This window comes from Silene latifolia, chromosome 1, assembly GCF_048544455.1.
Source record: "Silene latifolia isolate original U9 population chromosome 1, ASM4854445v1, whole genome shotgun sequence".
NCBI classification, from domain to species: domain Eukaryota; kingdom Viridiplantae; phylum Streptophyta; class Magnoliopsida; order Caryophyllales; family Caryophyllaceae; genus Silene; species Silene latifolia.
This window is the reverse complement of record NC_133526.1, coordinates 45,959,696-46,031,784: the sequence shown is the minus strand read 5'-3', so window position 1 is coordinate 46,031,784 and position 72,089 is coordinate 45,959,696. Positions and strand designations below refer to the sequence as shown.

The 72,089-nt window shown below is 42.0% G+C and overlaps 4 protein-coding genes across 4 annotated transcripts; 3 read left to right on the top strand and 1 right to left on the bottom strand.

Moving 5' to 3' along the window:
• The first annotated feature begins 15,539 nt into the window (after positions 1 to 15,539).
• On the top strand, positions 15,540 to 17,563 carry LOC141645801 (uncharacterized). The gene is made up of 3 exons (XM_074453997.1): positions 15,540 to 16,227; positions 16,269 to 16,864; positions 16,958 to 17,563. The coding sequence occupies exons 1-3, from the start codon at positions 15,540 to 15,542 to the stop codon at positions 17,561 to 17,563; spliced, it is 1,890 nt and encodes a 629-aa protein (XP_074310098.1).
• A 150-nt stretch (positions 17,564 to 17,713) lies between these two features.
• On the top strand, positions 17,714 to 47,255 carry LOC141645785 (uncharacterized). Its single transcript, XM_074453995.1, has 2 exons — positions 17,714 to 17,868; positions 46,553 to 47,255. The coding sequence occupies exons 1-2, from the start codon at positions 17,714 to 17,716 to the stop codon at positions 47,253 to 47,255; spliced, it is 858 nt and encodes a 285-aa protein (XP_074310096.1).
• Positions 47,256 to 48,391: 1,136 nt separating this feature from the next.
• Positions 48,392 to 48,975, bottom strand: LOC141645754 (uncharacterized). Its single transcript, XM_074453993.1, has 2 exons — positions 48,911 to 48,975; positions 48,392 to 48,827 (listed from the first exon to the last, which is right to left on the bottom strand). Exons 1-2 carry the CDS (start codon positions 48,973 to 48,975, stop codon positions 48,392 to 48,394), a joined length of 501 nt encoding a protein of 166 aa, XP_074310094.1.
• Positions 48,976 to 51,259: 2,284 nt separating this feature from the next.
• On the top strand, positions 51,260 to 53,281 carry LOC141604924 (putative E3 ubiquitin-protein ligase RHC2A). Its single transcript, XM_074423498.1, has one exon. The coding sequence runs from the start codon at positions 51,552 to 51,554 to the stop codon at positions 52,806 to 52,808; it is 1,257 nt and encodes a 418-aa protein (XP_074279599.1). The 5' UTR covers positions 51,260 to 51,551; the 3' UTR covers positions 52,809 to 53,281.
• The last annotated feature ends 18,808 nt before the right edge of the window (positions 53,282 to 72,089 follow it).

Here is a 72,089-nt window from a genome sequence, read left to right as displayed (position 1 = left end):
AACTCAACTGGCCACCTAATCCCAACTCACTACCATCACAATTCCCAACGACTACCTCACAACCTCCCAAACATTAAATTAATATTTACCCCCAAATCGATTTGGGGATCTAGGGTTTCTGGAAAATGACATCAATTGAAACATGGGAGAAGAAGAGGCGACAGTGTTGGTGTACTCCGTAGTGATTTTGGCGGACTGAAAATTAATTGGGAAAAAGAGTTTGATGTGACAATGTACACTATGAAGAGATGAGAGGAGAATTATGGTAGCTTAGCTTTGGGCAATCAATATCCAGTACTCTTAGTCAGCCAAAAATAAATTTTTTTTGGCGCGCGCCTTATATTTTGCTAGTGAGGAGATCTATTAACAAAGCTCTTTACTATTCCATATTGTAATGGCGGAAATGCTATTTTGAGAGCTTTGTTGGTTATAGCATGCTATTGTAATCCAGCACTCTTGATTTTTGGCTGTCGACAGTTTCGAGATTAAGGAGACGGAATGTTTTATATTTCTAATCAGTACTCTTGTTCAGCCAAATATCCAGTACCTTTTGGAGTTTTGGTGGTTATAGCATGCTAATTCAGTACAAGCATTTAATCATGGATTTTAGTGTTAATTGTAGAGATAATGATGATTTTTTGAGGTTGCTCACATGTGTGGTATCGATCTGGTTTGTTCTAGTTTAATGGGGAGAAAATGGCGATGAGATGGTGGTGGCCACGGTGGTAAAAAGTGGTTGTAAATGGGAGAAAGGTGAAGTTGAGAGGGAGATAAAGTGGTGGACTGGTGGTGATGGGATCTACTAAACTTTTGACCTGATTTTACGGGTTAAAATGTCTCGAGTATGATACGAGAAGACAAGGTTAATAGTTTGGTTTATTGTGAGTTAAATTAAGGTTCAGGGTATTTTGAGAAGATGGCCGATAGTTTGGAGTATTTCTGTTAAATAACCCAACTAAATACATTTACTCGAACTACGCGCAAGGGTTTGATTTCATTTTTTAATGAATACGTAGGCAATCCTTCACAGGATACAACCCATTAATTTCAAAATGTGAATATAAGGACATTTGCAGTTGCATTTGGAATTCGACAAGAATAATAAATAGAAAATCACAACGGTTTCATAACCAATTAACCTCCTTTATTTCATTCATTTCCAATAATAATAATAATACGTTACATAATAATAATAATGCTAAAGAAAAAGAATAAAATAGGCTAGGATTCTAAAAAACCCACCTTCTTATTACAACAATAATAATAATAAATAATAATAAAGACTTGGGTTATTCCTCCATCTTCCCTTTGCCCTTGTCATTTTTGTCATACTTCTTGTCACGACCTCGAGCCGGACGCTCTTGTGCCACTTCGGACCTAATCACCAAAGGTCTTTCTCGCAGTCTAGCCTTCCCATTCTTGTCAATCACTTTGTCCACGGCATGAGAGGTCTTCGGTTTCTTCGAAGGATGAACAACTCGAAACCCGGCTTCTTCCTCTCCCTCAGTCAGATGCTTCTATTTCTCCTTTTCCACCTCGCGCACCTTTTAGTCAACGGGCTCGCGCTTTCTCAATCTCTCACGCTCTTCCGGAGTAGAAGCTTTTCTCCACCGCAGATAGGAGTCCGACACCCATGAGGCACTAACAGAAGATTTCAAGAACCACACATTTCTTTGAGCCCATTTAATGGCCCACTCCCTTCGACTCTCAGTAGTAAGCGCCACGGCAGTCTACGGGACAGTGTCAAGCTTCGGGATCGTCTGCTTCAGTCCAACCTGTCTCATCAGCCTCTCCGGGAAGATACATACCATGAATTCCAAGCCAAGAATGCGCACAGATCGGGTAGGATCCAAGGAAGATACTCCAGTGACAGATTTGAGATGCCACCATGGTACAATCCATCTAATCAAGGGGCCATCATCACTCTTCAATTTGTTTTCCCAATAATTGCAGACTCGAGTGAAGTCCACCATGTAAAGCCTGGTCCTCATTGCAATTGAGCGAGCATGATAAGAAGGAACATGAACTGGGGGCTCGATCAATCGAAGACGCTCCATAAGCCAAACCTACCAAAAGCGGATATTAAAAAAAAACAAAAAAAAAAACAAAAAAGAAACGAAAAAAAAAAGAAGAAAGAGAAAAGTGTTCTTTTACCTGCAAAATAATGGGACTTCCCAAATAAGGTAGGTCGCGATTGGCTTTCCTGTTATCCAAACCCAATAGGATCTCTCCTAAACATAAACAGGCTGGGCTCCTGCGCAGTTCCATTTGCTCAACTAGACCCAGGAGACGGGGATCACCTCTCAAATTCTCATCAACATGCCCTCGAAGGACATATACGTGTAACAAGCAAAATCCGAATGCCCTTCGCTTAGCAACATAAGAGATGGCGGGGTCGGCCTTGTTAATGAATTGGTCAATAAAGTCCAACATTCGCACTCCTTTCGAGGTCACTAAACGGTCCACCTCAATTCTTGTCAACCCAAGCAAGTCCCTAAACTTGTTTTTATACCCTTGTGAAGTAGAAGGAATAGCAGGCAAGTGTTCTGGGTCCCACCCACCGATCGCAGTAATTTCTTCGGGAAATGGGCAAATGTCACCTCCGCGAAAAGCAAAAACATGATAATTCGGGTCCCAATAATCAAGACAAGCATCTAGGAATGGTTTGACCACCTTGATAAGCTTCAAACTCAACAATGATCCAAGATTATAAGCACCCATGTCGTGTTTCTCCACGTTGGAAAACTTGTTGGTCCACTCTTTTAGACGAATCTCTAAAGTATTCATGATGAATGATTATTTTGAGAATTTTATGTAATAAGACGAAGGAAGAGACGGAAGAATTTTGTGAATAAAACCTCTATCGACGTCTCTATTTATACTAAAATCTGTTTCCTAAAATCCGCCAGGACGGATACACCGGGGAACAGGCGCAGCACCTGCTGCGCCTCTTCAAAGGGACGCAGCTCCTGCTGCGCCTCTTCCTCAGCAACGTTTCTGTGATTTTCCGCGTTGGATCTTTCCTAAATCCCTTGGCGAATAATTTCCTATTCATACGGGTTATTATTTTGGTAAATACGTCAAAATTACCATAATTCGCGTCTCTAATTCCGCGGGCACGCATTTCGAGGCAATATCAGCACTTTCGTCATTTTAGCACACTTATATATTTATTTCTATTTTTTTTTTTAGGAAATCATTTCTCCAATTTAATGTAATTTATTTCAAACTTATATATTTCTTTTATTTCTTTCCTTTTTCGTGGAATCACTTCACTCCCGTCCTACATTACATTTCTAACTTATAGGTTTCTATTTTTTCATTTTTTTTTGGGGGTAACCCTCCCTACCGTCCGCTCATTTCCGGCAAATTTTTTGCATTTTTGGCATTTTGGCATTTCTTTTGAGTCATTCGTTTTACGCTAATTTAGGCCATATGTATGCATACGTGTTCTACGTGAATTTCTATGTAAATTTCGGCAGCATGACGGCATAAACCGTCATCTACCAAACCTGTTCAAAGCTAACCTGCAGGAACAAACAACACAATCCAACAAGAAAAGGCACTCAGGCCATCGTATATACAACCAAAAGAGGGACATGTACAACAAACTGGGGGCTCGAGCACCAAGCAAAATCCAAATGTCCAAAATGTGGGTCCTAAAATGTACAAATGTGCAAGATACAGCCAACAACAAACAACAAAACAAAACTACTGCCGGTCGCCGCCTAACTCCGCAACTCTCGCATCGAGAGCAGCAACCTCGGCATCGCGAACCTCGAGCTCCCTCAGCAAACGAGCTGTCTCCTCCCGAGACTGGGCCAACTCTCGCTCCAGCTCACGCTCCCTCTGCAAACAACCAAATTGGCTCATGTCAATCATTTCAATCAATCATAAGAAAATTAGAAAATTCAAGTAGACGAAAGGTTCATACCTGACGACCTCGACCGCCGACAAGTGCCTCGACGGCAGTAGCTCGCAGCCGGTTGGCTACCCTCCATAATGCCACAAACCGAGACGGCGCAACCTGCATTTTCAAAAGAGGTTCTCAATAATTGGATAAGTTCAATCAAATGTGTTCTTACACAAAAATCATATAAATTAGAGGCTCACCCTCCGAATCAGATGCTGCCAATCGTCCAAGCCAGCATCCGTCACAGCCACGTCAAAGTCACGCAGCTCGGAGATCGTCGTCCTCGCGGTCGCGTCAGTGTACTCGAAGGTCTCGGGGTACTCTGGGGGCTCGATGCCCGCCGCCTCAACCTCCTGCAAAGACAAAGGATTGCCATCAAATCGATGATCATTCATCATGCTTTCAAAATGGTCATAAGAAGGATAAAGCACTTACCACAACCGGCCAGTACGCCAACCTCCCGTAGAGGAACGCCGAGTAGTCCTCACCAGGAAGCAGAAGGGCGTCACCACCAACGCTAGCCAAGTCAGCCTCCCTCTCAGCCTCAGAAGGCTCCCTAAACATCGTCCTAGGAGGATCAATGGGAACCGTTAAGACATCCCGAGAGCACTGACGAGCCAAGCGCTCGCCCAAGTACCACACAGGACCTATCGACATCCTCAACAGCAACCGGCTCGAGCTCCTAGGTCGAAGGACCTCAGCCACGAAAGGAGGAGCGCCAGCGTACTCCGCCCAAGGCCTGGGCACCCACTAGGAAAAGACAAACAAGAAATCATTCTTATGATCGGTTAAAAAGTAATAAAGAAACAAAATGAATATAAGTGAGATGCTCACGCTGTCCAGCTGAAGAGCGTTCACGTCCCGCCGGTAGACACCGTGAGAGGAACGCTTGCTCCTCGTGCGACACATCACCCAATCCCTCACAACGGGATAGGCCTTCTCCAGCGGCTCCGTATGTCCTCTTGGGCGAGAGGCTCGGAAAGTAGGAGTACACCCACGCCTGTGAAGCAAGATAGTCAATAACGATCTTTCATAATTCGATAAGGAAAGGAAGTAATTTTAGTCTAAATGAAGGTTCATACCTCCAACAGTAGTCCAGGGCCGACAACACCAGGAGAAGTCCTCTTCTCCATCAAATCCGGACGAACCATGGCCCTCATAAAGCGGATGAGGACCCAAAACCAGCAGTGACCCAGTCCCAACGTCCTAGGGAGCTCAGGTCAGAAAGAAAGGGAAAGAGCTTCGTCGACAACCTCTCTCCCTTGTCTCCGAGGTAGATCGAAGACAGAAACCACCAAAGCCACAAGCGGGCCCTCTGCTTAGCTGTACAGGGAGGAGGAGCCGTCTCTCTCCCGTTAATCACCACCTGCGCCGGGGTCTTCCCCGAAAAGTAGTCTCGGACGTAAGAACTAGGCACCAAACCAGGCACTGCAGCAGCCTTCGGCGCCAAGTTTCAGTCGATCAACCTCCTAGCCTCGGCCGAGTCCACCCTCATGGCAGTCTCCGGCCACTCCACCACCTCGGTCCCACACGGCAGACCAGAGATCATGCCGTAGTCCTCTAGCGTGACTCCCACCTCACCAAAACGCATGTGAAAAGTGGAAGTCGTGTCCCAGAATCGGTCCAAGAAAGCGCGGACCAGGCTAAGGTTAGCCCGCAGCTTCCTCTTCGCGATATCCCTCCAAGCCTGCACCAGGCCGCCGAATGCTCCCCGCTCGATCATGGCTCGCTCCTCCGCCGACAGCCTCTCGTAGCACTACATCGCCGTCGTGTAGCCCGAGAACGATCTGATGTTCCCGGCCTCCTATTGTGATTTAAAACAAAAGCTATCTTTAGTTTGAATGAAATTGGAAGAGATATGAGCAAATGAAATGAAAGAAGATGAGTAATGAGTAATGAATTCAAGATTACCAAGCTCTTCACCGTCCTATAGGACATGTGACCCTCCGCAACCCAAAGCAAGTGTCTGCTGTCCCAGGTCTCAGCCCACGCAGGTGCTCCCCTCAGCTGACGACCGCCTCGCCCAACGTTGGCCCGCCTCGGGGCCTCCTCCTCCTCCTCCTGGACCTCGTCCTCAGCAGCCATCACCGCAGCGGTGAAAGCCTCCTCCAAAGCCTCCTCGAGAGCACGAGAAGCGTCAACGGCTGTGTCTATGTCCATGGAAGCTCTCCTAGAAGTAGAAGCCTCGTCACCTGCAACGTTAAAGTAATTTTAGGCCGCGTCAAGTGACGACGAACCTTGATTAGGGGATTTTCGAGTTTTGGAAGCCCCGAAATCGCTCTTTTCTCGCCATCTTTGGCCATATTCCCACAAACCGGATCACTCATGTGGTAATTTGGGTTAAGTCAAGCCTAAGTTGAAGCCTAGTCATGGGTTTGAGTCGAAATTTCGACAGCATTTCGTTATAACGGCGATTATGCCCTAGAAAATTGTCCTGAAAAGCCGTCACAAAACAAAATTCCGAGATGTTAGGAAGTTTACCTATCATCCAAGGATTCCAAATATCAAGTTTCATCGCAAATGGGCAATCCTAAGGCCATTTTCGAAGCAATTAACGGTCTAGCTGTGAAACCGTCACAATTTCACTCAAATGCGCAAAACTCAACGAAAATTCGAAACAAATACATGGTCATGATCCTTATACTACCAATTAGCCATTTACAAGGTCAATTTTACAAGGCAAAATCATTTGGGGGAAAAGCCCCAAATTTTCGACATTTTAGGGTTGAAAACCCTAAATTTTGTCGATCCAATTCGTCCATTATAGAAGATTAATGTAAGAATGATATACATACCTCGATTAGTCATGGCATATGCAAGCTTTTTGGATCAAATTCTGGCGAAAATGGTTGAAATTTGAGAGAGAAATTGATGATTTATGTTTCGAAATAATGAAATGAAACCCCTGTTTCATCGCGTTTTTACGCAGGAGAGACACCTCCAGGAATAGACGCAGCAGGCGATGCACCTCTTCCAAGAGACGCAGCTCTTGCTGCGCCTCTTCCTTAGCTTCCCTTCATACGAATTTTCAAAAATTCGTTATGAGTTCGTTATTTGTGGGCCCATCTTTGGTGCGCCTCTTCCCCAATGCCAATTTATCTTTCTGGTCCGTTTGACGGTTATTCTTCGTTCAGACCCGCATTTATAAGCCAACTGCAGACTATCATACATTATTTACTGCTTCCAAGACTTTGCTTGTCACAACGAGCAGGTATTCTTTGACAGGTGTTTCGACACGCCTTCATTATATTCCCCCAGCGAGAGTAAGCGGATAGACAATCCCTCTCGAGACATGGAGATAAGTTCCTGATAAGGTTTCCCCAACGAGAGTTCACGACATACAATCCTCCTTCTCAAGTTCTTCCGAAGTTTGTTTGAAGACGACCCAAGCAAATTTCTCCCAGCAGTTCCCGCGTGTGTCCTGCTACTCACGATATTTCTTGTTTCCCCACGGAGTGCGATAAAGGTGTCGTTCTCCAGAAGTTTCCAGACCGACAGAGTTCTTACACTCGAGCCTTAGTTACCCCTTAGTTTGAAATTATATTTGGGCCTCCTTCCTATTGATGTTTTCCTTTAGGGTCCCATACCCTAGCACAATCCTTAAGTATCGCTTAAGTCTTACCCTTAGCTCCTACGCTTACCCTTTAGCTCCTACACTTAACCTTAGCTCCTATGCACCTCCAGAAGCGCCTCGAAAAAGTCTCAGGTATGGTCTCTTCTTATGGCTGGCGAGCCTCCTCACGTAGTCTAATGGACTTTAAATGACCCTCCCCGATAGTCGACAGACTCTGAAATGTTCCCGACGACAGGTCCTTGGTTCAGACCCCTTGAACCGCCTTGCGTCGCCATAGTCGTCAGGTTGTAATCTTCGATTGACCTGATGGCTATACTTTGACTTTCGCCTTGTCCAAGTCTCAGTCAAAGTGGGGGATCTGTAGATACCTCATTTCTGCACCTCCCGCAAACCACCCGGTGATGATTGGGCCACATGTTTTGTACGCGGAACGATTTGTGACAGTTCATAAGTTTATCGTCAAGTGATTGCTGAAACACTGATGTCTACCTCTTAGTTGTCATCTACGCGCCGATACGGTCGTTTTGACAGTAATTAGAGTACATTTGGAGTCCGGGCCTAAAACCGTCTTCATTTTCTGGTAACCGCTAAATCCCGAGTCAGAATGTTCTGGAATGTTCCGGATATTTCTATTCCATATTTCACATTCTTTTAATCTTTGGTAAAGGATTTCCCGTAATATTCATACAAAATATTAAGGAAAATAAGATTAATCCGTTATTCCATAAATTAAACACGGAAACCTTTCTTCCGCAGGAGGAAACCACCTGGGAACAGACGCAGCAGGTGTTGCGCCTCTTCCAAGGGACGCAGTGACTGCTGCGCCTCTTCCCAAGTCCTTTTCTGCGTATCTTTCGTATCTTTTTCATATCTTTTCGAGATTCACTTCCAAAGTTTCTCCGAAAACCCTAATTCCTTCACGTGATTAGTATAAATAGGAGCCTTTGCTCCTCATATTTCTCACGCGAGTGTCCGCCCTTCTCTTCTCCCTTTGCATTCTAGACCACGTTCTTACTTTTGGGCGTCTACGTGCTTGAACATTCGACCACGTAAGCTCGGATCCTTCTGAGTACCAGCCTCGTTTGCATGACCGACCAACTTGACCAACTCCACAATAATCAACTTAATTAATCTTAATCGTTTTCCTCTTACGAGGGCACTTTCGCTACATTCGAGTCGAGCATCGCTAAAACATAAACTTAGTTCATCTCGTTTCGTCAAACATGTAAGTCTGGGGGTGTAAATCCTTCTTTATTTATTGTTATTTACCCTTTTGTAATCATTAATGTAAGATTTATGTCGAAAGTATTCTTAAAACCGATTTATAAAACCATGTTTAAAACCCATTTTTACGGATTATCAGAGGACAGACGTCGAGAAAGGACGCACCACCCGCTGCGCCTCTTCGTGAGGCTGTCGCAGTTCCTGCTTCCTTTCTTCTTCCTTCGTCTTCTGTCAATTCGTTTGTTTTGTTATTTTCTTTCGTTTATTGTTCATTGTTCATATGACGACTTAAGCATGATAATTCTAATAATTCAACATAATAATTTATCATTCGTTAGTGTTGAATTCATCATTAAATCCCGACTTAAATCCCTTATAACCAATATTTGCGAGTTTTCGACATTAAAATCAATCCGGGTTGTAGTGATTCGATTCTTTCATATTGAATCTCTGGAATTCGATCTTTGGTATATTTCCATCTGTCTATTGTCATGTCCGTCATTAGTTCTTCATTAATTCGTCATATTCAACCTATTTAGTTCACCCGTGTCGCTAATCAATCTCTCTTTCATGTAATTAATTCGTTTACATTCGTTTCATCCATGTTTTATCGCTTTTATGACTCATTCACATGTAATTAATGTATTAAATCACTGCTGCGCCTCTTCCAGAGGGCGCAGTCCTGCTGCGCCTGTTCCAGGTTGACTTCTGTCTCTGAACTTCCGTTCTGCCTTGACCTAGTTTAATTAGTTTACGTATGTAATTAACTATTAATCGTATTATCGCCTAATTCCTGTTCGTTAATTCGTTTGTTCATTCTTTCTCAAATTATCCGTTTTAAAAGTATTTTCGTCATAAATCAATGAATTCGATGTAATTATTGTAATTTTCATTATTGTAATTTTCTTCATTATTGTATTTCTTTGTACCATTTGTATACCTTCACACGTAATTGAACTTAAATTCCTACTTCGACCTAATTGTTTGCTAAATTACGTGTTAACCGACTTAGTCTAATTCTTCACATGCTAGGATTAAAACTTGGATGTTGCATTGCATGCATATAATCGACAATATATCGAGTATAGACGAATTTCCCTAATCATTAGTAGAGGCCGCTATCGAGGCGGGCGGGATTAGGTGTTCGATCAAAAGAGCTTCCTAATACGTATCCTCACCCCTTACTCCAGATCTCTGTGAACATCCATGTTCATTGGCATCCACGAGAGTCATTCTAGACATAGAATGCTAAGGGTAACGAGTGCTTAGTATTCATGTCACTACTTTGTGTCTTGACATGACACGAGGTATTCGAACGGTTTCCAATTTTCCACAATAAATTGGTGGCGACTCCACAAATGCAAACGCTTGTTCTCTCCTCCCAAGCGCCCCCGTGGGACCGCGTCCACACTCCCCTGACTAATTTTATACCATAAATACTAATACTCTGATTTTATATTCAAAAGAAGCACATTCTTCACCCATAAGTATATGCTGAATAACTCAAAAAGTAAAAACAATATAGTAATTATTGTGAAATAAAGATAAGAGAAGTTAGAGAGAATATAGAAAGAGACAGAACTGTATATTATTCCATTATGAGGGGGTATATATATACACATACAATGAGGGTAGAGTTTCCATAAGATAATACAATCTATAATATTCTAAGATATGGACATCCATATAATATTATACCATAATATTTCATAACACTCCCCCTTGGATGTCCATCGCTGAAGAAGATGCCTCGTTAAAAATCTTTCTAGAAAAACCCCGTGGGAAAAACATTGGTGAAGGAAACGAGTACACTAATCTTCAAACACGCATAACAAGCTTCCTCGTTTTCTATGGAAAACTCAATGGGACAAAACCATTGATAAGGAAAAAGACTACAGCACGTGTCAACTCCCCCTGATGATTACATGACTTGATGTATCTTGACATGATCCATTGTTTGACATAACTTCTCGATTGTTGAAATACATCTTGGTTGATAACTTGATATCTTCAACTAGTAGAAATTCTTGATAATTTCAATCATCATATTTCTTCGGAACTCACAATCTGGATACAATCATTTCATAATAACTCTTGGATCTTCATTAAATGATAACTCTATAATTATGATGGAGTTTCTCCTCAGTATATGACATAACATTATATGTCGAAAATAATTGTCACCTCAACAATAATGAGGATCATGACTGTAGCGTAATTACGCGCTTATAGTGCTACCTTGTTAAAAACTTTACTATGAAAAACCAGTTGGGAAAAAAACCTAGTCAAAGGGAAAAAGAGTGTAGTCATCATTCCTTAATCCTTATCTTAAGGAGAATAAATCTGATAATTATTGAATAAATCATCTAATGCCTTTGAGCGATTTTCTTTGCTAAACCACATATGTATGGATTGACATTCTCATTGTAGACTTTTACTACATTATTTTCAATCGTTATGATACTTCTGGACCATAAACTAATTTCACATTTTTAGCAAGTTGCTCATTTAAATCATTATTCTCATATACTCAAACTTCAGGTTGAGACAATAATAATTTCTTTCAAATAAACTCTACAGGAGTTTGAATATTCCATTTTGGTAATCACGATAACCTTTTAATCGTGTCGTAGAGGTTCATATATAACCATGAGTTCCCAAAACTTAATTAATCAAACATCATCATTTGATGATCGCTTATAAGAGGCTCCTATAGAGAGTTTTTCTCGTTGGAGTTTCTCATAAGATAACATTTCTCCTTTTTAAACATTTATCAAAATATAACAATATAATTAATCATGTGCATGCATATGATATGAAACAAATTTCTAAATAACATATTCTAAAATAATGCAATAATAATAATGTATATAATAAAACTAAATGCAATGATGAACTTACAATCTATATGCACATGATGAGGACTCGGTAATGCAAATTACAAACTGTACAATTTCTTTTTCCAATATTTATAACTTAAATTGACTTCAGGTCAATGAATGGACTTCAAGTCCATGAGCTCATTCATAATCATTGATTTTGTGTCGACAACAAAATTGAACTTATTTATAAGATCCTCATTATCTAGTCCATTATATTCCGCGCGCAAATGCATATTGGTTCCTTAAATATATCGATATATAATTTCAACATCTCGCAATATTGTCAGTACTGATCAGTAATATCTGAATATATATGGTACCACTCCTTTTCTATATAGGCCATCTATTATCATTCACATATCTATGTCACTTTCAGGACATCCAAATTTCTTTACTCCATAGAAGTACCAACTGCTCATGCTTGCCATTTTTTTATTACTTGAAATATGTGAACCGACATGACTTTCACACTACCTTTCATATGTGGTTATTGTTCAATTTGGCAAGAATCTACTTTTTCAATACATATATTTTCTATGACTAATTTATAGCTCGTTATATCACATATAGGGCTAATCTGTCTATACTTAAATCATAGATTTCAATGTATGAACATATTTTGATAAGGTGATGAAAGTGGTTTCATAATATATCTTCATAACCAAATGAATACCATCATTCCTAATTCCACGAACCTCTGTTTGATGTATTTCATATTGAAAACAAACCACTGAACTTCAGGTCCAATTGGGGATAATATACTTGTTTGTTTTTACCAGCTTTTCCTTATCATATTCTCCCCCAAGGTCATAAAAACTATCTATACCAGATAGATTTAATGGGCTATAAATCATTATATCCATCTTAATTGTCTTATGCAGTTCGTTTTTCAATGTACTGAATCACAATGCCCAATTTAGAGACTAACGATTTCATATAATAATCAAACTGTGATCTCCAATATCAAATATATATACTCAATCTCCGTGTAATGTCTTGCTTTTAATAAATTTACACGAGTGAGTTTTCAGCACTTATGTTTTCCTTAGGATAAACTTCAGGTTTATCAAAACGGGTATAATAAGAACACGGATGGCCTTAATTGTCACATTTAGATCATTCATGTCAAGTTTCTTAGTTGTCAACAACCCATGGCAATCTTTTATAATCTATCCGGCCAGATAAATGACGTGACATAGGACACAACAGGTGTCTCGTATATGTAGGCAAGAATCATCAATGTTCCTTCCGGGAACATGACTATATATTACTCTTTGAGTATTTTCAGATATTATTATATGAGAAGATCAATAATTATAATTTCATAAATATATATAATGGACATTAATAATTACCAAAGTATGAATCAAGGACCACAACTTTTTCTATGTACTGTAACCTTTATATCAACTAGTAAATATTCTTTCATTCCAAGATAACCTTATATACCCCATGTATAATTTAACCATAGAGTCATATATTATATGTTCATGCAACCCACAATTACTCATATAAACTAATTAACATGTGATCAAACATATTTAGTATTTCTCATATTCCATAAAACTTAAAATGTGCATGCATATAAACTTTATTTTATTTTATTATTTACGAATAACATAAACCATCATCAGAATTTTAAAGTCACAGCCGAGTTTAGTTTAAAAAGTCGAGGTTAAGTACAATACCACCACAGACGAACAACTTGAACACTTGGTCACACGATAAAATAAGGGCTTGTTTTCTCATAAATTAAGAAACCCCGAATTGGCGAATGATTAGCAATAACAAATATTTACTACATAATTGGATTCCACCCTAGAAAATAAAGATACATTAAGACTTTACCACGATCTTGGCCTTTTGTGATTTTTGCTTTCATGTGTTGACCTTCTCGCATAATTTTATTTGTTACGCACGCAACAGTTATCGATTTACAATCACAAAAATAATTCAATTAAAGAAAGTTGACCATACAAGAACTATATATCATATATGGTGACCGACATACATAAGCAAAAATAAACCAATTAGAGGAAAGATAATTCTTAACTTCCAATCCTCCATAATATGTACTTTTAAAATCCAAAATCTAAATAATATACGAATTAGAATTAGAGACTCTGTGTCATAATTTCTATCGACAATTACATAATTACACTACTGTGAAATTTAGCCCACAGTTTTAATATATCTGTAAACATTATGAACTTCCGGTCATAGTTTTGTATATGTAAATACTATGAACTTTGGTCATAGTATGAATATCAAAATTTCAACTCGTATATCATTTTTCTTTTCTCATATCAAACTCTTGCATATATAAATCTCATATTCTCACATGACTTCTCAAGAGATATTCATTTTCATGAGATATTTTCATTTCTTTCAATGAACGATTTGGCTCAATAAGGCCACATCATTAAGCTCAATTAAGGCTTCTTTACTTGGTTCATCAAATGCCACATTATCAGGCTCAATTAAGGCCAACATTAGGCTTATCATAACACCATATTCTCGATCTCTGCTACAGACAGAGTCTTTATGAGGTGTCACATTCACTTTAAGAAATGGATCAAATTTTGTATCCCATTATACAGTTCAACTTTAGGTGAACAAGAATCAATTCGCAAATAAATTTGCCTTTCTTAAAGATCGCTTTAAATTGAATAGCGGTTCATATATTCATAGACATGGACTTCTGGCCACTTACACTTATATAATATGAATATATTGTACTGATGAAACGGTGTTAAATTATTACACACCTTTACAACTTTGAACTTAAGGCTAAAGTTATAATATGGACATATCTCTCATCTTTATAATATAAATCTCTTGGAACTTTAGGTCCAAAATAATATGATATGTCCCATTTCAAAACCTGTTAAGCACATATATGAAACTTCAAATACAATAATATGTACTTTATACAAGACTAATTAAATAAGTTATATATAAATATACAATAACTGAATACCATATAAGATATATTTTAGATGATAATAATCTAATTTAAACAATTTAATATACTTTTAATTTGTATTCATGTATGTAGTCATGTGTAAATTTTGATAAACTACCATGTGATCAAATTAAGTGGCGTTGCCATTTATGCATAATCTAATCAAAGAAAATTAATTTATCAAATCCATAGTTAAAGGCTTATAGCATGGACAAGTTCTAATATTAATAAGGAAACATGTCACTTTTTACATGTTAGATGTTATGGAATTAACATTAACGGAATGGCACATACCAGAAGAATAAGACTTTGGGATTGCTCGCTGACAATTTTTTTTTGTTTGCAATATTAATATTAAAATTATAAAAATAGTATTGAGATGACTTGTCGTTATTAATCCAAAACGATGAATGATATTTGTTAGAATATAAACAAAGAATAAGTTAGTTAGAGCAGTTATGGTCAGTTAGTTACAATCTGTTACATATTCCCTTATTGCTTATGTCGGTGTACAACTATTATATAAGGACATCATATGTATTTGTAGAACACAGTCAATATCATTCAATACAACAATATACTTTTACATCACAATAATCTGTTATACTCTCTCTAGCATAATCTCTCTCACACAATCATAATTCTTCATCTGTTCTTCTGTTCAACACCATGAACTTCTTCATGGTATCAGAGCAGGATCAATATTTTGATCTTGTTTCTGCTTGTTTTTCATTCAATTTCTTGTTTCTTCATTAATTCCGCTGCAACTTTCAAGTTTTTTTTAGTTCAGTTTCTTTTCTCTTCAAACTTTCTTAATCAAATCCAAAATTAATTCTTACAAAACATGACAATTCAAGAAAACGCAGAAAACTCAGAGATTGATGTGAATAATCCACATTATATTCACTCAACTGATCTCTCAGGAGTAAAGCTTGTTAATACACCTTTGATGGTACGGATTTTGCAAACTGGAGAAGATCAATGCTCATTGCACTTTCTACAAAGAACAAAATCGGATTTATTGATGGAAGCATTTCCAGGCCTGCTGCAACAGCTAGAAATTGGCGGCACTGTAATGATACAATATTTTCTTGGATTATTAATTCAGTGTCTCCAGAAATTGGGGATTTCATTCTCTACAGTGCCACTGCACAAGATGCTTGGGAAGAACTTGAAGAAAGATTCAGTCAGTCCAATGGTGCGCAACTTTATGGAGTTCATAAGAAACTGTCAGATTTTTCACAAGGAAATGATGGAATTGGTACCTACTACACAAAACTCAAGTCAATAAGGGATGAGATCAATGGCATTGGAATGAATCCTAAGTGTAGTTGTACTTGTAATTGTGGAGCCAGAGAGAAGCAGGTCAGATTTCAAGAAGACAAGAAAGCTGTTGAGTTTCTGATGGGTTTAAACGATTCTTATGTTGTTGTTAGAGGCACAATCTTGATGCAAAATCCTCTCCCCAAAGTGGCAATCATCTACAACAACTTGTTACAAGAAGAGCGACAAAGAGAAATTCATAGCACTGTCAATGTTCAAGCAGAATCTGCTGCTATGTTAACAAAGAATGTAGGATACAAGGGCAATTCTTACAACAACAATAATAAGCCATTCTACAATTCTGGTAATGCAAGCAATCGTGGTAATCCAAGCAACAATTTCAGAGGTAACACAAATATTACAGGAATAATATTCCTCATGGTTCAGGGAATAATGTCCCTCATAATAACAACAGTTTTAACTCTTCTGGTAGAGGACAGGGTAATTACAAAGGCAAGACTCCTGTAGAGAATGAGACATTCACTGAAAAGCCTAAGTTCTATGTCTATTGCAAGAGGAACAATCACAATTTGGACAGCTGCTATCATCTCATAAACATGAACAGAAGGTTTGCTGGAAATGTGTTTACTGATCAAGATCTTGCTACATCTTCTACAGCTGGTGGATTCTCAGAAAATCAGATGACTGATGATGATTTTAATACTGCTGAAATTACTGCCACTGCTGCAAACTTTGTTGGTAACATATATCCAAACCCTCAAACTCCTGATTATTTTAATTCTTGGATTTTAGATAGTGATGCCAGTGATCATTTCTGTTCCAATAAGGCTCTTTTTTGTGAATTTCATGCTATATCTAAGCCCTATACTGTCTCTTTGCCTAATGGTGACATTGTGAAAATAGATACCATAGGAACTGTTCAAATTGCATATGATTTATGTTTGCAAAATATGTTATATGTGCCTAGTTTTAAGTACAATCTTCTGTCAATAAGCAAACTAACAAAACAACTAGGATCAGAGGTAAGTTTCACACATGCCCTTTGTTATTTGCAAGACTCTTCCAAGAAGCCCTTGGTCCTTGGTAGGAATTACCATGATTTGTATTTGCTGCAGTCCAACCTTGACACATATCTACCTAATAAAGTTGACAGTCACTCTACTAGTTTAAGTTCTAGTGTCACTAATGTTTCTTGTAATATCTGGCATACCAGATTAGGTCATTTACCAGTTTATAAGATGAAACAGTTGAAGTTGTGTAATGATTTTCCAATATATGAGAAAGATTTATCAATTTGCCCTACTTGTGCTAAGGCTCGACAACATAGAATGTCTTTTCCAATTAGTTCATCATCCTCTTTACTTCCTTTTGAATTGATTCACATTGATCTTTGGGGACCATACAATACACCGACTTATAATGGTTTCAAATATTTTTTAACTATTGTTGAGGATTTCACAAGGTGTACTTGGACACATTTGTTGACTTGCAAAAGCAGTGCTTTCTCTTTTATAAAAGCCTTTCTGAAAATGGTTGATACACAGTTTGATAAAAAGGTTAAAATAATAAGATCAGACAATGCACTTGAATTAGGAAGAAGTAATGCTATTTCACAGTCCTTCATTGATAATGGAATCATACACCAGACATCTTGCATTCATACTCCACAGCAGAATGGTGTTGTGGAAAGAAAGCATAAACAACTACTTGAAACTGCATGAGCATTGAAAACTCAGTCCAATTTACCTATCAAATATTAGGGTGACTGCATCTTGACTAGTACATACATTATTAATAAGCTTCCTACTAAATTGCTTAAAAATTTGTCTCCTTATAAATTGTTGTTTGGCAAAGCTCCTGATTTAACACATATGAGAAGTTTTGGCTTCTTAGTTTATGCATCTACTCCTAAACCTGGTAGGGACAAATTTGCACCAAGAGCTTCCTCATGTGTGTTCCTTGATTATCCTTTTGGCAAGAAGGCATACAAGTTACTGAATATTGATGTAACACCCCTCATACCAAGGTACCTTACCAAGGACTACCCTAGCATGAGAGACTGTTACCATCTCGATTGCCCGAGGTTAGTATATCAAAGTTAACAATTCAAAACACATTTATTAAAGTGCAACTGAGTTTAACGATTACATATTTCCAAAAACCAAACCAAAGTACAACTGTGAAATGTCTAACAATTACAAAGAATGCAAGCTAAGTCTCTTGACGACGGAAGCTAGACTCGAGTGATGATTCCCCATAACTGTCCCATAGCTAAAGAATTGCATCACCTGTCACAATCTGCTCACCATCCCCGAATGGATCACCACTGATTTTATAAACAACAACGGGGTCAGTTACTGAATAATCAAAGTAAGACAAGTACAAAAGGCAACCAACTGATCATCATCCTCCTCCGGTCTCCCGATCTCACACAGTAACCGACTACACACCGAAGTGTGTAGCCCTGCCAGATTACCCATCGCAACAAGTAATCCTCGCCGCCAGTGGGGGACCGCAGCCAATCCCCATCTAAACCCCGCTCATCAACGAGCGATATCCTTGTCCCTTAATGTGCACATCCCCTCTCGTGGCAGGTTCCACGGAGGGCGAACTAGGGTGTGAAGCCACTCCCGCAAGTGACTCCACCACAATCATCACAACACCTACACCACAACAACACCAACACTCCCACAACGATCAACAGACAATCAATCGTACATAATACAATATATTCTCAAATCAATTAAACAGGAACTGTGTAGGAAATCCTACCTTCTCGCAATCTGTTATGCCGCAGCCAATCATACAAATGCACAACTAGTAACACATCATCACCTACAACAACGATAATCAACAGTCAACAACACATACGACGACCAAAACCCTAAACCCCGAAATTAACCCAAATTAGAGTTTGTTAACTTATAAGAACAACAATAGATCAATAAGGATAAGACACTTACTACGGCAATTGACATGGAATAAGATGCTAGAACCCACAATCGACGACCTTTGCCTTGGAATTGATGAAGATTATTAGAGGAGAATGAAACGTAGTTTATGTTTTGGAAGAAATGATTTTAGAAACTGACAAATGACTTATATATAATCTCTAATCATTTTAATCAAAACCGCGGAAATAACACCCGTCAGACCGGATACTCGGTCGAGTATTCCCATACTCGGCCGAGTATTCCTGGGGAGAAAGCTGTCCAGAAATACATGACACACTTACTCAGCCGAGTAAGCCATATTCGGCCGAGTAGCAGACTTAGAAAACTGTGTTATTACAGTCTTCCCTCCTTAAAAAGAACTTCGTCCCCGAAGTTCAAACCCAACCTATAAAACATGAACACCTTACGCTAACTCCCCAACCAAGCTTACTTCCACAACACGGCTCACGATATCGTCTTAACTACAGCATAGCCTCTCGATAATAACTCCATAATATTACGGAATACCGACAAAATGAGTGTTGCCAACTCTGTCTTACTTCCATAACGCTCACTAGCAACTCAATACCAAGACAATCCACCAAACAAGATCAACCATGAAAACGGAATGTTACATTCAACCACCCTTAAAACGAACTTCATCCTCGAAGTTTACTCACACTCATAAACATCATACTACTACAAGCACTGCCATTACCTGTAATAAAATCAACCACAACACAAATCCATCCTTTACTCTACACCAACACTCAAACTTCCAATTATACTATTAACATGTACAACCATCAAACTCTCTTTGTCGCATCCTACTCCTCTTAAGATAAATGTTACGTCCTCGTAACTCACCAATACTAGATCCTTAACTATATCTTCTCATTATCCTCATCACCACCGCATGTCAACGATATCTACCTATAGCCTCGACACCTACTACATCCATTCCTATATCCAAGGCTCTCTTACTCTAGCTGTTCTCATACCTCAATTCATTCGGCACACCACATAACTTATACCACAAACGACATACTTCCTTATACATGCATTTATCTCCACAATCATAACTCACGATTCACAATTGTTACATACACTCACACTAGATCCTCAAGTTCTCCTGTTTATTGCCATAAAACTTATCCATAACTTAACATAATACTAGTTCCCAACAACCTACACTCACTGTCCCAATAAAGATCACGAACCACTTGCCGCTTCTAGCTCAGCATACACCCATTCCACAAAACTCTTGCCACCACTATGTCCCAATAGCAGAGTATCACTATGCCATGACAACAACAGAACATACGCAACTTTCTTCCATATCCTACTCTACCCTCACCTCAAGCCGAATCTGGTAAGAAACATTAATAAACAAAATAACACTCTTTATGCCCAGACCGACACTGACAGCAAACAGCAGTAAACAAACAACAATCTGTATAACTGATATATACTTTCGAAAGTTCATCTCATCAGTAAATAAACAACAATCTATATAACCGTGCCCAGATCACCACTCGAGGCACAATAACCACATCGATAGTCATCGCAACTTTTACAATCTCATAACACTGACTCAGTACAACTTCCTTGACCATAAGACTTTCTTAAAACCACTCTACTAGATCACGATGCAACATATTTCACGGAATCACAGATACCAACCTTATGAATATCATCCATACTATTACTCTTGAGACCGGAACCTCACACTATTACTTACAGATATCATACATACACATACAAGTATAACATATGACGCGGATGTGGACGTGCGCCCACCTGAGTATGCCCAGCTGATCTGTGGACAATGGCAGCGGTCTCTTAAAAGCCACGCTCGGCGGCGTAAAAAAATGCTTTCGACCGGATCATTTTAGATCGGTCAGTTTCGTCTCGGTAAGGGTCTCGAAACGATTAGAGATGTTCGGAGTCGCCACCAAGCATTTGTGGGATACTTGGAACCCGTTCGAATTCACTTTATACCTTGGTCAAACGAAGCACAAAGCAGTGTTTGACATAGGTACTAAAGATAAGGAGTCGTCCCTCTTTAGCATCCTATCTCTAGAATGACTCTCGTACGCCCTGGATAATGTCGTCCACTATCCAAAGTTTCTGATTAAGAGGTGAAGGTACGTATTGGGAAGCCCTTTAATCAGACACCCAATCCCGCCCGCGGTAGCGGCCTCTACAGATCGATCTTGGTTGGTTGAATGCAAAAGTTGATAAAACGGTTTAAATGCATGAATGCGCATCCAATAATTTAAACCTAACATGTGAAAGCTTTCTAAGTCGGTTGATTTAATCCAAGTATCAAGTATAAGATGTCGAGTTGGATTTATGGTTGATTTGCATGCAAGACAGAAATTAAATATCCATTTACCAAATTAGGTTTATGGTGCATAATGTGATCCATTTGTCTTAATAAGGCGTTTTGCAAATATGATTTTTGAATGAGTAAATTAGTCAACTGCTCCATCCTATATCCGGGTTAACCGGAGTCGGGGTCGTCCTAGACTAATGCTGGGAGGGGAACAGACCCTGCACCAGGCAGCCAGAATAGGCGCGAGCCTGTTGGCGATGTAAGAGGGTCTCCCCTGGTTTGAAAATAGGAAAAGAAACGGCTTGTTTAGGCGCGGGTCAGTCAACAGTATAAGACGCATTCTGACCATTGAAAAACGTAAATAAAACGTATTGAAAATGGGTATTTGGACCTGTTTTGGTTTGAAACAACCGTTTAGGTCGTATTTGTTGATTTGAGGAACAAGACTCAAATAATCATCATTGTTTTGATGAAATTCAATGTCGGGTTTGACTTGACAAGCTTGACGTGAATAGTTTTGAAAATAATTATGAATTAATTGTTTTAAGTTCATTTGAATATAATTAGTCGATACTCATCATCGTACTCGGGTTAAAATCTGACATGGTATGTAGAACCAAGGATGACTTTGTGTTGGTGACTAATACATTTATTTTGGAAATGTAAAGAAATGATGAAAGGCTTTAAAATACCTTCCAAAATGTAAAGAAATGAAATAAAAGGTTTTAAAATACCTTTTAAATGTAATTAACCAAATATTATCACCGAAACACGGATTAAACCGTCATGGTATTAAGAACCAAGGGTGAAAAATTTTTTATGGTTAAAAACCTGTAAAAATAAGTAAAAGGGTTTGAAAATACTTGAAATGGTAAAAACCGATTACAAATATGAAAATAGGTTAAAGAGGAAAAGAAGAGAACAAACATGGATTGGACTTAAGGCTGGGCAGGCTGCTTTAGGCGCGAGCCTGTATGCTACGTAAGTTGCCTCTGCCTCAACCAAAAAGTCCGGTTTTGGCTCATTATTCCCATGTTTTGGACCATGTTATGCATAATTTAGCATGTTATAGTCATGAAACAAGTAAAGACATGATAAAAGAAGGATTTTTACACCCTCATACTTACATGCTTGGTTATGGTGAGAAACCGACATAAGTTTATCAACTCGTTTGGTCGGAAAAGACTCGGTTTAAAACCGGGTAAGTAAAAAGAGTGTTTTATTAAGATTAGTGACGGTGTAGTGGTCGAAGTGGTTGGTCAAGTGATTTAATGCACGATGACGGTACCAAACAATGTGTAAGGTTTGTATTTACGATCGGTAGGTCGTAAATACGCGTCGGATTGTGACTTAAGAAGCCGAGTCGAGAATTTTAAGGGAGAAAAGAAGGGGCGGACGCTCGCGTAAGTTCTCAAATGGGGGCATTTGAGAGGTATTTATAGGAAAATGAGTGGTTGTGTGAGTTTTGAGCGACATGGCCACCTGGGCTGCTCAAAGAGGCGCGAGCCACGTCGCGGGTCTTCGAGGTGTCTTGTCGCTTTCACACAAATGCAATCATGATTTGTTCTATCCTAGGATTTGTATGCACATGTTTGGTACTTGATCATACATGAATCCGGGAAATCTTAACATGGAAGCATTTGAATGGTTGTTTTTGTGTTTGACTCGGTTTGACTCGTTGTTGGAGTCGGGATTTGAATTTTTGAGTCGGTTTTTGGTCCGGTGTCGGTTTTGACTCTAGTTAGTGTCATTGCGACCCCGTCGTAATGCATTAAACACTCCAGGTACTTTTGAAAAATTTTGAAATGTTTTATTTTCGAAATCGTTTTAAGTTTTCCGACGTAAAGTTGTACATGAATTGTCGATCAAACGCCGCGATTCCAAAGCATGTTATAGTCCGATAATCATCGGGTGTTTGTTGAAGTCTCGGCAGATACTTGGTATCTACAGAGCCCCCACTTTGACTGAGGCTTGGACAGGGCGAAAGTCAAAGTAGAGCCCCCAGGTCAATCGAAGATTACAACCTGGAGACCCAAGCGACGTCAAGGTGGCTCAAAAGGATGCGGGCCAAGGACCTGCCGTCGGGAAGGGCGACGCCAAGGCGACTCGAGGGTACGAGCCAAGGACCTATCGTCGGGAATAGTTTAGAGTCTGTTGACTGTCCGTGCGGGTCGTTTAAAGTCCGTTAGACTACGTACAAAAGCTCGCCAGCCTCAAAAAGGAGTCATACCTGATGCAGCTTCAGATATGTCCTTGCGTGTTTGCGGATAAAGGCTCGCCAGCTATGGTGCGTACATGACGAGGGTTCGCCAGCCGCGGCGCGTAGTAAGGCTCGCCAGCCATGGGGCGTATATGAGGAGGGCTCGCCAGCCGCGATGCGTTGTAAGGCTCACCAGCCATGGGGCGTATATGAGGAGGGCTTGCCAGCCGCGATGCGTAGTAAGGCTCGCCAACCATGAGGCGTATATGAGGAGGGCTCGCCAGCCGCGACGCATACTAAGGCTCGCCAGCCATGGGGCGTATATGAGGAGGGCTCGCCAGCCGCGATGCATTGTAAGGCTCGCCAGCCATGGGGCTTATATGTGGAGGGCTCGCCAGCCACGATGCGTTGTAAGGCTCGCCAGCCATGGGGCGTATATGAGGAGGGCTCGCCAGCCACGATGCGTAGTAAGGCTCGCCAGCCATGGGGCGGTCGGTTGATCGACCGTGAGAATAGCCACGTTGGATGGGCTTGTTTTGGAAGTAGCGGACTCTCGATGCCGCCGTGGAAATAATGAATTTTGAATTTCACTATTATTGTTTTTGAAATAAGCGGGTTCCGCGAGGAAGCCCCCTGTTGACATTTGAAGGAATAGCGAATTTTAAATCTTCACTACTCGTTTTTGAATTTGAAGTGGCGGTTTTAATCGCCGTTTGTTTGAGTTTTGAAGGAAGTAGCGAATTTTGAATTTTCGCTATTACGTTTGAAGTGACGGTTTATGTTGCCGCCGTTGACATGTGAAGGAAATAGTGAGTTTTGAATCTTCACTATTACTTTTGAAGTGACGGTTTATGTTGCCGTCGTTGACACGTGTGGTGAAAATAGTGGAATTTAATTTCCAACTATTATTTTGAAAATGACGGTTTTAATTGTCGTCGTTTGAAATTTGAAGAAATAGTGAATTTTGAATTTTCACTATTATTTTGAAAATGACGGTTTTAATTACCGTCGTTGAAAATTTGCGGAAATAGTGAATTTGAATTTTCACTATTATTTTTGGAAAATGACGGTTTTAATTGCCGTCGTTTGAAATTTGGAGGAAAATAGCGAATTTTGATTTCACTATTTGTTTTTGTTTTTGAAAAATGACGGTCCTTAATGTCGTCATTGAAAATTTGAAGTTTGTTATGGGAAATTGGGTCAAAGCCCAAAATTTCGCAGAAAAAAAGGCAGGGAACCCCATTGATGCGCGAGCAACCTAGCGAGATAAGGGTGCTTCCCTATTTTTCAGTAAAAGACGCGAGAATGGTTTGCATACCATTCTCATTCCATCGTATTCAACCTTTCGACAAAACAAACAAAAAAACCGCCATTGTTGGGTTCTTGCTTGCTCTCATTCGTGCCATTATCAACATGTCACCTCAAGGTATGTATTTCCCCTTGAATCCATTTGAATTTGTTGGCCTTTTGATAGATTGAATTAGGGCGAAATATTTACCCTAGAAAATGATTTGGGCGTTTTTGATTGAGCCCATTTCGAGTGAAATTGATGATTGCATTAGGCTAGAAACCTGTTTAGGAGTATAGGGGTGCTTTTAGTTTGCATTTTGGTCCCCGTTTGCGTCCCCTATGCTCGAAAAACGTGAGTGAGGCGAAGAAACCGTCTCATTTCACAATGCCAAGTTTATTTGCTTTGATAGTGGGTCCCACTAGGTTGCATTGTAGTCGGGAAAGACCATATTTGCCATTTTGGACCTTTGTTAGGTATTGTGGGCAAATTTGGAATTTTTGCCTTTTGTGACGGTCTTATGTCTGACAGAATAAGCGCCTGTTTGGGCTTGAATTGAGCCAGTCTGCCTTGAAATGGACCTCATTGGTAGTTTAGGTTGCTATGAGGCGTGATAAAATCACGTTGCCTTGTTGTGGTCGTATTTTGAAATTTTGACCGGTTTGTGCTCAAATTCGCGTAGGAATTGCCTTTTTTAGTGGTAGGAAAATACCCCATTGTATCGGGAATGTATTTTGGTTTATTAACGGACCTTGTGTGGGTCTTGAGGTGTCGTTTTTGTTGTGGTTGTTTTGACTCGTCTTTTGCTTGAAAAGAAGGGCGAGTCGTTTTTGTGCGTTTTTTGTAAATTGTTTTGTTTGGTTGGGTTTGGGCGGGATTGCCCTTGTTCTGCTTTGCAGGTTCTTTGTTTTCATTTGTCCATTTTACGCCGTCGTAATGTCGAAATTTCGGCTGACGTTCTTTGGTTGCATTTGGTCGCAGGGGATCATTTGGGGCCTATGGGGTCTGTTGCAGGGGCCTTGGAGGAGGAGGATGATCTCAGAGGAGGAGAAGTGACCGGGGAGGCTGCTAGAGCCGAGGTGGTGGTAGAGGATGCTTCCGTAGAGGAGGGGAGGCGGATGTCGCAGCCGGCTTGTCCTTTTCGTTGTGGCTCATAGACAGGGCAGCTGATGATTGGAGGTCAACACCGGGGTGGTGCGTCACATCTTGGTCCTTGGCCTCCTTATCATCCAAAGTCTGCCAGACACTGTCTTCTTTTTTGTCGTGGAGCAGGAACGAGGTATTACCGTCATGGTAACCACCTCTGCTTCCGTTGTTGCTCCTCTGTTTACCGTGTTTCTCCTTTTCTTTTCCAAGCGAAAGGATAGGGAGTGCTTAGTTCGGTAGGTGGCAGATATCCCCCAGTTCGTTGTCTTAGGCCAGTGTCTGTATGATAGATGGTTGTACTAGCTCTTGTTTGTATGGTCAGTCGTGTGTCGATGTATTTTGCGTGAGGCGGTTTGTATATATGTGTTTTTGGATTGTGGTTCATTTTGTGATTTTTGGCTTTTTTTGTGTTGTGTTTCGGAGGAGCGTTGTTGGCTGTCAATTCCCCTTTTGCTTTGCATCAGTTCCTGCATCGTTAGTGTAGAAAACAGGCAACAGGTAGCACTTATGCATAAACGGAAACATCTAAAGGGCATTCGATTGAAGACAAAATTTAACCGCGATGACACGAAGTTAAAAAAATTGCAAAAGGAATTGATTTGAAATGATTTTTTGAAAATTTGCGACAAGTCGTCGAGTTTGGACTCTAAAAGGAATTGATTTGAAAATTGAGCAAGTAACTCGTGTCTTGAATTAAATTGCATCGGAATTGTTGAAATTGATTTGTGACTCGATAAAAAAATTCAAACTCAAACCGTCAAGGATGAATTTTAGAAAAGATTTTTGCGAGTGTATTTGATTTGATTTTTTGAATTTGTGAGTGCTTGAAATTTGAGGAAATTTCGGAATTTCGACTGACATGGAAACGAATTTTCTGACATGGAAACGATCCGTCGCGGATCGGGGCTACTAGCCCTTCCCCCCTTAAAAAAAAAGAAAGAAAAATCCGTAGTTTAAAGCTGCCTCATGGGAACCGTGTCGGATTTCGTAAAATGCGAAAACAAGGAAATATGAGTGTGAGGAAACACAAAATGTCCTGGACCATCCCGAAGAGGCGCGAGCATTTCGGCGGGAGGTTTGAGGTGTCAAGAGAAAACACAATTTGAAAGGGACAATTCAAGGCGAGAATCCCGGGAATAGGCCTAAAGAGGCGCGAGCTATTGGCGATAGAAGCCAGCTTTCCCTTTTTTCTGAAAAACGCGCTGATTGTTTTTGTATAAATAATGATGTTTGCGCTTCATTGCTTCATCATTCGAAACACAAAATCATCTCTACAAAACCTCTTCTTCCTCTTCCACAAAAATATTTCATGGATGCCTTTGAGAATGCGTTGCGACAGTGGTGCCGGGATTTGTCGCCTCCTGAAAAGTATCAACTCATTTGCATGGGAGTTGGTAAATTGTTGGTGCTTCGTCAAGTAAAGGTGCAATCCTCATTTCTCGAAGCATGTTCTCGGTTTTGGGATTCGAAACACCATGTTTTCGTTTTCTCGAAAGGTGAAATTTGTCCTCTTGCCGAAGAAGTTGGAGCCATTGGTGGGTGGCCGGGTTGTGTTCTGGTGCTTCCTCCGACTCGGTTGTGCTACAAGGAGAAATTTCGTTCAATGTTGGGCTTGTCGACAAGTCAAGTCAACTTCCTTCTTGCTCTACTGGTGTGGATATGTTGGCTCTTATCAACATCTTTTCAAACCGATTAGATGCCAATGTTTCGGAGGTGGCTAGGAGAAGGGATCTTGCCTTTTGCCTTGTCCATGTATACCTCTTTGTTGATTCTTTGAAGAAGGAGGGGCCGAAATGCTATGGTAGCATGACCCTCGTGCATGTGGTTGAGCAAATGGAACATGGTAGAGATCCATCATGGTTGGTGCTTGGCGAGATCATCCAAGCTTTGGACAAGGAAGGCTCTTGTGGAGAAATTCCCTCATTTGGATCTCCAAGGGTCCTCCAAGTGTGGCTATTGGAGAGGCTAAGGTATGTAGAGCCTCCGGTTGATTCTTCTTGTTATTCCTTCCGTCACCTTACCATGAGGAAGAAGTTGTATTCGGATAGCTTTGCTTTCACCGAGGCTTATTGGGCCGCGAGATTGGCGGAGGAGGGTGGTCCTCACATCCGTTGGGTGGTGCCATGGTGGCACTTGAGGTCCTTCACGGGGTTGCCCGCTTCGGGTGCTAGTCCTCGTTCTTTGATGGTGGTGGGTTTGAAGGTTGCTTCCTTCATTTATCCCGAAAGGCTCATTAGGCAAATGGGGCGTCAACAAAAGGTGCCCGCTCAAGATACCCTTGTTCAAGAGAATGTTTTCCTGAAATCCGAGCTTGTGGAGGTCTTCGAAAGATGGTGGGCCACTCGGCCGCTTTGGGAGGTACCAAACCCCGTTGCCACGACATGGGTGACTCTCGCTTATGTCAAGTGGTCAAGAGCTCCGTCCTTGGAAGAGAGGTCCAAATACCGTAAGGACGAGGTTGTCGACTTGAAGGATCGAGAGGGTGGAAAGGCCAACCGTGCCTTCTTTGAGGATTATGTTGATGGAGTTAGCCCGGATGTGATGAGGCCACCAAAGAGGAGAAGCTCGGGTCCCAAAAATGTAGTGGGCCGTGCATAGGCTCGTTTTGGGCCGAACATGGGGTCTTGCAATAGACCGGAGGCCGTTGCCATTGTAGATCCGTTGAGGATCCGTTCCGAGGAGGAAACACTTGCTAGGCGGGCCAACAAGAAGAACAAGGGGAAGATGTACCCCAAGGTAAAAGGTAAGGGTAGAATGGAGGAGTGAAGAAATCCCCGAATCTACTTCTCCTTCTTAGGCCGTGACATTTGTTGAAGGGCTTTGATTTTGGTTGGATCAATCTCAATGCCTCTCTTGCTGACAACATGTCCCAAGAGTTTCCCGGAGGTGACCCCGAATGCACATTTCTGAGGATTTAGTCTCATGTTATACTTCCGCAGACGAGTGAAGAATTTTCGAAGGGCGCTGATGTGGCCGTCCCGTTCTCTTGATTTGACAACCATATCATCGACATATACCTCCACCTCCTTATGTATCATATCATGTAGGAGAGTGGTAGCGGTTCTTTGATAGGTAGCCCAATTATTGATGAGACCGAAAGGCTTAACCGTGTAGCAATAGGTACCCCACTTTGTAGTGAATGCAGTCTTGTGCATGTCCTCCTCAACCATTTTGATCTGGTTGTACCCAACATACCCGTCCATGAATGATAGGAGAGCATGCTTGGCGGTATTGTCCACCAGAATGTCAACATGTGGCAAAGGGAAGTCGTCCTTTGGACTCGCCTTGTTCAGATCCCTGAAGTCGACGCAAACCCGAATTCTTCCGTCCTTCTTTGGTACAGGAACAATGTTGGCCACCCAGTCGGAGTACTCAGACACTTTGATGAAACCAGCCTTAAACTGTTTATCCACTTCTTCCTTGATTTTCAGGGCCCATTCAGGACGCATCTGACGCAGCTTTTGCTTTACGGGTTTAGCTCCGGGCTTAATGGGTATCTGGTGCTTTGCAATTTCTCTGTTAATCCCAGGCATATCTCTGTAGGACCAGGCGAACACGTCCTTGTATTCATGGAGGAGGTTAATGAACTGTTGTCTTTCCGAGGGGTCAAGGGTTGTCCCTATCCTAAGTTCTTGAGGTGTGTTGTCGGTTCCTACATTAATAGGTTCGGTCTCCTCAATGATGGGGGTTCTGGTTTCCCGTTTGTCAAGTTCTTTGGCTAGGTGAGGTGGGTAGTCACTCAAATCAAATTCCTCATAGTCATTCAGAATTGCATTGCAGTTAAATTGAGACGAGTCATAAGCAAACTTAGCGTTCATTAAGTTGACACGAGCGAAAAGCTCGGAGAGGACAGACACCTCATGGTCAGTCAGAGGCGACACAACAGAGGAGGTGGCCCCTGGAACAGGCTCCAGGTTGTCACCTTTCATGGGAGTGGGGGTGACCCTAGTAGACTCAGCTTCTGAATCAGCCACGAGTTTGTGATAAAACAGCGGGAAGGGGACCTTGACTAGGACATCAGGAGTGTTAGGAGCTATGACAGGCTCTGACTCCGACTCAGACTCAGATTCTTCTTCACTTTCCTCTTTGAACATAGGGCCTTCTCCAGTTTTGATCTTGAGAATGCGGCCTTAGCGATCGGTCCACTTGACGGTTTTTCGCCAGCCCTGTGTAGCTTTCTCCAGGTCAGTGTCGGAGATCAAGGCGGTTGGGTCAAATTGGTTGTCCTTCAGAGCGATGTTGATGATGTCCTCATAGTCGAGGTGCTTGATGTTATCTTCTCCAAAGAGGAGAGTGACAGCTTGTCCGTCGAGGCATGAGGAAGGCTTAGACTCGGTTGATGTAGCTTCGGTGTTGTCAGGGATGAAGTAGCAGTCCTGGAAGACTTCTACACCCGGGTACCTGACCTTGGCCACAGAGTCATAGATCGGCTCCGGAAATCCGAGGTATAGTTCGGACTCTCCCTCGGGGACAAAGTATCCATTGAGGGTCAGATGATGGGGACGGAGGATAACACCGTGCTTCTTGCGCTTCCGAACTAAGAGGTTCATCTCCTGGATATCTTCATCGGTAGGTTCATAGCCCAGTCCGAAGGGGATACTGGGGACCTTAGCCTGTTTCAAGGGAGGTAAGGTATCCTTCAGTGGATTGAGGGGTAAACCCGGGAAGTAACCCTGGCGCATCAGAATACGGTTGACTGTGAGGTTGGCGAATGGGTCACAATCAAAGGTGTTGATTCATCGGTTATGGCATTCACGGCTTGGAATCCCCACATTTCATTGTCGTCCTCCTCAATGGCATGGGGGGCTATTCCCTTTTTCATGACGGCTTTGATTGGGGAAGCAGGAATCATGATCGTTTTCCCGTTGAAAGGGACCCTGATTTTCTGGTGGAAAGTTGAAGTAACTGCCTTGACGGCGTGAATCCAGGGACGTTCCAGAAGCATATTGAAGGAGGCATTAATATCGACTACCTGAAAACTGGTTTGTCTTTCCAGTGGTCTGGTTGCGATAGTTAGAGTGATAAGCCCTATGACTTTACGACGAGTGCCGTCATAAGCGCGTACTCCTTGATTGGTTGGGACCAAATCAGCTTCTTTGATACCCAGTTTATGAGCCGTCTTGAGGGGAATGACATTCACCGCGGATCCGTCATCCACAAGGACCATAGGCACATTCTTTTTGAGGCATTGTACTGTGATGTATAAAGCCAGGTTGTGGTTGGCTCCAAAGGGAGGGATATCTTCGTCAGAGAAGATGACCGGGTTGCTCAAATCAGGGACATCCCTTGTCATGTGTGCCACCACTTCTTCCGGGGAGGAGGTAGAGGGCACAGTCAATTTTCCCAAGGCTTGTAGTAGAGCCTGTCGATGCTCGAAGGATGTGGCAATCAGTTGCCAAATTGAGATTTCGTCTTTTGCTTTCTGCAGTTGTTTGAGGATAGAATTCTCGGGAGCCTTTAGTTGAGTGTCCACGTCCGGGACGACCTGATCGCTCGTTGTTGATACGACTTTCAGGTTTTGACAGGGGCGTCCGGACCGGGTAAGATGACCGATCTCTTTCGCATGTTTCACTTTCCTGGGACAATATAGACATCTTCAACATCATCTCTCCAGATGCCATTGATTTCGGGATCTCGAAGGCACCTTGGAGGGGTATTCCTCGGTGGGCAAATTTTGTGAGGGACATTTTTGTGAGGGTAGTTTTTGTGAGGGTAGTTTTTGTGAGATTGATTGTTGTGAGGGTGATTTTTGTGAGGGTGATCGTCGTGAGGTTCATGCCAGAATGGTCGCGGGAGCAATCCATCTGCGTGAGGGTAGTTTTGGGTGCTTGGGGGACCTTCCCTTGGGCGTGGTGTTGGAGGATTGAATATCAGTCGGTGGTAGGAATTGTCAAGCCGGGTGATCCTTTCGGAGAGACTGGCTATAGCTTCCTCAACTTGTTGGAACATGGCAAGCATAGTTGCGGCACTGAACACAAATACCCTGTCCGAGGCATCCTTCTCCTGGGCATTCACCTCGTCATCAATTGGCGGGATGAGGTGTGAGCAGTCCAAGGTTGGCTCATCATCGGAGATAGCATGGATTCCCAAAGGGTTTGTTTTGTTGTTTGGTTTAGTTGGTGGAGGCAAAGGCAATTCTCCTTTCTCAATCATGTCTTGGATGATGTGTTTGAGCTTAAAGTAGGTTTCCGTGTTATGCCCTTTCCCTTGGTGGTACTGATAGTAGGCATTAGGGTTCCAGAAGCGGGATTTCTTAGCATCAGACGGATCCGGGGTGGGTCCGATCTGTTGTAGTTCCCCTTGGTCCATAAGCCTTTTTAGGGCGCTTGCATAAGTTGACCCTATATTGGTGAACACTCTCTGGGGGCGCTCAGCTCTCTTGGCAGTTGGTTCAAGGAGTTTGACCTCATCAATCTTGTTCGTCTGACTATAAGGGCGAGATCCGGTTGATGTGGATCCCTGGTAGACTCTACCGGTGGTTTTGTCTAGGACACCCTTACGGAGGTCGTCTTCAATGCGTGTCCCAAGGATTCGCAGATCCTGGAAGGTCTTGATGTTTTGGTACCTCAGTAAGTTGGCATATACTGGGCGGAGATTGTTGACAAATTTTTCCACCAAGGTCGACTCACTCGGCTTGCTAACCAACTGAGTACTTACCCTCCTCCAACGGGTTAAGAACTCGGTGAATCCCTCCTTGTCATTCTGGGTTAGGACATCAAGAGTACGGGTATTGGCTTGGATTTCGACATTATCGGCATATTGCTTAGCAAATTCAACCGCGACCTCATCCCAGGTAGTGATATTCTTCGGGTCAAGGGAGTAGTACCATTGGCGAGGGATCGGTTCCAAGGATGATGGAAAGATCCGGGTGAAAAGTTCCTGTTTGACCCCTTTTATGGCCATGTAGTCTTTGAAGGCTCGGATATGATTGAGCGGGTCCTCTAGTCCCTTGAATTTGGGCACATCAGTCAGGGTAAAGTTGTCAGGTAGTTGATCCCCAACAGGTTTAAATCTTCGGTTGTTCTCGAGATGGATATTGTTACCCCGGGCTAGGAGCTGTTCTTCCAGGAGCTTGAGCCTTTTCTCAGTTTCAGTTAAAGGCGGAGTGTTGTGTTCTCCAGCTTCTTTGTTTTCCAGGGTGTCGATACGGGTCTCGACACTGTCCAGAGTGACCTTTTGAGCAGCGAGTAGACTGGCTAGCTAAGCAGTTGTGACATCTCTGTTGTTATCATTGTTCTTGTCGTTGATGGACGAAGTTGAAGACGGGGCCATGGTTCTGAGGCAAAAAAATGGCTCACATTACAACTCAATCCGACACGGTTCAAAGACTGAACGCAGACAACACGAAGGACAAGACAAAGATCAGACGCAACAAGACGAGGATGACCGTGTGTGGTACCTCGGTGCTGACTCGATTTATGACGTGACGGTGTTGACCGAACTTTTGACACGAGTCCAACGTAGCAGCATGACGCCATTGGACGGGTCTCTTGGTGAGATGACTCATAAGTAAAGACCCATAAGTACGTTTGCTTCGACTCGATAGACACGAGGCGGAATTGGAGTGGTGGACTGAAGTTTTCGAAAATAGAAATTTTCAAAAGATTCATTTGCCGCTTTATGGACGGCTTCCGAAGATAGGGATCTCCGGAAGTCGGTTAGTCGAAAGGGTTGTCTTAAGTTTATTTGCAAAAGACGGTTTTGAGTTTGAGTCGGCTCGGAAAACGATGTACTGTTTCCCAAGACGGTTTTTGAAATTCAAAATTGTATGTTTTGAAAATTGGGTTTCGAAACGTTTGAAGAGGTCTCGGGGACGGTGCATGGTCCTCGGGATCTCGAAAGTGTCTCGAGAAAAGGGTGTGTGCTTTTCTCGGGTTTTGAAAGAGCCATTGTCGGCGCAAAACGGGTTAAAATCCGTGTCTAGACGCGGCGATTATAACGGCGTAAAAAGGTGATTTGAAATGGTTGTCAAAAACCGAGTTTGAAAATCGTCATTATGACGGCCTAGAAAGGCGTGTTGAAAGGGTTATAAAAACCGGGTTTGAAAATCATCATTACGACGGCCTAGAAAGGCGTGTTGAAATGGTTATAAAAACCGGGTTTGAAAATCGTCATTATGACGGCCTAAAAAGGCGTGCTGAAATGGTTATAAAAACCGGGTTTGAAAATCGTTATTATGACGAAATAAAAAAGGTGTGCAACAGTCGGCGGAAGACCGAGGTTTGAAACGGTCATTATAACGGCGCAAAAAGGTGTTTTTAAAAGTTTGAAAATGACACGGAAGGACTTATGATCAAGTAGCACATAAGCACTCACAGTTCATTATATTATGCATAATGCTGACACGGGTTTTGGCTTAAAAGGGTGGGTTACACACCAAGCAATCAAACCCTGATTTGCGAGAGGGATACCAATCCAAACAAAATGTGTAAGGAGGGTGCCTTAGCCTCGTGCTCGAAAGTGATGAAAGCTCTTTGACGAAACAGAAATGTGTAATGTCAATGGTATGCTTGACTCAATCGGGATTCGAAACGCGGGGATGAGAAAACTCACGCCGACGAGACGAGCCAATTGGTCGAAAAGGGTTAGGTTATGGGCCCGGACAAAGAACCCGACCGTGACCGTAATATCAATTAATGCATTCCAACCAAGACCTCGTTCGAGTCTCACCATCTAGGGATCGCAAAGACACAAGTGTCCTCGTTTTCCCCGGCGGAGTCGCCAATCTGTGGACGTGCGCCCCCCTGCGTATGCCCAGCCGAACTGTGGACAATGGCAGCGGTCTCTTGAAAGCCACGCTCGGCGGCGTAAAAAACTGATTTCGACCGGATCGTTTTAGATCGGTCGGTTTCGTCTCGGTAAGGGTCTCGAAAAGATTAGAGATGTTCGGTGTAATACTACAGTTATAGAGTCTGTGGGTACTCTATCGAGTGGGGCTTACTCTATCGAGTAAGTATGTTTTTGTACGAAACAGTAGTCTGCCTGTAGGGTACTCGATCGAGTAGCCTTGGCACTCGATCGAGTAGGTGGCACTCGATCGAGTACGTTACTTACTCGATCGAGTAAGTCGGTTATCGGGTGTTATTTGACGGGTTTTGTTAATAATGTGAATTAATATATAATACTTCGTCGTCTTTTCCCTAAATACTTTTACAAACCTAAAAACACAAAAAGAGAGATTGCAAACTACGTTGTTCGATTTATTCGCATTATTTGCAAATCCCGGAGCTAGAGGTGTCGGTTTCTTGTGTTCTTTATACCGTTGTGATCCTTGCGTCAAGGGTAAGTTCTACATATCATTTTTATAGCGTTTGGTTAATGTTGGTTAAACCCTAATTTGGGGAATTGGGGATTTTATGATTGTGTTGTTATGTTAGTAATTGCATGAATGTGTGTATAGGAGGAGGGTTCGTAGAAGAGAGGTTTTGAGACAGCTGCTAGATCGTCTGATTCTGTGATTGCATTCCAGGTAGGGTTTTCCCTACTCAATATTAATTACATAATGTGTGGTGATTGTGTTGTAGTTAGTGATTGTTGATTGATTCAGACGGTTGTTGATTTTGTGTTGTGAATACTATTTATCTGTCTGTGATCTTCGGGGTGCGTCCCTGGCTGAGTGGAGTCACTTGCGGGAGTGGCTTCACGCCCTTGATTCGCCTTCTGTGGAATCCGCCACAGAAGGGATGTACACATTAATGAACATAGGTTTATCGCTCGATGGAGATGAGCGGGGCTTAGGTGGGAACGGCTGCGGTCTCCCACTGGCGGTGTGGAGTACCTGTTGCGATGGGTACTCTGGCAGGGCTACACACTTTAGTGTGTAGTCAGTTGTGTGGAGTTTGATTATGGAGACTGGGAATTGATGTGTGGTTTAATCTGTTTGGCTTTTGTTCCATATCGGTTTGTATTGTGTAATTAGTACTGACCCCGTTTAAATGTTTTAAAAACTGTGGTGAACCATTCGGGGGTGGTGAGCAGTTATTGAGCAGGTATGAGACGATGCGCATGGGATAGCTGGGATGAGTCATCACGTAGCAGTTTTAGAAGTCTTCCACTGTGTCGAACATTTTGTAGTTGTCTAGTAGTTGACAGTTTTGAGAACTTGTATTTCTTTTTAACAGTTTTGGTATTGGCATGTATGTAATCACGTTAAACATTATTTACTTTTAAGAATGTTTTGTTATTGTCTTATGATTATCATTGCCTCGGGAATAGGAGATGGTGACGTCTTTATACCTAAGTGGTCCTGGTAAGGCACTTAGAGTATGGGGGTGTCACAAAGTGGTATCAGAGCGACGATCCTGAAACCTGAAACCAATGAACCTAATGAACATAGGGAGTCAAACTAAAATGAACCCGGGGTAGAAGTTGTAGGAGCTAATGCAAAGACTTGGGAGACGTCCTAAAGTCACGAACTCGCCCTACAATTTTGAACCGGTCACCATGGGATATGGGTCGGGATTGCTATGTGTTTATTTTGTGAATTGTGTACCTATATAGTGATGTGTGGCATGAATTGGTGTTATTTTGTATGTTGTTGGTTGAAAGCATGTTGAATGATAGTTGGTTTACAATGTTGGTTGGAGTAGTTGGAAAAGTATGTGAGAATGATGAATGATGTGGTGGAAAAAGGAAGTAGTTCATATGTGATAATATGTGATGAATAATGATGTTGTAGGATGAATGATTTATAATGTGTCTATACTAGTAACATTTTATTAGAGGATGTGACATGATTTTACATAATTTTGTTTGCGTAAACTTAAATAATAAGTTTATATACTTGTCTACTGTTGTATGATATGCACTTGTTAGATGAAGAATGTGGTTGGAATGGGAAGAATTGATTGGAAAAGATGGAGTGTCAATTACATGAGAATATGAATTTTGTGATTATGAATATGTTTAGGTGACAAAGTGGATTTGTAATATTGTTGCATTAGTAACATGGAAATAGGATTTGTAATGTATGAGTATTTTTTGCGTTACGAAAAGTTATAAAATTAAAGCATGCGGGTAGTACATGATTGATAAGTTGAATGTTATATGAGCATGATAAATGTTATTGTTTGGCTTTTGGTAAGTAGTAACACGTGGTTAGGGATAGTGGTTTTACAAGCATCGAGTCGCTTTTGTTCACCTCATTGATGTTTAAGTTGTTTGAAAGAGAAAATAAAATAGTTATGTCGTCTAACTACAGCAAAGTTTTCTTTAAACTGTTATAACTTGAGATGCATAAATTATTTTGATGTGATTTCAATTGGAGGTGATAGCTTGTTCTTTTACGATTCTAACGATAGGTCACACGCCCAAAACGACCAAGAAACGAGTGAGATATGACCGTTTTACAAAAATTGGACAGTGCTGAGAAATGCGTGTAGGGTACTCGATCGAGTGGCCCTCACTCGATCGAGTGCACCTCTTGTTACTCGATCGAGTAACCCTTACTCGATCGAGTAGCCCTGGTAATTTGTTTTACGTGTCTCTGACCTTCACCTACTCGATCGAGTAAGCCACTAACTCGATCGAGTGACCTGTATTCGATCTAGTGACCCTTGTTTTGAGTCATATGCTTATCTTTTGACTTCGTTGCATATTGTGTTTAATTCAAAGGTGTTATATTGCTTCTTTATGCATTGTTTTACGTATGTGTTGGTCCTGATGCGTAAGTTACCCAATCTTGTGATGTAAGGAGTGGCACCTACGGTGAGTATGGGTTCGGAGGGGAGGACATGAGTTATATGTGATCGTGATAGATAGTGGAAAAAGAAAAAGGAAGATTGGTATGGATTATTGAGGCATGGAGCATGTTTTGGGAAATGGGATGAGTGATATGATTGTGTGTTGAGTAATATAAAGGTAAGGGAATATGGGCAAGGAATGGTATGAGGCTAAGGAACGTAAGAATGAAAAGATTGAAAGAAAGGATGTGGATATTAGCAACTTGAGATGTGTAAGGCATTATGGAGAGAGATGGTTAGGAATCGTGTGAGTTAAGAATATATGTAGTGAAAGATCGTTGTAGAGGGATGGAGAAGAGTGGTATATAGTGAACTTAGTGGAGACATGTCGCGACGTGGATTTGCAGATAGTGAGTGAGTTTAGGAATTTGTAGTGTCAACAGGTGAAACTTATGTGTGATTTCCTTGGGAAAGTAACGGTATGAAATGAGTTTTGGGATTAAAAAAAAAGGAGAGATTGGAGATCAGTGTGAGTAATAGCATGAGGTGGTCTGGACTGATTTGTGATAAGTGTGAATAATAGCAGGATAAGAAAAGATCGATGGTAAGAAAGATTGAGATGGTACTAATATGAAATAATGGAATTTGAGTTTCGAAGCAACGAAAGGGTAACTGGATTACTAAAGAGTTAGGTAGAAGGAATAAAGAGTTGAACTCTTAATTGGTATTGTTGAGTGTAAAGAGAAAAGAAGGATAAAAGTAAGCTGAGAAAAATGTTGACCGGAGTTATGTGATATAGAAGTAAGGAATCGTCGAGATTTATGATACTATCATGAGGATGTTAGTTAATGGTTATATAGGAATTTCAGGACAACAAGATTAGTCATGAGTTTTGAAGAATTAAGGGAGTAAAAAGTTGGTAGAGTATCTACATGATATGAGATTTTGGTGGAGAATTAGATGACGATACAATTAAGGATGAAACTGGGAATAATGTTGAGGTAATTTTTGTTGATGGATTTGATGTTCGTTATTTGGGATATTAACCAAAGATAGGAAAGAAATCGTGATGTTTAGAGAGGAGTGTAAGAGGTTAGCTATACGAGCAATGGTGGTATTGTGGTATTGTCAATAGTGGTTAAGAGTGATGATGGATAAGAACGATAGCAATTCTAAAGAGGTTGATTTTGTAAAGGCCGGATTGAAATGTATGGTTGTAAGGAAGTATAAGATGTGGTTATATGAGGTGAGTGCTAGTAGTTGAATAGTAATGGTATGGTTGTACTTGGCACGAGGTGATGGTTATGTGAATGGGAGAATATGTTATGAGAGGGCATACGAGTTAAGCTCGGGCGAGAGGTAACCTTTATCGAGTGGTAACTTACGTGTTCAGGGTTGACTAGTTGGATGTGATTAAGGGTTTATCATCTGTATAAACGTTTGTGTGAGGTTCTGACCTCACGATAAGTGGTATGGTGTGATAGTTATAAAGTTGTTATTTGAATGTTCTGTAATGCATGTTGGGTACGGTAATATAATGGAATGATGTTCAAAAGTGATAGTTTGGGTGATCTGGCATGGCTAGTTATACTGGTATGTGTAATCATGATATATGTTTATTCGGTGAAAAGGTATGGATGATATTCATGAGATTCTGGTCTGTTTATTCCATATAATATGTTGTGTTATGATCTAGTAAGGCAGTTTTGAGTAAGTTTTCTTGTCCGAAAAGTTATACCGAGTCAGTGTTTATGGGAATTGTATGTGGTTGCGATGTCTATCGATGTGGTTGTTGTGCCTCGGGTGGTGATCTGGGCACGGTACTTCGTGTTATGATGCGGGTATTTTCGCGCTACGGTGCGGCTGTTGGTGGCGGTGTTGCGATGCCGTCACCGGTTGTGGTGGAGTAGGCGAGATAAATACGATTCGAGTTTCGAAAGTACATACCAGTTATACATAGATTGTTGTTTTGTTGCTGCTGTATCCTGTGAGTTTCAGTTTAGACAGATAGACGGTTGTTTTGTTTATTGATGTTTCTTACCAGTGTCAGCTTGGGAGTGAGGGTTCGTAGAAGAGAGGTTTTGAGACAGCTGCTAGATCGTCTGATTCTGTGATTTCATTCTAGGTAGGGTTTTCCCTACTCACTATTAATTACATAATGTGTGGTGATTGTGTTGTAGTTAGTGATTGTTGATTAATTCAGACGGTTGTTGATTTTGTGTTGTGAATACTGTTTATCTGTCTGTGATCTTCGGGGTGCGTCCCTGGCTGAGTGGAGTCACTTACGGGAGTAGCTTCACACCGTTGATTCGCCTTCTGTAGGACCCGCCACAGAAGGGATGTGCACATTAATGAATATGAGTTTATCGCTCGATGGAGATGAGCGGGGCTTAGGTGGGAACGGCTGCGGTCCCCCACTGGCGGTGTGGAGTACCTGTTGCGATGGGTACTCTGGCAGGGCTACACACTTTAGTGTGTAGTCAGTTGTGTGGAGTTTGATTATGGAGACTGGGAATTGATGTGTGGTTTAATCTGTTTGGCTTTTGTTCCATATCGGTTTTTATTGTGTAATTAGTACTGACCCCGTTTAAATGTTTTAAAAACTGTGGTGATCCATTCGGGGGTGGTGAGCAGTTATTGAGCAGGTATGAGACGATGCGCATGGGATAGCTGGGATGAGTCATCACGTAGCAGTTTTAGAAGTCTTCCACTGTGTCGAACATTTTGTAGTTGTCTAGTAGTTGACAGTTTTGAGAACTTGTATTTCTTTTTAACAGTTTTGGTATTGGCATGTATGTAATCACGTTAAACATTATTTACTTTTAAGAATGTTTTGTTATTGTCTTATGATTATCATTGCCTCGGGAATCCGAGATGGTGACGTCTTTATACCTAAGTGGTCCTGGTAAGGCACTTAGAAAATGGGGGTGTCACATTCGGAGTCGCCACCAAGCATTTGTGGGATGCTTGGAACCCGTTCGAATCCATTTTATACCTCGTTCAAACGAATCACAAAGCAGTGTTTGACTTAGGTACTAAAGATAAGGAATCGTCCCTCTTTAGCATTCTATCTCTAGAATGACTCTCGTACGCCCTGGATAAGGTCGTCCACTATCCAAAGTTTCTGAGTAAGAGGTGAAGGTACGTATTGGGAAGCCCTTTAATCAGACACCCAATCCCGCCCACGGTAGCGGCCTCTACTGATCGTTCTTGGTTGGTTGAATGCAAAAGTTGATAAAACGGTTTAAATGCATGAATGCGCATCCAATAATTTAAACCTAACATGTGAGAGCTTTCTAAGTTGGTTGATTTAATCCAAGTATCAAGTATAAGATGTCGAGTTGGATTTATGGTTGATTTGCATGCAACACGGAAATTAAACATTCATTTACCAAATTAGGTTTATGGTGCATAACGTGGTCCATTTGTCTTAATAAGGCGTTTTGCAAATATGATTTTTGAATAAGCAAATTAGTCATCTGATCCGTCCTATATCCGGGTTAACCGGAGTCGGGGTCGTCCTAGACTAATGCTGGGAGGGGAACAGGCCCTACACCAGGCAGCCAGAATAGGCGCGAGCCTGTTGGCGATGTAAGGGGTCTCCCCTGGTTTGAAAATAGGAAAAGAAACGGCATGTTTAGGCGCGGGTCAGTCAACGGTATAAGACGCAGTCTGACCATTGAAAAACGTAAATAAAACGTATTGAAAATGGGTATTTGGACCCGTTTTGATTTGAAAGGACCGTTTAGGTCTTATTTGTTGATTTGAGAAACGAGACTCGAATAATCATCATTGTTTTGATGATATTCGATGTCGGGTTCGACTTGACAAGCTTGACATGAATAGTTTTGAAAATAATTATGAACTAATTGTTTTAAGTTCATTTGAATATAATTAGTCGATACTCATCATCGTACTCGGGTTAAAATCCGACATGGTATGTAGAACCAAGGATGACTTTGTGTTGGTGACTAATACATTTATTTTGGAAATGTAAAGAAATGATGAAAGGCTTTAAAATACCTTCCAAAATGTAAAGAAATGAAATAAAAGGTTTTAAAATATCTTTTAAATGTAATTAACCAAATATTATCACCGAAACACGGATTAAACCGTCATGGTATTAAGAACCAAGAATGAAAAATGTTTTATGGTTAAAAACTTGTAAAAATAAGTAAAAGGGTTTGAAAATACTTGAAATGGTAAAAACCGATTACAAATATGAAAATAGGTTAAAGAGGAAAAGAAGAGAACAAACACGGATTGGACTTAAGGCTGGGCAGGCTGCTTTAGGCGCGAGCCTGTATGCTACGTAAGTAGCCTCTACCTCAACCAAAAAGTCCGGTTTTGGCTCATTCTTCCTATGTCTTGGACCATGTTATGCATGATTTAGCATGTTATAGTCATGAAACAAGTAAAGACATGATAAAAGAAGGATTTTTACACCCTCATACATACATGCTTGGTTATGGCGAGAAACCGACGTAAGTGTATCAACTCGTTTGGTCGGAAAAGACTCGGTTTAAAACCGTTTTAGTAAGTAAAAAGAGTGTTTTGTTAAGTTTAGTGATGGTGTAGTGGTCGAAATAGTCGGTCAAGCTATTTAATGCACGATGACGGTACCAAACAATATGTAAGGCTTGTATTTACGATCGGTAGGTCGTAAATACGCGTCGGATTGTGACTTAGGAAGTCGAGTCTAGAATTTTAAGAGAGAAAGAGGGGTCGGACACTCGCGTAAGTTCTCAAATGGGGGCATTTGAGGGGTATTTATAGGAAAATGAGTGGTTGTGTGAGTTTTGAGCGACGTGGCCACCTGGGCTGCTCAAAAAAGCGCGAGCCACGTCGCGGGTCTTCGAGGTGTCTTGTCGCTTTCACACAAATGCAATCATGATTTGTTCTATCCTAGGATTTGTATGCACATGTTTGGTACTTGACCATACATGAATCCGGGAAATCTTAACATGGAAGCATTTGAATGGTTGTTTTTGTGTTTGACTCGGTTTGACTCGTTGTTGGAGTCGGGATTTGAATTTTTGAGTCGATTTTTGGTCCGGTGTCTGTTTTGACTCTAGTTAGTGTCATTGCGATCCCGTCGTCATGCATTAAACACTCCAGGTACTTTTGAAATGTTTTATTTTCGAAATCGTTTTAAGTTTTCCGACGTAAAGTTGTACACGAACTGTCGATCAAACGCCGCGATTCCAAAGCATGTTATAGTCCGATAATCATCGGGTGTTTGTTGGAGTCTCAGCAGATACTGGGTATCTATAGCGGAACACACATATAACGACTCATAACTATCACACCATACCATTACTCGTGAGGTCAGGACCTCACCCAAAGATTTTCACACCTAATGGACCCATAATCGAATCTAACTAGTCAATCCTGATCACGTAAGTTACCACTTGATGATGAATATCTCTCATCCGAACTTAACTAAGATGCCCTTCCTAACATATCCTCCCATCCACACAATTATCACCACCCGGCGAACATAACCATACCATCAGCACCTAAGTACCAACAACACCTCCTATATCCACATCTTATACTCCCTCACATTCATACATACCAATCAGGCTTCCACAAAATCAACCTCTTTAGAACAACTAACTTCCCTATTTAACATCCTCCTTAACCACTAGTGACAACACTACGGCACCACCATCCTTCATGTAACCACTCTCTTACTATCACTTCTTAATATAACAACTCATTTCCTCTCTTTGGTTGTCATCCCAATAACGAACATCAAATCCATCAACAAAATTTACCTCAACATTCTTTCCAATTCCATCCCTAATTGTATCGTCACTTAACTCTCCATCAAAATCTTATATCGTGCAAACACTCTATCAGCTTCTTACTCCCTTAATATCTCAAAATTAACGGCTAACATATCGTCCTGAACCCCGATATAACCATTAACTCACACCCTCTCAAGATGCTATCGTACATCTCCTTGATTCCTTACTTTCATGTCCCTTAACTTTGGTCAACGTTCTCCCAACTTACTTCCATCCAATAATACCAATTAATAATTCATCTCCTTTTTTCTTCTACCTAACTCTTTAGTAATCCGATTACCTTCTTGTTGCTCCACAACTCAAATTCCACTAACTCAGATCAATATCTTCTCATTCCTTCTTAGCACTGATCCTCTCCCCTCATACTACTCACTCACGCCTGTCACCATCAAGTCCACACGACTAACGGTTACTCTTCAATTAGTTGTATCTCCTTTTCGTATCTCTAGAAAACCAAAATTCACCTCTTGATAACCCAAATTTCCTAACTCGGTCACTATGTACAAATCCATGTTACGACATAACTCCATCTATGTTCACTATATACCCTTCTTCTCCATCCCTCTATAACAACTTTTCATTACATATATATTCTTAACCAACACAATCCTAACCATCTCCCTCTATAAATCCTTACACCTCTCAAGTTTTCACTATTCACATCCTTCCTTTCAATCTTTCATCCTCACGTTTCCTTGCCCTTACATCACTCTTGCCCATATACACTTACTTTTATATTACTCGACACGCGACTATAACACTCACCATATCTCACAAAACATGCTCCTTGCCTCGATTGGCTCATCAATCTTCCCTCTTATTTTTCCACTATCCCTCACAACCACATATAACTCATGTCCTCCCTATCCAACACATATCCCTCATAAGTCGGCATTCTCCATGTCGTCGCATCTGGTAACTTACGTATTAAGACCGTCACATATATAAATGAATGCTTTAAGAACCAAAACATATGTGTGCACATACCCTACGACTCAAAACTAATGTAAGAACATAACCACCGACTCAAAATGACCGCCCAAAGAGGTACTCGGTCGAGTACAAGGCATACTAGGTCGAGTACAGGATACTCGGTCGAGTAACTATATTACTCGGACGAGTTTTCGACTCTTGAAGCTGACCCAATTGTCACAGACGATTACTCGGTCGAGTACTGGGAATACTCGGCCGAGTAGCCCTTACTCAGCCGAGTATTACCTTACTCGGCCGAGTGCCGACACAGTTCTCAGCAACGTCTAGTTTTCGTAAAACAGTCATATCTCACTCGTTACTTGGTCATTTTGGGCGTGTGACCTATTGTTAGAATCGTAGAGGACAAGCTATCACCTCCAATTGGAGTTACGGCAATATCATTTCTAGAACTCGACTTATGACAGTTTTAAGACAACCCTTCCATAATCGGTCTTCATACAAATCAATTTTTCTAAACAAAATAACTTCAACATGCATAAGGCAAACAATAACAACTCAATGCTTCTAAAAAACCAATACATAGGTGAAATTTTATCATACTCATATGTAAATGAAACACAACATTCATATATATAGACGCATGGCCTTAATCATATGCTACTACCAACAAACCAAGCATTAACATCATCATGATCATATACACATACCCCGCATCACATTACATATACTCCAATCACTTACATTCAACCCAAAAATATACTTCACCTAACATATATGTAAAGGTACAAGTACCACACACATCACTCCAAACACACATAACAACTCCCAAGATACCCCCATGTTGACCGGCTAGAGATTGTAAGGGCCTCAATACGACTTCGGGACGTCTCCCAAGTCTTTGCGGTAGCTCCAAACAACTCTCCCCGGGTTTATTTTATTTAGACTCCTTATATTCATTGGGTTCATTGGTTTTAGGTTCCAAAATCGTCGCTCTGATACCACTTTGTAACACCCCCTCATACCAAGGTACCTTACCAAGGACTACCCTAGCATGAGAGACTGTTACCATCTCGGTTGCCCGAGGCTATTATATCAAAGTTAACGATCCAAAACACATTTATTAAAGTGCAACTGAGTTTAATGATTACATGTTTCCAAAAACCAAACCAAAGTACAACTGTGAAATGTCTAACAACTACAAAGAATGCAAGCTAAGTCTCTTGACGGCGGAAGCTAGACTAGAGTGATGACTCCCCATAATTGTCCCATAGCTAAAGAACTGCATCACCTGTCACAATCTGCTCACCATCCCCGAATGGATCACCACTGATTTTATAAACAACAACGGGGTCAGTTACTGAATAATCAAAGTAAGACAAGTACAAAAAGCAACCAGCTGATCATCATCCTCCTCTGGTCTCCCGATCTCACACAACAACGAACTACACACCGAAGTGTGTAGCCCTGCCAGATTACCCATCACAACAGGTAATCCTCGTCGCCAGTGGGGGACCGCATCCAATCCCCACCTAAACCCCGTTCATCAACGAGCGATATCCCTGTCCCTTAATGTGCACATCCCCTCCCGTGGCGGGTTCCACGGAGGGCGAACTAGGGTGTGAAGCCACTCCCGCAAATAACTCTACCACAATCATCACAACACCAACACCACACCAACACCAACACCAACACCAACACTCCCACAACGATCAGTAGACAATCAATCGTACATAATACAATACATTCTCAAATCAATTAAACATGAATTGAGTAGGGAAACCCTACCTTCTCGCAATCTGTTATGCCGCAGCCAATCATACAAATGCACAACTAGTAACACATCATCACCTACAACAACGATAATCAACAGTCAACAACACATACGACGATCAAAACCCTAAACCCCCAAATTAACCCAAATTAGGGTTTGTTAACTTATAAGAACAACAATAGATCAATAAGAAGGATAAGACACTTACTACGGCGATTGACACGGAATAAGATGCTAGAACCCACAATCGACGACCTTTGCCTTGGAATTGATGAAGATGATTAGAGGAGAATGAAACGTAGTTTATGTTTTGGAAGAAATGATTTTAGAAAATGACAAACGACTTATATATAATCTCTAATCATTTTAATCAAAACCGCGGAAATAACACCCGTCAGACCGGATACTCGGTCGAGTATAGAGTATGCTCGGCCGAGTATCCTCTACTCGGTCGAGTATTCCCATACTCGGCTGAGTGTTTCTAGGCAGAAAGATGTCCAGAAACACATGACACACTTACTCGGCCGAGTAAGCCATATTCGGCCGAGTAACAGACTTAGGAAAACTGTGGTATTACAATTGAAACTAAAGCCATTATTGTCTCTAGAGATGTAGTGTTTCATGACAATGTTTTTCCTTACATTTCTGATAAACCTAGTTCATTCATTCCTTTAGCCATCACATATAATTATGTTCCTGTTCATTCACAGCCTCTTGTTTCCCCTGATAATGCTATTATTCAAAATAATATCACTGCTGATTCAAATTTACATAATAATGTTTCCTCTGCTTCATTAGTTCCTGTTAGGCAATCTACTAGATCATCCAGAGTCCCCTCTTATCTGCAAGACTATGTCTGTCCATTGAAAAATAAAAATTGTTATGCTATTTTGCGTGTTGAATGTTGTAATACTCTGACCTCTATTTATGAGGATAATATTGTTTCTACTTGTTCTGTTACTACTGATTTTTCAAAGAGTATGAGCACCATTATTCCAATTCAAGAACCAAAGACATTTAAGGAAACATCTGTCTATCCTGAATGGCAAGATGCAATTAAGGCTGAGTTCAAAGCATTAGAAGCAAACAACACCTGGTCCATTGTTTCACTTCCCGTTGGCAAGAAAACAATTTCTTGCAAGTGGGTGTTCAAAGTCAAACACATAGCTGATGGTAGCATTAAAAGATACAAGGCTCTTTTGGTTATTAAGGGATACACACAGAATGAGGGCATTGATTATACAGAGACATTCTCTCTAGTTGTTAAGATGACAACTATAAGAAGTCTGATTGCAGTAGCTATCAAGTGAGGATGGATAATGTCTCAATTGGATGTAAATAATGCTTTTTTGCATGGTGATCTAGATGAGGAGGTATACATGGCTATTCCACCTGGTTTGGATGTTCAGGGAAAGAATCTTGTTTGCAAACTACAGAAGTCACTATATGAATTAAAGCAAGCATCCAGACAATGGAATACAAAATTAAGTCAAGCGTTGAGATCCAGAGGTTATAAACAGTCTTTGAATGACTATTCACTTTTTAAAAAGGCACAAAATGGGAGAGTGGTATATATAGCAGTTTATGTTGATGACATTTTGCTAATTGGAAATGATGATGCAGAGATTCAAAGTTTGAAGGTCTACTTGGATAATACTTTCAAGATTAAAGATCTGGGTGCTATCATCTATTTCTTAGGGTTGGAATTTACAAAATTACCAACTGCTTAGCAATTACACAAGCCAAATATGCCAAGGAGCTTATCACAAAGTTTAAGTGTGATGATTGCAGGACTGTTAGTTGTCCATTGGACAGTACAATAAAGCTTGATGGTACAGCAGGAGACTTTCTTCCAAATCCTGAAGATTATAGGAGATTGGTTGGCAAGATGAACTACTTGACTAATACCAGACCTGATATTGCATTTCCCATACAATTACTCAGTCAATTTATGTCATCGCCAAGAGTTCAACACTGGACTGCTGCCCTTCATGTTCTTAAGTACATTGCTAAGATCCTGCTCGAGGAATTCTCTTATGGTGTGTTTGAGAACCTAGAACTGGATTTGAATTCCGGAATTGAGATAATTCAAGCGTTTGGGAGTTTCTAGAATTTGGAATTGGAATTGGACTCAATTCCCTATCAATTGCATCTTAGTTAAAATTTGGCACTCTCAAATTCCTACCATATAGTAGTCATTTCGATTCCATCACTACTTGATTACGGTTTTTTTTGTGATGCAAGTTTCGTCGCAATTTTTTTATTTATGATTTTTTTTAATCGCAAATATTTTTCGTCACAAGATTTATTTTTTCCTAATAAAAAAACTCAAAAAAAAAAATTGGTGACTTTGACCCATACGTTTTTTTTTTTTTTTTTTTGGAAAGGTAAGTATATATATTAATAACGCCAAACATACAATTTGTGAGCTAGAGGCAATCTCTAGCTACTTACAACTCAAACCAACAGGGAGAGGGATTACAGACTCCACTCTACAACAATTCCTAGCTCTCCAAATCAAATACATCAACTGAGCCAGTGCAGCAGCCATAACCTGTTTCTTCAAAAGGGATCTTGCTCTAACATTTAACCACCAATCAATGACTTCATGACAAGGGACGCACACCTGAAGCCAGTCTTCCAACAACCTTAGACACTTTCTGCTAAAAGGACAGCTGAAGAACAAATGATTAAGATCCTCCTCAGCATCCTCACACAAGAAGCATCTGTTGTTCTGAATAATACTCATTCTCAGCAATCTGTCCTGTGTCAGCAGGCGATTCTGAGCTACCAACCATATAAAAAATTGATGCTTTGGCAGCATTACCCTGTTGTTGACCCAAGGAAACCACGCAACATCAGCTCCCTCTTCAACCAGCCAGCTGTAACCCAGCTTAACAGAATACTCAGGCATACCAGCTCCCCAATTCTCATCAAAAAACCAAGATTGCATTTGCTTCTTTACCTGACAGATGCGTCTCCAAGCCCAACTAGTGTTGATAGTAGGTTCATAGTCACGCCACTGAGCATTTTTTATGTGAACAGTATGTACCCATTTCACCCAGAGATGATCAGTCTTTAATTCAACCCACCAAACATATTTCCCCAGTAATGCTACTTTGACCCATACGTGACCCGCCCAATTCCAATTCTATGAGTTCCCAAACGCCAATGAGAAATTGAAATCCGGAATCGAATTCCATGTAATCTCCAAACGAATATTTGGAATTGAATTCAAACATTTTGATTTCTACAATTGAAATCATGAAAATGAAATCAATTTCGGGTATCCAAACACTACCTTAAATAATTCACGGTCTTTTGCTCTTGAAGGGTTTTGTGATGCGGATTGGGCTGTCTGCCTGCACACTAGAAGATCTGTGAGTGGTTTTCTAGTATTTATGGGAGGAGTCTGCTCTCTTGAAAGTCCAAGAAACAACAAACAATGTCTTTATCCTTTGCTGAGGCCGAATACAGGTCACTGAGAAGGCTTACAACTGAGCTAGCATGGCTTAGCAGACTTCTTAGTGAACTAGAGGTTCTAAACATCACTCCCATTCCTGTCAAGTGTGAGTGTGACAGTCAGGCTGCCATCTACATAGCCAGGAATCCCGTTTTCCACGAACGAACCAAGCATATTGACTTGGACTGTCATTATGTTCGAGAGAAACTATTATATGGATTGGTTAGTTTATACTATATTCCTACACAGCACCAGCCAGCAGATCTCCTTACCAAAGCACTTGGAGGTCCTCAACATACTCTACTTCAAGGCAAGTTGGGGATGTTCAAAACACCCTCCAACTTGAGGGGGGGTGTTAGAATATAAACAAAGAATAAGTTAGTTAGGGCAGTTATGGTCAGTTAGTTACAATCTGTTACATATTCCCTTTTGCTTATGTCGGTGTACAACTACTATATAAGGACATCATATGTATTTGTAGAACACAATCAATATCATTCAATACAACAATATACTTTTACATCTCAATAATCTGTTATACTCTCTCTAGCATAATCTCTCTCACACACTCATAATTCTTCATCTGTTCTTCTGTTCAACACCATGAACTTCTTCATAGTTCTTCAATATTTCCGACAATCAATTGGCGATGTTATGTAGAGACTCGTGCTGATAATGTGTTGTGAAATAAAGATAAGAGAATTGTAGGGAGAAGTTAGAGAGAATATAAAGAGAGACATAACTATATATTATTCCATTATGAGGGGGTATATATACACATATAATGAGGGTAGAGTCTCCATAAGATAATACAATCTATAATATTATACCATAATATTTCATAACAGTAATTTAATTGTTAGTTTCTCTTACATTTCCATCTAAAAAACCGTGCTTTAGCACGGTAGGTCGGGAGCTACACTAGTTTGACAATAATGGACTAAGAGGAGTAATTATTTAAATTTTTTAGCATACACATTGAAGAGTATGTCCTCTTCCTCTTATTTCCCCTCTTTCCTTCTATTTTTTGACACCTCATTTCCCATTATCTTCATCCTCCTCTTAACATTTTTTCTATTTTTTTCACACATAAAAGAGGATCTCTTATTCATCTTCTCTCAAATTTTTTATGGCCAAAAAATAAAAAAATAAACAAATTACATGAAACATGGTAGATGAGAGATGACTAGTAGGCACAAAGGCCAAGGTTGTACTTCCTCTAAAAATAGAAAAATGCTTCCTCTTCCTCTTCAAAGAGGATGCTAAGAGTATATATTCACATTGAAGAGGACATTCTCTTAGAAGAGAGAGTGCTAAGGGGATGATCTATCCTCTACAACGTGGATGCTTTTTTTTTGGTACATAATGTGGATGCTCTTAGAGCATCCACATTGAAGATGATTGATCATCCTCTTAGATGGAGGATGTTCTCTTCAATGTAGAACCAATATTGCACATCCTCTTTGAAGGAAGAAGATGAATACTTCATCTATTTAGAGGAAGTACAACCCTAGACCCTTGTGCCCACTTTTTTCATTCACCTATAAGAATATTTGTATGTGGACATTATTTTATTTGATTTTGAATAGAAAAAATAATTAAAATATGAAAGAAGAAATAGAGAGGATCCTCTTTGATGTGGGAGGAAAAATAGAAAAAGAGGAGGAGGATGAAGATAATGAAAAATGAGTTATATAAAAAGAGAAGTGATGTGTCAAAAAGATGCAAGGAAATTGAAAAATTAAGAGAATGGTAACGAGGATGAGGACATGATAACGACAACTTAACGGCATCCAACCCAATCCCAAGTGTTTACCAAACCTCGTTAGAAAAAAAGTCACGCCTTATTGTGTATTCCGTCACACTCTCTCTATCTATTCAACCTCCCTCATTTTTCCCCAAAAAAAAAAACAAAACATAATTCCCCATTCCTTCCTTCCTTTCTTTTTCTCTCCTCCGCCGGGTTCCCCCGGCTCCTTCCTCTCTTCTCATCTCCCGACCTAATTTCCCCTCCCTTTTATTTCTTTTATTATTATTATTTTAATCGATCAATCATTCATTTTTAATTTTTAATAATTAATTAATTTACAACCATCATTTCCTTGGATTCGCCATTTTCAGATTTAGGTTTCTGGATAAATTAATGTCGTCGGCGGTCACGTCATCCACGGCGGCGACACCGTCCCCATCATACTGGTGTTATAGATGTAACAGATTCGTTAGGGTTAACAGCAACAATCTCGATTTCCCCCCTTCGCCGCCTTCCGCCTCCATCAATTGCCCCGATTGCCATGCCGGTTTCGTCGAACAAATCGACATCGCAACTTCTACCAACAACAATTCTTTCTCCGATTCAAGACGACGTCGTTTCCCCGCCACATCGCTCTATTCTGACGCCGTTACCCTCCGTCGCAACCGCCGAAACGCCGGAGACAGGGCTCCTTTCAATCCCGTTATCGTCCTTCGCTCCCCGTCGCAAAACGACGGAGACGGTGCTGACGACGACCCTGCTGCTGCTGCTGGTGGTGGTGGTGGTGGATATGAGCTTTATTATGATGATGGAGGAGGTTCGGGTATTCGACCATTACCGCCAAGCGTGTCGGAGTTTTTGCTCGGGTCCGGTTTTGATCGATTGTTGGATCAGCTTTCGCAGATTGAAATCAACGGTATTGGTAGATCTGAGCAACCACCCGCATCAAAATTCGCAATCGAATCGATGCCGACGGTTTCTATCGCTGAAAACCACATCAGCGCGGCGGAACATTGCGCTGTTTGCAAAGAGGCGTTTGAGTTAGGTGCGGCGGCCAGGGAGATGCCTTGTAAACACATTTATCACAATGATTGTATACTTCCGTGGTTGAATTTACGAAATTCGTGTCCGTTGTGTCGGTATGAGTTACCGTCAGAAAATGTAGCCCCTGAGAATGGGAGGCGGGCTGTTGCAGTAGCGGAGTCGGAGCCGGAGAGGGATGAGGATGAGGCGAGGGCAGGAGCAGTGGGGATGACGATATGGAGGTTGCCTGGAGGAGGGTTTGCTGTAGGGAGATTTGCAGGAGGGAGGAGAGTTGGTAGCAGTGCTGGAGACAGTGGAGAGAGGGAATTGCCAGTTGTTTATACGGAGATGGACGGCGGGTTTAATCAAGGAGGGTTACCTAGGAGGATTTCGTGGGGGAATCGAGTTGGGATGAGTAGGGAGAGTGGTGGGATTAGAAGAGCTTTTATGAACTTGTTTTCTTGTTTTGGTGGAGCGGGGGTGGGAGTGCGTTCTTCTGATTCGGCTAGTTCTAGCTCTGATTCCAGGATTGATGGTAGGAGGAGCCGGTCTTCGTCTTTGTTTGGGTTTAATTCGAGGAGGAGGAATCGGGGTTTTGATATGGGAGGGAGGGTTCGAAGATGGTGATTGTTGATGGTTGGATCTTTGGAAGTCGCAATGCAATGAAGATTGCACAAATTTTCATATGAGATGGTTTCACGCTAAAATAGCGGAGTGATTGTTCCAATTCATCCATCCAAGTAGCATTTATCATCAAATTTGGGTTAATGTGGTTGATCGATCATTGTACATAAAAAGATGGGAATTTAAGGTTACTCGGATAATCGAAAGATTTAGAGGAAGAGGAAGAGGAAGCAAAGAGTAAGGAGGAATAGAAAATGAGCAACATAGTAGCTTGGAGAAGTTGATGGATGCAAAAGCAAATGTGGGTTGAATTGAATACGTGATAGAAATGTAATGTGATGTAATCCAAGTTGTGTATGTATTCATACTGAGGTACTCGCTATTTAGTTGCTTGATATGATCATGGATACAATCTTCTTTAATCCAATTCTTTGTTTAGTACTTAATTAGCAGGAATCAACTTGGTTTACAGTTACATGTTAAAGTTGTTCTGATTGTTCTTAATTCTTCCTGAATTTGGCAATTGGCATACTTCAGAATAATCGAAATGCAGGGTTTTTTTTGCTGTAATGTGCTATGAACGACATTTTAGGCTACTGCAGCGGTGACTACTTCTCTGTTTGTTGTGTTGTGAGAATTTTTCTTGTACTGTTTTGCAGCTTGTCACGGTTGCAAATCTTTATATTCTGAATAGCTATCCACCGATTGTAGATGGTATTATTGCGGCTTGTTGTTGCCAATGCTTGTTCTGGACACTCATAGGATTGCGCTCAAAATTTTGTCAAGATCTGCCACTGGAGAAAAGACTGTCATTCATGTCAGTGGTCCTAGTCTAGGACAAGCATGCATGTGCTGGTACCATCTTTTTGATGCTGGCCCTATCACTTTCAGTGCTCTTAGACCTTAGTGGTATTTTTTGACATCAACTAGAAATTAGGACACTTCAATATGTCGTTGCTCGTTGTGCTGAGCAGGCCATTCAACTTACTGTAACCTGCTGGATTAAATTTGGTGTTCGCTGGTATTTAATCTCCAGTTGCGGGGGTAGATATTCCAAATGGTCTAAATCTTAATTGTTGGTGTGGTGAACTCGGCAATATTGTCTGAGAATATGGTGGTAGTAACTTTCAAAACTGTGATAACTCGTGGTTCTCGGTTGAGACTTTTGAAAAGGTTATTGATGTAAAACAGGGTGTTTAGTGATGGACTTGTTTTGGCGAGTTTTATGAGGAAAATTTGGTGTTTTTGAGTTTAAGTTGTAGCGGAAAATGTATGAATCAGCTAAGAGATCTTGCAAGGTAACTCAACTAACACTGATTTACTCTTACCAAGACCACACGGGAATAAGGAGGGAAACATAGGGTTATTTCAATCAAGACCACACAGGAACAATGATGAAATAAGGACGTCAACCTTGCAAGGAAGACAAGAACGCTCACAAGAGTTCAAAGTTGAGAAAACTTCTCGACACTTAATTTTTATATTTCTAATATTGGATGATAGAAAATGAAATATGACTAAATGCATAACTAAATAACTTGAGAATTCATGAAAAAAAAAACCTGTATTCCCTAAACTTGACTCACTAGAAAGTAGAGTAGTCAGTCGTGAAAATCGTTGCATAAGAATGGTCTCTTTCAATGCATTCAATTAGGGCAGAGGACGGATAGGATCGATCCAAAGTTTTAGTTCGGATCAGATATCCATATTAGAAATTACTGAAGTCAGATATTTATATCCAAACTAAATGTTTCGGAGATCCAAAATAATCGGCTCGTATGCGGATATCTCAATCGGATATCCATATTTTGGAATTTACTTTAAAATTAAGTTTGAAACACAGTCATATTCATGTAGATACCTCATTTCTGCACCTCCCGCAAGCCACCCGGTGATGATTGGGCCGCATGTTTGGTACGCGGAACGATTTATGACAGTTTGTAAGTTTATCGTCAAGTGATAGCTCAAACACTTGTGTCTACCTCATAGTCGTCATCTACGCGCCGATACGGTCGTTTTGACAGTAATTAGAGTACATTTGGAGTCCGGGTCAAAAACCGTCTTCAATTTCTAATAACCGTTTAAAATGCAGAGTCAGAATATTCTGGAATGTTCCGGATATTTCTATTCCATATTTTCAATCTTTTAATCACTTTGGTAAATTATATTCCGGAAATATTTATAAAATATTAAGGAAATTGAGATCAAACCGCAATTCCATAATAGAAACGCGGAAATCTTTCTTCCGCAGGAGGAAACCACTTGGGAAAGGACGCAACAGGTGTTGTGCCTCTTCCAAGAGACGCAGTGGCTGCTACGCCTCTTCCCCAGTTCCTTTCTGCGTATTTTCAAATCTTTTCGAGATTCACTTCCAAAGTTTCTCCGAAACCCTAATTCCTTCGTGTGATTAGTATAAATAGAGACCTTCGGTCCTCATATTTCTCATGCGAGTGTCCGCCCTTCTCTTCTCCCTTTGCATTCTAAGACCACGCTCTTGCTTTTTGGCGTCTACGTGCTTCAACTTTCGACCACGTAAGCTCGGATCCTTCTGAGTACCAGCCTCGTTTTGCATGACCGACCAATTTGACCAACTCCACATCAATTAACCTTCATCAATCTTGTTCGTTTTCCTCTTAGAGGGCACTTTCGTCGTACATTCGAGTCGAGCATCACTAAATGTTAACTTAGTTAATCTCGTTTCGTCAAACACGTAAGTCTGAGGGTGTAAATCCCATCTTTTATTATTGTACTTTATTTTTGTAATCATTATTGTAAGGTTTACGTCGAAAACACATTCAAAACTGATTTATAAAACCTTGTTTCAAACCCTTTTTTATGGATTAACAGGAGACAAACGTCGAGAAAGGACGCAGCAACTGTTGCGCCTCTTCGAAGGGACGCAACACCTGCTGCGGCTCTTCCTGAGGCTGCCGCAGTTCCTGCTTCCTTTCTTCTTCCTTCGTCTTTTGTTCGTCTGTTTGTTTTGTTTTGTCTTTGTTTGTTCATGTTTCATTGACACGATAATTCTAGTATAACAATTTTAACAGGTAAATCATCAATATTTAATTCATCTTTTAAATCTCGACTTAAATCTCTCATAATTCATATTTGCGGGTTTTCGTCATTAAAATCAATTCGGGTTTTTAGAGATTCGATTCATCAATATTGAGTCTCTGGAATTCATCATTGATATATTTTCATCTGTTTATTATCATTGCCATCAATAGTTTAGCATTAATAACCTAATTAATCTAACTAGTTTGTTAATTTGTATCATTAATCCCGTAGTTAACCCTTTTTATTGATTTGTTCTAATTAATTTTATCCCGTCTTTTATTGTTTTTATGACCCAATCATATGTAAATAATATGTTGAATCACTTCTATCCGAGTCAAATGTCCATAATCGATTCTTAAATCACCAATGAATATTAACAATTTGCAATTCCAACTTCACAGCTGTCGACATTGCCCACCTGCAGGTCCGGTTCGATCTGCGGACGTGCAGCGGTCTTTTGAAAGCCACGCTCGGCGGCGTAAAAATGCTTTCGACCGGATCGTTTTAGATCGGTCGATTTCGTCTCGGTAAGGGTCTCGAAACGATTAGAGATGTTCGGAGTCGCCACCAAGCATTTGTGGGATGCTTGGAACCCGTTCGAAATCCACTTTATACCTCGGTCAAATCGAAGCACAAAGCAGCGTTTGACATAGGTACTAAAGATAACGAAATCGTCCCTCTTTAGCATCCTATCTCTAGAATGACTCTCGTACGCCCTGGATAAGGTCGTCCACTATCCAAAGTTTCTGAATAAGAGGTGAAGGTACGTATTGGGAAGCCCTTTAATCAGACACTCAATCCCGCCCATGTAGCGCCTCTCTTGATCGATCTTGGTTGGTTGAATGCAAAAGTTGATAAAACGGTTTAAATGCATGAATGCGCATCCAATAATCTAAACCTAACATGTGAGAGCTTTCTAAGTCAGTTGATTTAATCCAAATATCAAGTATAAGATGTCGAGTTAGATTAATGGTTGATTTGCATGCAAGACGGAAATTAAACATCCATTTACCGTATTAGGTTTATGGTGCATAACGTGATCCATTTGTCTTAGTAAAGCATTTTACAAATATGATTTTTGAATGAGCAAATAGTCGTCTGATCCGTCCTATATCCGGGCTAACCGGAGTCGGGATCGTCCTAGACTAATGCTGGAAAGGGAACAGACCCTGCAACAGGCGGCCACATAAGGCGCGACCCTGTTGGCAGTGCAAGGGGGTCTCCCCTGGTTTTGGAAATAAGAAAGCAGGGGCCTGTTTAGGCGCGGGTCAACCAACGGTTATATGCCGTGTTCTGACCTTTTGAAAAACTTTTATAAAACGTATTGAAAAATGGGTATTTGACCCGATTTGGTTTGAAAGGGTCGTTTAGACCGAATTTGTTGATTTGAGGAACGAGACTCGAATAATCATCATTATTTTGATGATATTCGGTGTCGGGTTCGACTTGGCAAACTTGACATGAATAGTTTTGAAAATAATTATGAACTAATTATTTTAAGTTCATTTGAATATCATTAGTCGATACTCGTCATCGTATCCGGGTTAAAATCCGGCATGGTACGTAGAACCAAGGATGACTTTGTGTTGGTAACTAATATGCTTGTTTTGAAAATGTAAAGAAATGATGAAAGGCTTTAAAATACCTCCCAAAATGTAAAGAAATGAAATAAAAGACTTTAAAATACCTTTTAAATGTTATTAACCAAATATTATCACCGGAACACGGATTTAACCGTCATGGTATGAGGAACCAAGGGTGAAAAATGTTTTATGGTTAAAGCAAGAAATAAGATAAAAAGGTTTGAAAATATTTGAAATGGTAAAGACCGATTACAAATATGAAAATGAATTAAAGGGGAAAGACGAGAACAAACACGGTTGAGTTCTGGCCTGGGGCACCCATTAAGGCGCGAGCCTTTGTGCACCATAAGGGGCTTCTGCCTCAGGCCAAAACTCAATTTTGGCTCGTTTATCCCATGTTTTGGATCATGTTATGCATGTTTTAGCATATTATAGTCATAAAACAAATGAAGACATGATAAAAGAAGGATTTTTACACCCTCATACTTACATGTTTGGTTATGGTGAGAAACCGACGTAAGTGTAACAACTCGTTTGGTCGGAAAAGACTCGGTTTAAAACCGTTTTGGTAAGTAAAAAGAGTGTTTTATTAAGATTACTGACGGTGTAGTGGTCAAAGTGGTCGGTCAAGTGATTTAATGCACGATGACGGTACCAAACAATGTGTAAGGCTTGTATTTACGATCGGTAGGTCGTCAATACGCGTCGGATTGTGAGTTAAGAAGTCGAGTCGAGAATTTTAAGGGGGAAAAGAGGGGGCAGACACTCGCGTAAGTTCTCAAATGGGGGCATTTGAGGGGTATTTATAGGAAAATGAGTGGTTGTGTGATTTTTGAGCGACGTGGCCACCTGGGCTGCTCAAAGAGGCGCGAGCCACGTCGCGGGTCTTCGAGTTGTCCTGTCACTTTCACACAAGTGCAATCATGATTTGTTCTATCCTAGGATTTGTAGTCACATGTTTGGTACTTGACCATTCATGAATCCGGGAAATCTTATTATAGAAGGTTTGAAATGGTTTGTTTTTTGTGGTTGACTCGGTTTGACTCGTTGTTGGAGTCGGGATTTGAATTTTTGAGTCGGTTTTTGGTCCGGTGTCGGTTTTGACTCTAGTTAGTGTCATTGCGACCCCGTCGTCGTGCATTAAACACTCAAGGTACTTTTGAAAAGTTTTGAAATGTTTTATTTTCGAAATCGTTTTAAGTTTTCCGACATAAAGTTGTACACAAACTGTCGATCAAACGCCGCGATTCCAAAACATGTTGTAGTCCGATAATCATCGGGCGTTTGTTGGAGTCTCATCAGATACTGGGTATCTACAGAGCCCCCACTTTGACTGAGGCTTGGACAGGGCGAAAGTCAAAGTAGAGCCCCCAGGTCAATCGAAGATTACAACCTGGATACCCAAGCGACGGCGAGGCGGCTCGAAAGGATTCGGGCCAAGGACATGCCGTCGGGAAGGTCGACGCCAAGGTGACTCGAGGGTACGAGCCAAGGACCTGTCGTCGGGGACAGTTTAGAGTCTGTCGACTATCCGTGTGGGTCGTTTAAAGTCCGTTAGACTACGTACAAAGGCTCGCCAGCCAAAAGGAGGAGTTATACCTGAGGCATCTTTGGATACATCCTTGCATGTTTGAGGATAAAGGCTCGCCAGCTGTGGTGCGTATGTGAAGAGGGCTCTCCATCCGTGACGCGTTGTAGGGCTCGCCATCCATGGTGCGTATATGAGGAGGGCTCGCCAGCCGCGACGCGTTGTAAGGCTCGCCAACCATGGTGCGTATATGAGGAGGGTTCTCCAGCCGCGATGCGTTGTAAGACTCGCCAGCCATGGTGCGTATATGAGGAGGGCTTGCCAGCCGCGATGCGTTGTAAGGCTCGCCAGCCATGGTGCGTATATGAGGAGGGCTCGCCAGCCGCGACGCGTTGTAAGGCTCGCTAGCCATGGTGCGTATATGAGGAGGGCTCGCCAGCCGCGATGCGTAGTAAGGCTCGCCAGCCATGGTGCGTATATGAGGAGGGCTCGCCAGCCATGGGGCGTATATGAGGAGGGCTCGCCAGCCGCGATGCGTTGTAAGGCTCGCCAGCCATGGTGCTTATATGAGGAGGGCTCGCCAGCCGCGACGCGTTGTAAGGCTCGCCAGCCATAGTGCGTATATGAGGAGGGCTGGCCAGCCGCGATGCGTAGTAAGGCTCGCCAGCCCTGGTGCGTATATGAGGAGGGATCGCCAGTCGCGATGCGTAGTAAGGCTCGCTAGCCATGGGGCATATATGAGGAGGGCTCGCCAGCCATGGTGCGTATATGAGGAGGGCTCGCCAACCGCGACGCGTAGTAAGGCTCGCCAGCTATGGTGCGGTCGGTTAATTGACCGTGAGAATAGCCGCGCTGGATGGGCTTGTTTTGAAAGTAGCGGACTCATGATGCCGCCGTAAAAATAGTGAATTTTGAATTTCCACTATCACTGTTTCTGAAATAAGTGGGTACCGCGAGGAAGCCCCCTGTTGACATTTGAAGGAATAGTGAATTTTGAATTTCCACTACTCGTTTGTTTGAATTTTTTGAAGGAAATAGCAAATTTTAAATTTCGCTATTACGACTGAGGTGACGGTTTATGTGCCACCGTAGACATGTGATAGAAATAGTGAATTTGGAATCTTCACCATTATTTTGAAGTGACGGTTTATGTGCCGCCGTTGACATGTGAAGGAAATAGTGAATTTGGAATCTTCACTATTATTTTTGAAGTGACGGTTTATGTGCCGTCGTTGACATGTGTGGTGAAAATAGTGAAATTTGAATTTCCACTATTATTTCGAAAATGACGGTTTTAATTGCCGTCGTTTGAGTTTTGACGAAATAGTGAATTTTTGAATTTTTCACTATTATTCTTGCAATTGAAAATAGAAGAAATAGTGAATTTTGAATTTTCCACTATTATTTTGTTTTTGAAATTGACGGTTTTAATTGCCGTCGTGGTAATTTGAAGAAATAGTGAATTTTGAATTTTTCACTATTTTTGAAGGGAAAATGGCGGTTTTGATCGCCGTTTGTTTGAAATTTGAGGAAATAGTGAATTTTGATTTCACTATTATTTTTGAAATGATGGTTTTAATTGCCGTCGTTGAATTTTGAAGAATTTGCGTAGGAAATTGGGCCAAAGCCCAAATTTCGCTGAATAAAGCAAAGAGAAGCCTCATTGAGGCGCGAGCCTTTTGGCGATAGAAGGGGGCTCCCCTATTTTTCTGTAAAAGACGCGAGGCTAGGCTGCTCGTCATTCACCCTCATTCATTGCCTTCAACCTTTCGCAAAAATCCGCCATTGAAGGACCTTTGTTTGCTTCCATTCATGCTATCAACAATAATGTCATCTCAAGGTATGTATTTCCTCGTGAATCCATTTGAATTTGTTGGTTTTTTTAGCTGAATTGAATTAGGGCGAGATGTTTACCCTAGAAAATCGATTTGGGCGTTTTTGATTGAGCCCATTTCGAGTGAAATTGATGATTGCATTAGGTTAGAAACCCGTTTAGGAGTATAGGGGTGCTTCTAGTTTGCATTTTGGTCCCCGTTCCCGCTCCTTATGCTCGAAAAACGTGAGTGAGGTGGAGAAACCGTCTCATCTCACAATGCCAAGTTTATTTACTTGGGTAGTGGGTCCCACTAGGTTGTATTGTAGTCGGGAAAGACTGTGTTTGCCATTGTGGACCTTTGTTGGGTATTGTGGGCAAAGTTGGAGTTTTTGCCTTTTGTGACGGTCTTATGCCTGACAAAATAAGCGCCTGTTTGAGCTTAAATTGAGTCAGTTTGCCTTGAAATGGACCTTATTGGTAGTCTAGGTCGCCTTGGGGCGTGATAAAATCACGTTGCCGTATTGTGGTCGTATTTTGAAATTTTGACCGGTTTGCGCTCAAACTGGTGTAGAAATTGCCTTTTTGAGCTGTGGAAAAATACTCCATTGCATCGGGAACGTATTTTGGGTTGTTGGTGGACCTTGTGTGGGTCTTGGGATGCCATTTTTGTTTGTCGTTGTTTTGACTCGTCTTTTGCTTGAAAAGAAGGGCGAGTCGTTGTTTTTTTTTGTGCGTTTTTGTGAATTGTTTTTTTTTGTTTGGTTGGATTAGGGCGGGGTTGCCCTTGCTTTGCTTCGCAGGTTGTTTGTTTGTTCTAGGTTTGTCCGATTTACACCGTCATAATGCCGAAATTTCGGCTGACGTTCTTTGGTTGCAGGGGAGCATTAGGGGCCTACGAGATCTGTTGTTGAGGCATTGGAGGAGGAGGATGATCTAGGAGGAGCAGAAGTGACCGGGGAGGCCGCTGGAGCTGAGGTGGTGGTAGAGGATGCTTCTGTGGAGGAGGGGAGGCGGCTGTTGCAGCCGGCTTGTCCTTTTCGTTGTGGCTCATAGACATGGCAGCTGATGATTGGAGGTCAACACCGGGGTGGCGCGTCGCATCACGGTCCTTGGCCTCCTTATCATCCAAAGTCTGCCAGACACTGTCTTCTTTTTTGTCGTGGAGCAGGAACGAGGTATTACCGTCATGGTAACCACCTCTGCTTCCGTTGTTACTCCTTCGTTTCCCGTGTTGCTCCCTTTCTTTTCTGTTTGAGAGGATAGAGAGTGCTTAGTTCGGTAGGTGGCGGATAGCCCCCAGTTCGTTGTCTTAGGCCAATGTCTGTATGATAGATGGTTATTTTAGGCCAGTGTCTGTATGATAGATGTCTGTAATGGATCCTGTTTGTACGGTCAGTTGTCCGTATCAAACGTGTGTCGATGTATTTTGCGTGAGGCGGTTTGTATATATGTGTTTTTGGATTGTGGTTCATTTGTGATTTTTGGCTTTTTTGTGTTGTGTTTCGGAGGAGCGCTATTGACTGTCAATTCCCCTTTTGCTTTGCACTAGTTCTTGCATCGTGAGTGTAGAAAACAGGCAACAGGTAGCACATATGCATAAACGTAAACACGTAAAAGCATTTGATTGAAAATAAAATTAACCAAGATGACTTGAAGTTAAAATTGAATTTTGAAAAATGAAATGAATTTTGAAAAATCCGCGACAAGTCGTCACGTTTGGACTCCTAAAAGGAATCAATTTGAAAATTGAGCAATTAACTCGTGTCTTGAATTAAATTGCGTTGAAATTGTTGAAATTGATTTGTGACTCGAAAAATTTCAAACTCAATCCGTCAGGGAAGAATTTTAGAAAAGATTTTTACGAGTGTATTTGATTTGATTTTTTGAGGTCAAGACTCGAATTTGTGAGCGCTTGAATTTTTGATGAAAACTGATGTCGTGTTATCAATTTTCGATTTTTATTTTGATGGAAAATTGTGAAAAAGCGAAATATTTTCGAAATTTTGATTGACATGGAAACGATTTGTCGCGGATCGGAGCGACTAGCCCTTCCCCCTTAAAAAAAGAAAGAAAAATCCGTATGTTTAAAGCTGCGTCATGGAAACCGTGTCGGATTTCGTAAAACGCGAAAACAAGGAAATGTGAGTGTGAGGAAACACAAAATGTCCTGGACTATCTCGAAGAGGCCCAAATCTCGTTAGGACGAGGTCGTTGATTTGAAGTATCGAGAGGTTGGCAAGGCCAACCGTGCCTTCTTTGAAGAGTATGTTGATGGAGCTAGTCCCGATGTGATGAGACCACCAAAGAGGAGAAGCTCGGGTCCCAAGAACATGGTGGGCCGTGCATGGGCTCGTTTTGGGCTGAACATGGGGTCTTGCACTAGACCGGAGGCCGTTGCCGTTGTAGATCCGTTGAGGATCCGTTATGAAGAGGAAATCCATGCTAGGCGGGCCAACAAGAAGAGCAAGGGGAAGATGTACCCCGAGGGAAAAGGCAAGGGTAGAATGGAAGAGTGAAGACCTCCATTACCCACTTTATTATTATGTTCTATTATTGTTGTGAGTTTTTATTATGTTGTACTAGCTAGTTATTGTGTGTTTTGTGCTAGTTTTATTATGTGAGGTGTTTTAGTCGACACCTTAGCTTTGACAAGTTGCAGACTCATCGAGCTTTATTTGTTGTTGAAATTGTAATCCCTCCCATTATTAATTAAATAAGAGAATTACTCTTGTCTAAAATTGTGAACGCTCTTTCTTCCATCCATTTTGTAAAGGCAATTCGATTTGAGTCGTCCTAAACGTTTGCACTTGGGAAAGTGGGATTTTTGTAGGAAGGGACAAAGGCTACTTTTTGTATTTTTGTGGGAAAGGGAACGGATTTCCCCTTTCCTTTTTTAAAAGTTGATGTGGGTGATGTTTTTTTGATTATGGGGATGGTTGTATCCTTCTTGTGTAAGAAAGGATTGCCTACGTATCCACCTGAAGAGGTGAAATCAAACCCTGATCGTGGTTCGAAATGTTTTGTAAATTTTGATTGGGTTTTGTGGTTGTATCCCTCATGTATAAGAGGGACTGCCTACGTATCCACCTGAAGAGGTGAAATCAAACCATGCTCGTAGTTCAGGGGTTTTTTGTTTGAGTGCAAATGGACATTGCCTTTGACTGATCAAAGGACATTCGAAACGGGCAAGGTGCCGCAACTTAGACTCGATAAAACATGCAATTTCAAATTAGAACGCGTTTGATGAACTTGACTTGAAAAGGGTTAAGGTGGACGCTAGTTGTAAAACTAGGCTTGGATCGTTGGTTGCTATGGTTCAAGGGTAGTATTTCTTGAGTTGGTCTAGATTGGTCGGGTTTGTAAAATCCTCCCCATCTAGGTCACTCAGTCTCACTGCGCCCCCCGAAAGTATTTTCTTGACCAGGTATGGCCCGGCCCAGTTAGGTTTGAATTTTCCCCTCGGATCGACGGGTAGCGGTGCTCGGACCGACTTGAGGACCAAGTCGCCTTCCTTAATGTTTCTGGGTTTGACCCTCTTGTTGAATGCCCGTTCTATACGTCGTTGGTACAGTTGGACGTTGTGCAAGGCGTTGAGCCGCCCTTCGTTTAGAAGAGTGAGTTGTTCTTACCTTCGACGGGTCCATTCCGCCTCAGGGACTTGACTCTCCAGTAGGATGTGTAGAGAAGGGACCTCTAACTCTACCGGTTGAACTGCCTCCATACCGTATGCTAGGTAGAAGGGTGTGGCGCCTGTCGGTGTTCGAATGGAGGTTCGGTATCCCCATAGTGCGAATGGGAGTTTGCTTGGCCAATCGCGGTAGTTGTCTTGCATTTTCTTGATAATGGTGACAAGAGTTTTGTTAGCTGCCTCCACCGCTCCATTGGTTTGGTGACGGTAGGGGGATGATCGGTGTCGTTTGATCTTGTATTTGTCCAGCAAGGCCTGAGTTTCCGCCCGAAAATGAGAGCCTTGATCGCTAATAATTTCATGGGGTACCCTATATCGGCAGATGATGTTGTTCTGGATGAACTTGGCCACTTGTTTGGCGGTCAAGACTGCATATGACTGCGCTTCCACCCATTTGGTGAAGTAGTCGATGGCGACGAGGACGAAACAATGTCCTTTGGTGCCCACCGGGTTAACTTTCCCGATGATGTCGATGCCCCGGGTCGAGAAAGGCCAGGGTGACGTCATGGTGTATAAAAGGGATGGTGGTACATGTTGTATGTTGGCGAAGATTTGGCAATTGTGGCAACATTTGACGTAGTTACGGCAATCGGCTTCTATGGTGGTCCAGTAGTAACCTAGCCGCATGATTTTTCGGGTAAGCATCATTGCGCTCATGTGAGGGCAACATTTTCCATCGTGGACCTCTCCCATGACTTTTTTGGCTTTGTGATGGTCAATGCAAAGGAGGAGAATCCCTTGGGGTGTTCTTTTGTATAATTGAGTTTGGTTCATCACGAATTATGATGCAAGTAAACGGATGGCTCTTTGTCCTCTTTGGTCAGAGTTAGGAGGGAATTCGTTTTTGGTTTTGTAGTTGAGGATGGCTTGGTACCAAGGTTTATCATGGCTTTCCTTGTCGTTGTTGATGGCACAAATGTGAGGTGGCTCGCTCCTTCTCTCAACACATAGGGGCATCGACGTCATGTCGTCAGGTATGTTGACGAGTGCGGCGAGTTTTGCCAGGGCATCAGCAAATTGATTTTCCTCTCGTGGCAAGTGGAAGTAGTCTATTTGGTCGAAGAACTCGGCCTCTTGATTGATGATGAGCGAGGAATCGCCGTGGACCCTCAGTTTTTTGATGCCAAGTGTGATGGCTGCTTGCAGGCCGATGAGACATGCTTCATATTCAGCGACATTGTTGGTGACGGCGAAGTCTAGTTTGACCGAGATCGCAACATGTTCTCCCTCTGGCGATATTAGGAGGATTCCTACCCCAAAGCCTCTCAGATTAGATGCACCATCGAAGTATAGGTCCCATGCGTCTGAATCGGCACAAAGGATGTCTTCGTCAGGAAGTGACCACGAAATCGTCGACTGCTCTTCCCTTGATAACCTTCAGGGGTACAAACTTGAGATCAAACTCAGACAGCATGAGTGTCCACCTAGACAGCCTTCCGTTTATTACGGGTTTTTCGAAGATGTATTTGACCGGGTCCATCTTGGAGCAGATGTGGACCGTGTAGCTGAGCATGTAATACCGCAGCTTCTTTGTTGACTATACTAGGGCAAGGCATGTCTTTTCCAGCTGGGTGTACCTTGTCTCGTACTCAATGAACTCTTTGCTGATGTAGTAGATGGCTCGTTCTTCGCCGTCGACTGTTTGTGCTAGCATTGCTCCCATGGCTGTGTCTGTAACAGTCAGGTATAAGGATAAAGGAAGCCCTGGTTGAGGTGGCACGAGGACATGAAGTTTGGATATGATTTTCTTTATCCTGTCGAAGGCCTTTTGGCAGTCGTAGTCCCAATCGGTGTGATCGGAGGCGCGAAGTTTCTTGAATATTGGTTCACAAATCATGGTGAGCTTGGCAATGAAGCGGCTGCTGTATTGGACCTGACCGAGAAATCCCCGAATCTCCTTCTCGTTCCTAGGCCGAGGCATTTGCTGAAGGGCTTTGATTTTGGTTGGATCAATCTCAATGCCTCTTTTGCTGATGACATGTCCCAAGAGTTTTCCGGAGGTGACCCCGAATGCACACTTCTGAGGATTTAGTCTCATGTTATATTTCCGCAGACGGGCAAAGAATTTTCGAAGGGCGCTGATGTGGCCGTCCCGTTCTCTCGATTTGACTATCATGTCATCGACATATACCTCTACCTCCTTGTCATATCATGTAGGAGAGTGGTAGCAGTTCTTTGATAGGTAGCCCCGGCGTTGATGAGATCGAAAGGCATGACTGTGTAGCATTAGGTACCCCACTGTGTACTGAAAGCAGTCTTGTGCATGTCTTCCTTAGCCATTTTGATTTGGTTGTATCCGACATACCCGTCCATGAATGATAGGAGAGCATGTTCAGCAGTGTTGTCTACCAGAATGTCAACATGTGGCAAAGGAAAGTCGTCGTTTGGACTCGCCTTGTTCAGATCCCTGAAGTCGACGCAAACCCAAATTCTCCCGTCTTTCTTCGGTACAGGAACAATGTTGGCAACCCAGTCAGAGTATTCAGACACTTTGATGAAACCAGCCTTGAATTGTTTATCCACTTCTTCCTTGATTTTTAGGGCCCATTCAGGACGCATCCGGCGTAGCTTCTGCTTCACAGGTTTAGCTCCGGGCTTAATGGGTATCTGGTGCTCTGCAATTTCCCTGTCAAACCCAGGCATGTCTCTGTAGGACCAGGCGAATACGTCCTTGTATTCGTGGAGCAGGTCAATGAACTGTTTTCTTTCCGAGGGGTCCAAAGTTGTCCCTATCCTAAGTTCTTGAGGTGTGTTGTCGGTCCCTACGTTAATAGGTTCGGTCTCCTCAATGATGGGGGTTCTGGTTTCCCGTTTGTCAAGTTCTTTGGCTAGGTGAGGTGGGTAGTCACTCAAGTCAAATTCCTCATAGTCATTCAGAATTGCATTGCAGTTAAATTGAGACGAGTCATAAGCAAACTTAGCGTTCATTAAGTTGACACGAGCGAAAAGCTCGTAGAGGACAGACATCTCATGGTCAGTAAGAGGCGACAATGCAGAGGAGGTGGCCCCTGGAACAGGTTCCAGGTTGTCACCTTTTATGGGAGTGGGGGTGACCCTAGTAGACCCAGCCTCTGAATCAGCCACGACCTTGTGATAAAATAGTGGGAAGGGGACCTTGACTGGGACATCGGGAGTGTTAGGAGCTATGACAGACTCTGACTCCGACTCAGACTCAGATTCAGATTCTTCTCCACTTCCTTCTTTGAACATAGGGCCTTCTCCAGTTGTGATCTTGAGAATGCGGCCTCGACGATCGGTCCACTTGACGGTTTTCCTCCAGCCTTTTGTAGCTTTCTCCGGGTCAGTGTCGGAGATCAAGGCAGTTGGGTCAAACTGATTGTCCTTCAGGGCGATGTTGATAATATCCTTATAGTCGAGGTACTTAATGTTATCCTCTCCAAAGAGGAGGGTGACAGCTTGCCCATCGAGGCATGACGACGGCTTGGACTCAGTTGATGCAGCTTCGGCGTTCTCGGAGATGAAGTAGCAGTCCTGGAAGACTTCCACACCCGGGTACGTGGCCTTGGCTACAGAGTCATAGATCGGCTCTGGAAAGCCATGGTAGAGCTCGGACTCTCCCTTGGGAACAAAGTATCCATTGAGGGTCAGATGGTATGGACGGAGGATAACTCCGTGCTTCTTGCGTTTTCGAACTAGGAGGTTCATCTCCTGGATATCTTCCTCGGTAGGCTCATATCCCAGTCCGAAGGGAATGTTGGGGACCTTAGTCTGTTTCAAGGGAGGTAAGGTGCTCTTCAGTGGATTGAGGGGCAAACCCGGGAAGTAACCCTGGCGCATCATGATGCGGTTGACTGTGAGGTTGGCAAACGGGTCACAATCAAAGGGTGTTCATTCATCAGTTATGGCATTCACAGCTTGGAATCCCCACATTTCATTGTCATCTTCCTCAATGTCTTAGGAGGCAATTCCCATTTCTCATGACGGCTTTGATCGGGGAAGCAGGAATTGTGATTGTTTTCCCGTTGAAGGGGACCTGATTTTATGGTGGAGAGTTGAGGTAACTGCCTTGACCGCGTGAATCCAGGGACGTCCTAGGAGCATATTGAAGGAGGCATCGATGTCGACCACTTGAAAACTGGTTTGCCTTTCCAGTGGTCCGGTTGCGATAGTCAGAGTGATGAGCCCCGCGACCTTGCAATGAGTGCTGTCGTAGGCGCGTACTCCTTGATTTGTTGGGATCAAATCAGCTTCCTTAATACCCAGCTTGTGAGCAGTCTTGAGGGGAATGACATTTATCGCGGATCCGTCATCCACAAGGACCATGGGCACATTCTTCTTGAGACATTGGCTCCAAAGGGAGGGATATCTTCGTCAGAGAAGACGACTGGGTTGTTCAAGTCAGGGGCATCCCTCGTCATATGTGCCACTATTTCTTCAGGGGAAGAGGTTGAGGGCACCGTTAATTTTTTCAAGGCCTGTAGCAAAGCCTGTCGATGCTCAAAGGATGTCGCGATCAGTTGCGAGATCGAGATCTCAGCTTTTGCCTTCTGAAGCTGCTTGAGGATCGAATTCTCAGAAGCTCTTGGTTGAGTGTCTACTTCCGGGACGACTTGGTCGTTTGGAGCGATCGCTGAATTGTTCGGGTTCTGATAGGGGCGTCCGAACCGGGTAAGGTGACCGATCTCTTGCGCCCGTTTCTCTTTCCCTGGGACGATATAGACATCTTCAACATCATCTCTTCAGATGCCATTGATTTCAGGATCTCGAACGCGCCTTGGAGGGGTATTCTTTGGTAGGCAATTTTTGTGAGGGATATTTCTGCGAGGGTAATTTTTGTGGGGTTGATTATTGTGAGGGTGATTATCGTGAGGATGATTATTGTGAGGTGCATGCCAGAATGGTCGCGGGAGCAACCCGTCCTTGTGGGGGTAGTTTTGGGCGCTCGGAGGACTCTCCCTCGGGCGTGGTGGTGGAGGATTGAAGATAAGCCGGCAGTAGGCATCGTCAAGTCGGGTAATCCTCTCAGAGAGGCTGGCTATGGCTTCCTCAACCTGTTGGAACATGGTGAGCATAGTTGCGGCACTGAACACAAATACCCCGTCCGAGGGATCTTTCTCCAAGGTGTTCACCTCGTTATCAATTGGCAGGATGAGGTGAGAGCAGACCAGAGTTGGTTCATCATTGGAGATAGCGTGGATTCCGAGAGGATTTGTTTTGTTGTTTGGCTTAGTTGGTGGGGGTAGAGGCAATTTCCCTTTCTCAATCATGTCTTGGATGATGTGTTTGAGTTTGAAGCAGGTTTCTGTATCATGCCCTTTCCCTTGATGGTACTGACAGTAGGCATTGGGGTTCCAGAAGCGGGATTTCTTAGCATCGGTCGGATCCTGGGTGGGTTCGATTGGTTGTAACTTTCCCTGGTCCATGAGCCTCTTCAGGGCACTTGCATAAGTTGACCCTATATTAGTGAACACTCTCTGGGGGCGCTCAGCTCTCTTAGCAGATGGTTCAACGAGGTTGACCTCATCGATCTTGTTCGTTTGACCATAAGGGCGAGATCCGGTTGAGGTGGATCCCTGGTAGCCTCTGCCAGTGGTCTTGGCTAGGACACTCTTTCGGATGTCATCTTCAATGCGTGTCCCCAGAATTTGCAGATCCTGGAAGGTCTTAATATTTTGATACCTCATTAAGTTGGCATACACTGGGCGGAGATTGTTTACGAACTTTTCCACCAAAGTTGATTCACTCGGCTTGCTGACCAACTGAGGGCTTCCCCTCCTCCAACGGCTTAAGAACTCGGTGAATTCCTCCTTGTCGTTTTGGGTTAGGACCTCAAGGGTACGGGTATTGGCTTGGATTTCAACATTGTCAGCGTATTGCTTAGCAAATTCAACTGCGACCTCATCCCGGGTAGTAAGGTTCTTCGGGTCAAGAGAGTAGTACCATTGGCGAGGGATCGGTTCCAAGGATGATGGGAAGATCCGGGTGAAGAGCTCCTGTTTGACCCCTTTTATGGCCATGTAGTCTTTGAAGGCTCGAATATGATTGAGCGGGTCCTCCACTACTTTGAACTTAGGTACATCAGTCAGGGTAAAGTTGCCAGGTAGTTGATCCCCAACAGGTTCAAACCTCCGGTTGTTCTCAAGATGGATATTGTTACCCCGGGCTAGGAGCTGTTCTTCCAAGAGCTTTAGCCTCATCTCAGTTTCAGTCAGAGGTGGAGTGTTATGTTCTCCAGCTTCTTTGTTTTCCAGGGTGTCGATACGGGTCTCGACACGATCTAGGGTGACCTTAAGAGCGGTGAGCAGGCTGGTTAGATGAGCAGTCGTGACATCTCTGTTGTTATCATTATTGTTGCTGTTGACAAACGAAGTTGAAGATGGGGCCATGGCTCTGAGGCAGAAAAACGGCTCACATTAAAACTCAATCCGACACGGTTCGAAGACTGAACGCAGACAACACAAGGGACGAGACAAAGAGTAGACTCAAAGAGACGAGGATGACCGTGTGCGGTACCTCGGTGCTAACTCGATTTATGACGTGACGGTGTTGACAAAACTATTAACATGAGTCCAACGTAACGGCGTGACGCTATTGGACAAGTCTCGTGATGAGACGACTCATAAGTAAAGACCCATAAGTATGTTTGCTTCGACTCGATAGACACGAGGCGGAATTGGAATGGCGGACTGAAGTTTTCGAAACTAGAAATTTTCAAAAAGATTCATTTGTCGCTTTGTGGACGGCTGCCGAAGATAGAGATCTCCGCAAGTCGGTCAGTTGAAAGAGTTGTCTTAAGTTTATTTGCAAAAGACGGTTTGAGTTTGAATCGGCTCGGAAAACAAGGTATTGTCTTCCAAGACGGTTTTTGAAATTCAAAATTGTATGTTTTGAAAATCGAGTTTGAAAAGTTTGAAGAGGTCTCGGGGACGGTGCATGGTCCTCGGGATCTCGAAAGTGTCTCGAGAAAAGGGTGTGTGCTTTTCTCGGGTTTTGAAAGAGCCATTGTCGGCGCGAGACGGGTTAAAATCCGTGTCAAGACGCGGCGATTATAACGGTGTAAAAAAGGTGATTTGAAATGGTTGTAGAAAACCGAGTTTGAAATCGTCATTACGACGGCCTAGAAAGGCGTGTTAAAATGGTTACAAAAACCGGGTTTGAAAATCGTCATTACGACGGCCTAGAAAGGCGTGTTGAAAGTGGTTATAAAAACCGGGTTTGAAAATCGTCATTATGATGGCCTAGAAAGGCGTGTTGAAAGTGGTTATAAAAATCGGGTTTGAAAATCGTCATTACGACGGCTTAGAAAGGCGTGCAACGGTCGGCAAAAGACCGAGGTTTGAAATGGCCATTATAACGGGGCAAAAAGGTGATTTGAAAGTTTGAAAACGACGCGGAAGGACTTATGATCAAGTAGCACATAAGCACTCACAGTTCATTATATTATGCATTATGCTGACACGGGTTTTGGCTTAGAAGGGTGGGTTACACACCAAGCAATCAAACCCCGATTTGTGAGAGGGATACCAATCCAAACAAAATGTGTAAGGAGGGTGCCCTAGCCTCGTGCTCGAAAGTGATGAAAGCTCTTTGATGAAATAGAAATGTGTGACGTCAATGGTATGCTCAACTCAATCGGGATTCGAAACGTGGG

What these genes read in the sequence shown, in the direction of transcription:
- LOC141645801 (XM_074453997.1), top strand. Translation starts at nt 15,540, where the DNA reads ATGCTCATTGCACTTTCTACAAAGAACAAAATCGGATTTATTGATGGA. An exon ending in TCCAAGCAACAATTTCAGAG is followed by an intron (nt 16,228 to 16,268) that starts GTAACACAAATA and finishes CTCATGGTTCAG; the next exon opens with GGAATAATGTCCCTCATAAT. An exon ending in CAAAACAACTAGGATCAGAG is followed by an intron (nt 16,865 to 16,957) that starts GTAAGTTTCACA and finishes TATTTGCTGCAG; the next exon opens with TCCAACCTTGACACATATCT.
- LOC141645785 (XM_074453995.1), top strand. Translation starts at nt 17,714, where the DNA reads ATGAGAAGTTTTGGCTTCTTAGTTTATGCATCTACTCCTAAACCTGGT. An exon ending in GTAACACCCCTCATACCAAG is followed by an intron (nt 17,869 to 46,552) that starts GTACCTTACCAA and finishes TATTGTCTCTAG; the next exon opens with AGATGTAGTGTTTCATGACA.
- LOC141645754 (XM_074453993.1), bottom strand. Translation starts at nt 48,975, where the DNA reads ATGCTCAGTGGCGTGACTATGAACCTACTATCAACACTAGTTGGGCTT. An exon ending in CTTGGAGACGCATCTGTCAG is followed by an intron (nt 48,828 to 48,910) that starts GTAAAGAAGCAA and finishes GCTGGGTTACAG; the next exon opens with CTGGCTGGTTGAAGAGGGAG.
- LOC141604924 (XM_074423498.1), top strand. Translation starts at nt 51,552, where the DNA reads ATGTCGTCGGCGGTCACGTCATCCACGGCGGCGACACCGTCCCCATCA.